At 46.8% G+C, this 60,948-nt stretch overlaps 8 protein-coding genes and 1 long non-coding RNA gene across 14 annotated transcripts; 2 read left to right on the top strand and 7 right to left on the bottom strand.

Moving 5' to 3' along the window:
- Positions 1-239: 239 nt before the first annotated feature.
- On the bottom strand, positions 240-871 carry LOC128270827 (chitinase-like protein Idgf4). The gene is made up of 2 exons (XM_053008249.1): positions 645-871; positions 240-406 (listed from the first exon to the last, which is right to left on the bottom strand). Exons 1-2 carry the CDS (start codon positions 775-777, stop codon positions 240-242), a joined length of 300 nt encoding a protein of 99 aa, XP_052864209.1. The 5' UTR covers positions 778-871.
- An 825-nt stretch (positions 872-1,696) lies between these two features.
- Positions 1,697-4,590, bottom strand: LOC128275145 (chitinase-like protein Idgf4). Its single transcript, XM_053013550.1, has 3 exons — positions 4,394-4,590; positions 2,377-3,100; positions 1,697-2,290 (listed from the first exon to the last, which is right to left on the bottom strand). Exons 1-3 carry the CDS (start codon positions 4,509-4,511, stop codon positions 1,816-1,818), a joined length of 1,317 nt encoding a protein of 438 aa, XP_052869510.1. The 5' UTR covers positions 4,512-4,590; the 3' UTR covers positions 1,697-1,815.
- Positions 4,591-5,168: 578 nt separating this feature from the next.
- LOC128275146 (ejaculatory bulb-specific protein 3-like) lies at positions 5,169-9,558 on the bottom strand. Its single transcript, XM_053013551.1, has 3 exons — positions 9,417-9,558; positions 6,415-6,628; positions 5,169-6,068 (listed from the first exon to the last, which is right to left on the bottom strand). The coding sequence occupies exons 2-3, from the start codon at positions 6,599-6,601 to the stop codon at positions 5,884-5,886; spliced, it is 372 nt and encodes a 123-aa protein (XP_052869511.1). The 5' UTR covers positions 6,602-6,628; positions 9,417-9,558; the 3' UTR covers positions 5,169-5,883.
- A 6,486-nt stretch (positions 9,559-16,044) lies between these two features.
- LOC128271871 (uncharacterized) lies at positions 16,045-29,859 on the bottom strand. Of its 5 annotated transcripts, none has more exons than XM_053009537.1 (5): positions 29,435-29,859; positions 26,500-26,612; positions 19,696-20,468; positions 17,094-17,282; positions 16,045-16,721 (listed from the first exon to the last, which is right to left on the bottom strand). In XM_053009537.1, the coding sequence occupies exons 1-5, from the start codon at positions 29,524-29,526 to the stop codon at positions 16,242-16,244; spliced, it is 1,647 nt and encodes a 548-aa protein (XP_052865497.1). In that variant the 5' UTR covers positions 29,527-29,859; the 3' UTR covers positions 16,045-16,241. The 5 variants fall into 5 exon arrangements, with proteins under 5 accessions (XP_052865497.1, XP_052865499.1, XP_052865498.1 ...); XM_053009539.1 differs by having other exon boundaries at positions 16,045-16,409; XM_053009538.1 differs by having other exon boundaries at positions 19,972-20,468.
- Positions 29,860-42,951: 13,092 nt separating this feature from the next.
- LOC128271878 (uncharacterized) lies at positions 42,952-44,260 on the bottom strand. Its single transcript, XR_008269236.1, has 3 exons — positions 44,002-44,260; positions 43,697-43,914; positions 42,952-43,016 (listed from the first exon to the last, which is right to left on the bottom strand). It is a non-coding gene; the product is annotated as an uncharacterized LOC128271878 (long non-coding RNA).
- A 1,578-nt stretch (positions 44,261-45,838) lies between these two features.
- LOC128270826 (ejaculatory bulb-specific protein 3-like) lies at positions 45,839-46,448 on the top strand. The gene is made up of 2 exons (XM_053008248.1): positions 45,839-46,037; positions 46,114-46,448. Exons 1-2 carry the CDS (start codon positions 45,839-45,841, stop codon positions 46,446-46,448), a joined length of 534 nt encoding a protein of 177 aa, XP_052864208.1.
- An 8,039-nt stretch (positions 46,449-54,487) lies between these two features.
- Positions 54,488-56,598, bottom strand: LOC128271873 (putative neutral sphingomyelinase). Of its 2 annotated transcripts, XM_053009545.1 has the most exons (4): positions 56,441-56,598; positions 56,201-56,374; positions 55,948-56,131; positions 54,488-55,598 (listed from the first exon to the last, which is right to left on the bottom strand). In XM_053009545.1, the coding sequence occupies exons 1-4, from the start codon at positions 56,476-56,478 to the stop codon at positions 54,702-54,704; spliced, it is 1,293 nt and encodes a 430-aa protein (XP_052865505.1). In that variant the 5' UTR covers positions 56,479-56,598; the 3' UTR covers positions 54,488-54,701. The 2 variants fall into 2 exon arrangements, with proteins under 2 accessions (XP_052865505.1, XP_052865506.1); XM_053009546.1 differs by lacking the exon at positions 56,441-56,598 and having other exon boundaries at positions 56,278-56,342.
- A 394-nt stretch (positions 56,599-56,992) lies between these two features.
- Positions 56,993-57,376, bottom strand: LOC128271877 (ejaculatory bulb-specific protein 3-like). The gene has a single exon (XM_053009549.1). The coding sequence runs from the start codon at positions 57,374-57,376 to the stop codon at positions 56,993-56,995; it is 384 nt and encodes a 127-aa protein (XP_052865509.1).
- A 1,115-nt stretch (positions 57,377-58,491) lies between these two features.
- On the top strand, positions 58,492-59,316 carry LOC128271875 (ejaculatory bulb-specific protein 3-like). The gene is made up of 2 exons (XM_053009548.1): positions 58,492-58,607; positions 58,903-59,316. The coding sequence occupies exon 2, from the start codon at positions 58,914-58,916 to the stop codon at positions 59,301-59,303; it is 390 nt and encodes a 129-aa protein (XP_052865508.1). The 5' UTR covers positions 58,492-58,607; positions 58,903-58,913; the 3' UTR covers positions 59,304-59,316.
- The last annotated feature ends 1,632 nt before the right edge of the window (positions 59,317-60,948 follow it).

The raw sequence follows: 60,948 nt of genomic DNA, 5'->3' as shown, positions 1-60,948 counted from the left end.
CTCCCGTTCAACAATGTGAGCATTTGTTGGCCATAGGATATTGGATACGGTTCCGGTGTTACGATTCCGGTGTTCAATGGATTCCAAACAGCGAAGTGACATGCGGGCGATGAAATAGTTCATTGGTTTCTATCAATGCACTGCTGGTGGTGGAATAAAGTTTTCTAAATCCATCCTTTCATTGAGAACAGAGAGTTTCACTGAGCACACTATCTATTACACGAAAGCACACTTCCTGTTCACAATATGTAGTAGCGGTACTGTCCTTGGCCTTCGTCCAAGTCAAGGCTACCAATATTAGGGCGCGTGCGATACGTTGCAGCGTCAACACCGGCGTAGCCATAAATCAAATGGGTACAGAAGGGCAGGGCCAGCTCAATGTCGGACACGGTCACTTTTGCTAGGCCTGCAATAGAGAGAACAGACGGACGCTATTAAGCAGATGCACATCTTTTCACTGCTTGCCCCTCATTATCATCTTAATTTACAAAACAGCTCTACATTCTAGATTGATAAGGTAAGCCGAGCGGGAGCGGCCTCTTTTCATGGCTGATTACAACCTACACCGTTGCCAGCTATGTGGTGGTCATCAATCAACGGCAGCTGGATGATTGCAACAAGGAAACTAACGAAGACCTTCTTACCTTCCTTGATGGTGTTGCCGCCTGCATAGTAGCACAGAACCTTCGGTCCAGTTGTCGCATTTTGGGCACTAACACACACGCCTAGTAATCCAAGCAGCAGCAGTGCTAGGACCCGAAGCCTCGTCGACCACATAGTAGCTAAGATTAAGTTTTGTAGCACGACGCTCCGCTATACTGCCAGAAACTGTATTGAATAAGGCTTGATCGAATGAGATTCTAGCTCCTTCCACGAGGCACAAAGAACTACTGCAAACGGTCAACACAAATCTGTTCTTATAACCGGCTCACACGCAGCATCCGATCTGATTACGACGAGAGTCACTCAAACGATCACCAAGTCAAGCGAGAGGCGCTCACTCACCGGTTACTCACTCCCAAGGATAGATGCAAATGATCGTTTGCCGGAGCCGAGAAGATGTGGCAATCAACAGTCAAAACCATCGCCAAAATAGTATGCCCGGCTTTACGAGGTCACTTTATCGCGGACCGGTTCTATACTTCATTCTGTCAATCTGTGTTTGTTTTCGATTCCGTTAAGATCTCGTCTTGTTTGGCCCCGAGATGAGTTATGGTGTTGCCCGAGCAAGACGCCGGACAAGTTTTCAGCAACCTACGGCTGGCCGAAGTGTGCCCGGAGCGATCGCTACCAAACAAGTTCACCGGTTGGCTCTCAACTCACCGAAAATCATCATGATAAACTTGATTGTTCATTTATTGGATCATCGGTCTTGGGTTTCTTCCATTTGTTTCACTTGATTGCACTGAGTGAATAATAGTAGAGGGACCGTAACTCTTTGGTTGTTTCAATTGTGACCGACTTCAAGCAGCTTTGATAATCCGACGAAATCGTTATTTAAACCGCTATGAAACAACCCGCGACAACAACAACATCAAAATTGACCCGATCTTACTGAATGTAAACACGGCCGAATGAAATCACGTTCCGTTCCGTTAAAATATCCCCGATTTTCTTGGGAATTCCCCGGCAACCAGAAAGACAGTCACGGTATTCTCGGAATGATTGATAACGGAAAGAAAAAGTCCACATCACGTAACAAAAAAGGCGATCAACGTTTTAAGTTTTATTCAAAATACATTAACAAATGCCATACACGTTCCAATCGTTTGCACAATCGTTCCCGGTGCCGTTTAGTTTTGCGCCATTAACTCTCTATAGCCGGTACTTGGCCGCACGTAGAATGGGGAACTTTTCGCCTGCGCAGCTGCCTCGGACGTCGTCGTATGCCAGATCGTTGATGGCGATACCGCCGAGAGCCTTGGTCTTTACGTAGCCCGCTTTGTTGGCGGCCGTATCCGGATCTTCGTACGAGACCCACATGCCGTGCTCCCCATCCTTATCCGGTAGCCGGAAGGCGTACGAACCGAAGCGTTTCGTCGGGTCGCCAACCTTGCGCAACGGAGCGTCAGCGCCTTTCAGGGCGGTATTACCAGGATTCGGCAGCATCGCGCAAACTTCCGACCAGCTGTAGAAACCCTCGCTTTGCAGCTGCTTGCCGGGACTGGATGGACCGTCGGCTACTAGCGGAGGTACTCCCGTGATTCCTGACTCTTCCGTCATCTTCCAGCCATGGCCGAACGTTGGGATTGTAACGATTAGCTTCGAGGCAGGTGCGTTGTTGTTGAGCCTAGTTGAACAAAAAAATACATCGATTAGACACATACGACACATACGTTCTACGAGCAGCATCCCAAAGCCCAACTAAATACTTACCAATGGCGCACCAATCCATCAACGTTGTTGCCAAAAACGCGATCTGTCAGCTCGTGCAGAGGGGCCGTAAAATCGGCCTCCTTCGGATTACGGGTAGGCGTTTGCTGATCGTACGCAGCAATGTTCACAAAGTCAAGATAATTGATCACCGCCGGTATATCGATGAAGATCGACGAGTTGACGTGCGGCAACACCGTGATGCCCAGCTGATACCCGTCGGCGCGGAAGGCGTTCTTCAGCTCGCGCAACAAGGCCGTAAACTCTTCGCGGTGTTCGTCCGCCTTCTCGTCCAGCACACTGTCGCCCGAGAAGACCTTCTTGAAGCCGTGCCACACACTGCTAACCTTACCACGGACCTTCTTCGGTTTGTTCTGCGGGAACTGCCAAGCGAGATCGACGCCATCGAAGCCGTAGGTCTTCAGCAGCGAGTACACCGAGTTGATGAAGGTGATCCGGGCCGCACCCGATTCCAGCAGGGTCAAGTACTTGATGGATGGCTCCGAAAACTTGTATCCACCGAGCCCGAACAACACCTTCAGCGATGGGTACTTATTCTTCAGCTGTGTCACCGCGCGATAATTGCCCTTGCCGGTGTCCAAATCCAGATTCGGCTGACGGCTGACCGCTTTGTTTGTTTCCACGTCGATCGCAGCGTAACCGTACACCAAATGGGTGCAGAACGGGAGAGCGGTGTCGATGTCGGCAAGCGGAACTTTACCCAAGCCTTGGGGAGTTAGAATAGAAATTATACAATATATTCATCGCTCTTTCTTTGCGCTTGCTACAATTCAACCACTTCTTCTGCTTTGCATTCTCCGACACAAAAGCGCACAATCGGCTTATCTCCGGGACCTTCTGAACCTTTGGGGGCAGCTGGTCCAAACTAGCCAAACTCGAACAAGGTTATCGGGCATCTGGTGGCTGAAGTGATAATTGTGAGGTGAAAGTGTACCTTCGGTTGAGCTACGGCCTTCTCGTCGCTTTGACACATCGGTTCGGTTGCACCAATATTACCAAACGTTTGTAAACGATAACGGGAGCCATAATACACAATATTAAGAAAATGTTTGCCATCCTCTTTTCCCTGTTCGCTGCTATCGCCGCAATCATTTGGGATTACTAATCCGCTTACGTAATCGTGTGCGACCACAAAATAAGTCAACCGTAAAATTTTTTGTTTGTATTGCTGATGGGAGTGTTTCAGTAGCGTTCGAAATCCAACGAGCGCCGCTGTCCCGCAGAATATCGAAACCTCTACAACACACTATGAAGTCGAAGGTGTTAATTAACATAGCACACAACATAGCATCTTTTGCGCTATGACGCCAGAATGTTCTTGAATGTTCCTTTCCGGTTCATGGCAATGCAAAATATTAAAGTGAGAATAATGAGTCTGTAATTATAACTCAAGGGTTTAAACGTAGAACAGTGTGCGTTACGAGCTCTTCACTATCCGTGCACCATTTGCTACGCAAAACGTTTCGTAATAAAATAAGTGTAGCTATTATGTCGTCAAACGGCCGATGCCGGCAGGCGAAACAATTTACATAAAAATAGATGCACTTTAATTGGTCCCTGTGTCTCTATAGAAAATGAACCACCTTCAATTTCTTCCGAGGAATGCAGCTTCCTCATTCTCATCCATTTTCTTATCAAGTGGTGCCTAAGTCTCATCAGCAGGTCTCAAACAAATCGCCTTTAATCGGCTACAACCTCCGAGTGTCGTTTAGGGAAAGATTAGTCAGCTAACCGGCAACACCGCCTCATTCACGACCTCACTCACCCAAAGCACCTTCGCTCATTCGGTTGAAACAAAAACGAAACAATTGAAAACCGCACGACAGCTCTGGTGGGAAACGAAATTACCAATTCGAGCCACAACCATTCGCATTCGCACCAACCAAGCGATAAATCGGTCTAGGTCGACGGCACAAATGACATCACCTTCAGGAGGTACGCCGCCATCAACCGGCAGATCAACGTCTCGAACGTTATCATGGCCCTGGCCGTGACTTACCTTCGATCAGGAAGTTGGCCGCATCGTAGTAGCAGAGAACCTTCGCTTGCTGCGACTGCACATACTGACTGCTGGCCACCACCAGCAGGACAGCAACACCTAACTTTTTCCACCACATTGTGACACCTTTTTGACCGATGTCCTTGCACTCGCACCTACCAAACACTGGCGCACTGGCGAAAGCTGATCACTACGAGCAGCTGCCAACCGAGGAAAGCAAACTGACCGCTCGGTTGAGCAGAACCTTTTTATAATATGCCCGCGGAATCCGGCGCCGCCGTGATTTGATGGCGGGCGACCGGACCGGGCACTCAGTAAATCACTCACTCACAGCCTGTAAGCTTTTACACGCGATCACCTGTGAGCTTTCACAAGTGAGGGAGCTTTTGAGCATTTCATAGCTCAGTTTTCTTTAAAGCTTTCGCCGCACCCAACACGATCAGTCTATCAGTCGATCACTCATGAAGCAACAAAAAGCATCTGCATTCTATGCTATATGATAAAAAACATTATACTCGTTTTATATATTTTTGTCATGTCGAATTCTGTTACTTACTTACTTATCCGGCTACAACTGCCAAACGCTCTTTGTCGAATTCTGTTAACTTGTCTTTATTGAACGCAAATGAATGGAGTTTTGACAAAGTTCCAACTTTCTTCAGATCTCATTATAAGAAACTGGATCAGAATCCTGCATCAGATGGAAAGTTTATTGCAAATAAGAAGAATGAACGATAGATAAAAATGGCCTGCAATGAGAACACTTTGAGAGCTTCAATTTCTATGCTCACAAACTTCTCCATCATTTAATGATGTTGTTGTCTCCAACACTCCAACGGAGAGGCAAACGCACTGTTTCAAACTTTCTTTTAATTTTGTTTCGATTTTATTCGCCACAAATTTTGCGGGGTTTGCTGAATTGAATTTCATTATCACGTTGTGTCTTACCTTGTGCGCGGATTTTGTGTTACATGCTTGAAAAATGCGTCTTATCAGTGGTTATAAAACAATTTTATTTTCAATTCTGATGTAGAAAATCAAATAAATTATGGCATATCATTATGGTTCATTTGCCTGCTTCGTGTTGCCTCGAAAATGTAGCACATTGATTGAAATTGAGTATAACATGGATCGGTTCGAGATGAAAAAATACGACCAATTTTGTATGATAAATGCGTCGGCCACTGAAGGACGTAGAAATTTGCCGGCCATACTCGGCTCTGGCTGTGAGCCTTTTTGCGATTTCTGTTTTTGGTTTTTTATCCTTTTCTGTGGCTTAAGTTTTATCTTATGTTCTGTTTGTCTATCTCCGATGCTCCTTTCCACCTTGGCAGACAAGTGACTACCCACGCGGATTTATCACATTCATCATAATACATACAATCCCGCTCTTCCTCACCGTTCACCACTAACCGTTTTTATAGCTATGAGAACGAAATTCATCAGGCCGGAAAAACATGACGAGGGCTCTATCTCGCCGCGAGCGCACCCTAGGATCGTTTGTTGAGCTTTTCGAACTTGCTTTTGTAGATGCCTTCCGGGTCGTACTTGTCGAGCAGTTTTTTCCACTCCTGGGGTTTGCGATCCTCGAGATGGGCGATAACCTTGCGGGAGCTGGTTCTCTGCTTTTCACTGCACTTCTCGCAGTTGGTCTTCAGTGCATCGGGAAGCGTCTCTGCAAAACAAGCAAACATGACGAATGGTAATTATTAACGCTGGGCAAAGTTTTTATGGAACCAGGAACCTGTTGAAGTCCTTTTCACAGTTCCCCATGATTTAATCTATTCATTTGCTATCGTTTCCTAGAGAAGCTGTTGTGTAATGAACTTTTTCCTCATCCAGGTGTGGATTGCAGCCAAGTATTTCAAGCAGCAAGCCAAGTTTGACAAAACAAGCATGATTCAGTAGATGAGAATTACAAACAAAAATCAGAAAATACAACGTAGTGGAATCCGTTTTCTTTTTTTTCTATCAAAATTAAGAGTGATCATCGTGCTATCCACTGTCGCTCTTATACTTACTCTTCAGTTCCCGACCTTCCTGCGTGCAAGGTCCTTTGTCGAGCAGACACTTGAGGTAGTTGCTGAGAATTCGGTCATTGGACAGCACCCGGTCGACGTCGATGTTGTCGAACTTGTCTGTATACTTCTGGGCAGTGGCCAACACCACCATCATTCCCAAAACGGCGACCAACGTAATGTTTTTCATTTTGAATGATTTCCGCTTGGTTTCACGCTGTTGAAATATAAAACAAGAGATGTTACGTTTTTTTAAACATTGTAAGTTAGTGACATGAATTAAACGAAAGTATTGGTATTTTCTTAACTTGTAAAAGTTAATCTTTATAAAATCTTATAAGATCTATTTGTAAAACTTTAGAAAAACGTATAACCTCTGTTACCCATTGTTTCAGCAACAGCCACTATATCAATCCATTTTCAATAAAAATCATCATCTGTATTTGTGCCACAAAGCAATAAAGAGTTAGCAACGCTAACAACGAGTCATAATAAAACTATGAAACAACGCTCATCATGATTCTGGCCACGTTATTATACAGCTGACCGGCTACGGATAGCATTAATGACTCGTTGTTCGGAGGCGTCGATGCGAAAAGTTCGAAGGATAGAAGTCCATCTTGAACCCCATTTACAGCGCAATCACCCTCGCTGTTTTCTTCTTTAAGCAAGCAAAGTTGCAAGAGCTATTGGAAGTGTAATTACGAAGTTATCACGACAGAACCGCTTTTCTAATGGACACCTGAGGGAGTGCTGTTTGATCGCGCTATTTTTCCTAGATTACATCAGTAAATGGATTAATACTGACCGAACTTGAATTGAATTAAGCTTGATTTGATATTTTCACGTCCTCCGCCGATCGTTGCTCTGCAGCTGTTCAATTTAATCGGTAACAGATGCTCTCATAATGATAATTCCATTACCGATATTAGACCGGGAATGATTCGAAAGAACGCAAACCGAATTGAACACTGCCATCTCATGAACGAAATATTCTGCATAAAATTACGTCAAATGACGTTGACATCTTCTTTGGGCAATCGAATTATTATTCATTCCTTACGGCCAACACTGGTGCGCTCTTCATCTCCAGAAGATGGTTTTAAGTCCTTGTGTATCTAACCAGTACCACAAAGGAAAATATCGTAAACAATGAAATTTGATCATGAAGTTTGATTTCGCTGTAGATACCCTACAAGTATGTGTGTAAAATTTCTACCAAACGTAACCATTGACGAGAAATTTTGAAGCATATGTAATCACCAAAACGATCTAAACATCTAAAATCATATCTATCGTATCGAACGCTGTACGAGTGGAAGACGATCGTTTGAGTCTGTCTCCCTCTTCTGGAGCACCTGTGAATTAGTAGTCTATCGACTAACTCGCCTAGGGGAACCTTGGATAGCCCTCTTGAAGTCGAAAGGGAATCTTTACAGAAATGGTCAATCGGTCAATGCGCATCACGCGCTGTATGCTAATAACAATCGACAACCTACAAACTGCGACTCGACCGCCAATTAATCGAAAAAAATAACACTTCATAATTCAGCCACAGGTCTATGTGAAAATTCGAGAAGCCCATCATTATCGTGCCGTTGTTCAAGGGCGGCTAATGGGTATCAACTTACTGCTTGGCATGTGTGTGCGCTTGCTGAAGGAGGTTAAGGCATGTGATTCGGTAAACAGCATTGTGGATTCAAGGCATCCACATCAGCAAATACTTCCTTGAGATGGCAAGATCAGCCAGTACGTAGATTCAGTTAGAACAGAGTTAATTTATTCAAGCCTTTTAGACCTTTTTGACCTTTGGCCCATACTTATATACCTCACGGGTGTATCGTTTTACTCGACTAGAAACGTATTATCTCTTTGCTATTGGTTATACAGCCTTGTTTTTTGTTTAAAAAAATATTATCTTTCCATTTCGATCTTCGTCTAACATCGCTTATTGATGAAGCTTTTCAATCACTTTCTGCCAACGTTTGCCTTCGCAAGCAAAGATTAAAAAAAAACTTTACAAAACACACAACACAACTTTACGTAAGGGGCATCTCGGCAATGATGGCCATGACATGAACTTGGCCAACATTTTCTTTCACTTTCGTTGACCTGATTCGCGGAAACTGTTAGCACATCGCACACCAATGGAGGCCATTCGATGGAGGTTTGTTTGTGCCGGCGTCACAACCGTCTTCGTGAGGTGTAGAAATTGTTTGTTAAATAACCTCAATTGTTACTGCTTCCCTCATTGCTGTCAAAAGTGATTTCTCCAGAAGTCGAGGAGCCTTTGGTAGTCCCAAATGGAAACGATCAAGGATCGCAACATCATATTCTTGGTGGACTCGATGCTGAGGCTCGGCTCAAGATTTTGCCAAGGCTCTCTATGGCTCTGGTTTCGGTCGTTACCTTCTATCAACCTTCCTCTCTTACCCTGTCCGTCTGGCTCTGTGGCCACATACAGGTTTGCTTCACCAATAGCAATAGCTCAAGCAATCACGAAACATGACACCACCGCTTGCCACCTGCTAGCCCAAACCACACACCACGCGTTTGATCGTTTTGGCCTGATTTAGTGTCGCGGTTTTGTGGCGACGTCCCTGGTCGGCGTCCGGCGCCATATGCAAGTGTTCTGCGAAAAACGGTGGCAATCGTGGCAATTACATAACCTTAAGTGGTCCACCTTTGGCGCGACCGCGACAACGCACTGACCCGGCGCACATAACGTTACCTTGATGATTGTACAAAGTTGCGTTTATGCCTGCCGGCGCTGCGGAATCGTATTAGTGCCGCAGCCTGTGCGGCCGCGCCTTACGGGCGCCTTAATTTCACAAATATGTCTACGAACGCGGCGTTTGCGCTGTCTTATGAAATGCCGTATTAATGCATTATTATATCACCGAGCAAACCGGCCAGCAGGACGCAGGCGGTTGACCAATAGAAAATGGTTTTCCAGCACCACGAAATGATGCGTCTTGCTGGGTGCGCCACGCTTTCGCTCTCACCTTGCGGCTCGCTACCTGACGATGCTACGCTTCTCCGGTTTCACTTTCGTCGAAAACACGCGACACAAGTTTCTTGCGCTTACGGTGGGGCCCAGCTCCGTACGGAACACTCTATCGGTCACTACTAAGCGCTACCGCCGGACAGTACCCTCGTTTTTATACTTTCCACCACCACCGAACGGGGTAGTAGCGCCGTAGCAGGGTACGAACTCGCACACGCCTGGCCCTAGTGCGGGCTCGACGCACTGGCCATCGGGGATGCATCGGGGAAATGGTTCACCCAAAGGTAACACATTTCAACATAAACGATGAGCCACGGCGCACAGGTAACGGAGGTGTGTGTGGCGGTTCAACCACGCGGTACAACCAACTTAAGGGCTCGGTAGACGCCTGGTTTTTTTTTTTGAAGAGGTAAACGACATTAGCGGCCGAACAGGGCACGGGAGTTTGATTCCGTTATCTCCCGAACTGGAATGGTAGCGGAATACCAAACCACCGTTTGGTAGGAAAAGCCAGTTTTTAACGAACAAACGCATTGTCCGTTACAATGGCTCCAACGTCTTTGTGAGTCGAGCGCGAGTCGAGAACCCCGACACGGGACGTCCTACCGAGATTTACGTGACGGGACACCGAAAGAGGTTAGATTTGGGCTCGATGCACAAAGAAGCGATGCGTCACCAACAGGTTTTCGAATGCGCCGAGTGCAACTGACGAAACATACCAAACGTAATAGCCCCGGTACTGCCAGGGTGTACGCAATCCTGAGCCACCCGGCACAGAGCGAGAATTTTGATCCATCGGAAACTGGTTTGGCACCGGTGGAGGTTGTCGTAGAATTTCCTATACCGTGTCGCTTTCATCTCCTATGGAGATTGGACTGCATTGGCTCGTGTCACTTCCTTCGCCGCTGCTTGGGATGGTCACTAGAAACGGCGGAGGCTGGTAGAATGAGCTGGTAGTCGTAAATCCTTTTTAAATGGTCCGTTAACATACGAGTCACCTTTCCGAAAGTCCGTCGCCGTGTTCTTAATTTGTAGAACTTGTTTCCCTAGTTTGCCACACACCGGCTTAACCTCATTTCTTACATGGCGTCACGGCGGCCCTTCCAACAGGTCCGCTCGAAGCTCGCGGCTCGCAGCGGGCCGGTGCAATAGAGATGATAAAATCATTACTGCCTCTCGGAGCCTGCCGCTCATTAGCAGCAATACGCCATCACGGTTCGATGACAGTTCGGGCGACGGGGCCACCTCCGAGCACTTCCGATCGCCCAGCTCGTTAAGGAGTAACGCCAGACAGCCCTTCGGGCAGCCGGGCACACGGATGGCGGTTTATGGTACGGATTCGCTCGAAGCACAATCAAAACCAAAGCTATACCTTACAAGGTCACCAGGATCGTAAACGTGCGTACGCACAGCCCAGACTTGCGTCGCAGTGCCGAAGAGTCACTCGAGTAAAACATCAAACAATGGCTCTTCAACCGTCCGTCCATTGCCCATAATTAATTGTCCAGAAAGCATAAGTTACAGCGTCAAAACGAGCCAACTGTGTGGCAAGGCACTTGCCAAAAAGCCCTCGCGGGCCTAACTAAGCGAACATTTTGACTGAGTTTCTAAGTTTCGAGCAGCATCGACTTAAATCTGTTTAACGAATTCGCCAAGTTCATGACCTACCCGACAGCGGCACGAAATGTGCCGTCCTCGCCCCATCACCGGTACCCTTGAGGAGCAGCGTTTGAGGTCCTTCAATGTCAGCAGCCTACCATCCGGCGCGCGATAGAAGATAAGGCACGATCAAAAGTTTTGCCATGTTTCACCCAAATCAAATTAGGCTTCAACAATCAAATTCGTCCTGGCGGTCGCCCCGGTGAGACAGTGTTTCTTTCCTACTTATCTCTGTTTTCCTCTTCCGGCACCGTTGCCATTGTCTGTCTGAAAATATTTCGCAAGGCCGCCCCGTGGAATCGCTGCGTGTGTGTGTGCGTTTGTGTAAAATAAATCACTTTTCAACGACTTTTGCCCGTAATCTGATCGTTTCAAGATGGGCGGAATCTTGTGTGCGATTGTCATTGTCTCTTTTCCGGCTGTGTACGGTGCGTGGGCCTTTTTTATTGTTTTTTTTGCCTACAACAACGACCACTTTGGCACACTTCTGGGTGACGAGGAGGTGCGAGCTAAATTCACTTCGCTTATCACCGTTTGAACTGACAGCTTTGACACTTGATTCTTTTTTGTCACCCCCGGAGGGCCGCTACTGGGTTCCGCCACTTCCGCTGACTGTGATGTCGGCGGGGGTGGGCCGCCATACTTATTATTAGTACCATCATGTGTCATCAGCACCGCTCGGGGCAGATTAGACTAACTTCTGGAGTTTCTCGCCACAAAAACGCCGGCGGCGCTTTTTACTGTGCCGTGGAAATTGTTCCGGTCTGGGTTCGGAAGAAGTTGTCGGCAAAATGTTGTTTCGTCACTGGTGTCATCGTGTGTACCTCGCGAGTGCACGTTTGGTTTGTGTTGATGCGTGTTGCACACGTTCACCTTCGTGGCCTTTTTTTTTGACGCCGATTTTGTTGTGGTTTCTGGGCGTGCAGTTTACCGACGTGCGCCCGGGTTGTATAACAACTCTTTCTCTGTGGGTCTTGCGATGACGAAGGTTGTCCCATCTAGGCCGGTTGATTTGGAAAGATCTGGAAAAACCGAAAACTGTCTACGGACCACACGCACTCCGTGTGGTCACAGAACGCATGAAGCGCGATACCCGTTCGATGGGCTTTGTCTGCAAAATGTGTCGTTCTCGGGGAAACTCCAAAATCTGGTTAGTGGCAATCAATACGCACTCATCAGTTGCTGATGGTTGAAAGCAACAACCGCACCGGAATGACTCGATATACTAGGGTGATCATTAAGTTTTGACGTTCGATACCAGAGGGCGTTGCTACGAGTCTGATTTTTTTTTGTTATTTTGGTACACTTTTCAAATGAACGTATGTGAAGTTTCATTTCAATCGGTCACTTAGTTTTTTTTACAAGTCATTTAGTATCGACATGTCAAAATAATTTTTTCCACTGTTATGACGTCATCATTTGGTGGAAAACGCTTTTCATGCATAATTTTTTTACGTCTATAAATTGATGGAAGTCACTAGGGGCCAAATCTAATGAATAGAGTGGGTACTCTAACAATTTGAACTTTAATTCATGGATTTTCGCCATTTTAAAAATGCTCTTGTGACCTGGTGCATTGTTCCATTTTTAGCTAATGCGGCACCCATTTTGCAAACAGCATTCTCGAACCCAAAACTTCAGTCAAAATATTGGTTTTACTGCTGAATGAGATGGCTAGGCCTTCTATTAAATCTCTTTCAGTGGTTCGATGATTTTCGAAAACGATATCCTGTATTTTTTCTACGATTTGAGGTGTTGTGCCTTTTTTCACGTTTTTGACATGGTTCGTCTTAAAGGCTACTACGACCATGTTTAAACTCAGAAAAACCCCTTTTAACCCCCCCAATTAAAGGTGAAAAGTCTTTATACACTTTCAGTATTGGTTCATTATTTTCCTTTGCTTTTAAACCTTTTAAAAGTAAAAATGAAAACACTGCACGATACTTGATTTTTTCCATTGTAAAAAATACTGTGACACGTCGATACTAAATGGCTTGTGAAAAAAAAAGTAAGTGACCGATTGAGATGAAACTTCACATACGTTCATATGAAGAGTGTACCAATATAGCAAAAAAAAAATTAGGCTCGTAGCAGCGCCCTCTGGTATCGAACGTCAAAACTTAATGATCACCCTAGTAAGTTCATACGAACAATTTTTATCATTGCTCCATGTGAATATCCTGAACGTGACTCTCCTGAGGCACCGACACTGAATACAAAAAGCGACATTTGGAAAACCCCGAAGTCACTAGAATGGCATTTGCATTGCGTACTGTTCAATCGGAAGAATGCAATCTCCATTTTCCCAGCACTTTCCACGTGTACCCGACAACGACGAAGACGACGAAGGGTGCTCATTAAATGCGGTGCACAACACACCCCGGCGAACTATTTTGCTAACGATGAGTATGCGAACTCATCGACGGTACGATAGCACGCGATTCGAACACTGATTCATGTGGTTTCAACCGCACTGAGATGATTCAAATCGAGAACTGGCGCGGGTGGGTAGAATCACTCACACACATATGTACTTGAAAATCGTTCGGAAACTTCTTCCACTCCGCACATTACTAGTGACAAAAAGTACAACTTCACTTCGGTTCGTTCGCAAAGGCACCCAATCAGCGTTATCTAATCACCAATCTGTTCATCCAGCAAAAAGTTACATCTTCCGAGAGCCGCGGCATTGCTGAAGGGCTAGATTTACCACAGACGTTCGACTGGAACATCCTTCTCGATCCCACACACACACCGTTTTTCCCTACAGCCGTCAAAATGTCACCGATGGCACGATTTGCAATCGAATAGATTTCTTTTCTTTCGTCCCGGTTCTCTACGATCCTGTTGGACCGGCCGGCTCTATCATGTCACAATAAATGCGATGGTTCTGGCAACTGCTAAATTCGGTTGCCTGGTAGGGGCTTTCACAGCTCTTCGCAGTCCATATTGCTAGCCCACACCGACGATCGTCAAATGTCGAATTTAGAGCGACGGCGTACGAGCGTTGAAAGCACGGAAAGGCGTGCTCACAGAAAGCAGATATTATGCAAATCCTTTGCCGGCTGATGGAATTCTTCGCACGGACAGCGTACCACGTGTCGTTTCTCACGTCTGTTCGAACGCGAAATTGTAGGATTTCAACTAGAATCGGTGGTCCAAAAGGAAATGTCCATCGTCGTCGCGGAACAAACGGTTTTCCATTCGTATTTTTAGAATACAATCTAACAACGAAAATCGGCCGCGCCTAACGCTAGGCAATGTGCGTACACGGTACGCGTTGAATCATTTTTGAAATCATTTTGCGAAACCGTTGATTCGTTGGGATGCTGCATAAAAGTCGAACAATAATGGACGTTCACCCCCATCGTCCTTGTCGAGAACTGGAGTGGAAAGTTACTGAGAAGTATTATTACGCTCGGCTCCCTCTACTCTGGAGGGATATTACCGGCCATGATGTATGGCGTTACCGGACGTGATGCCTAGCAACCTTGTTTGATAATCTGATTTTTTCCCCTTGGATCTTTACGGCACACTCCTCCAGGTACTCGCTACCGACATTGGGCAGAAGGTTATTAGGCTTCCGACGCTATTAAAGTGGCCACATGAGCGGCAAGACGCCAGTAAATCAGTCGACACACGTGTGCCAGCGCTGGCAAAAATGAACATATTTCCAACGACTGAGGCAGCTGCCCAGCTCAGCCCCCGGAGAGTGAAAGCCTCAACGAACGCGCTGAACGAACGCTTTAATGGTGGCAAGATTGCACTCTTCCGCTTCCGGGGCCCGATAGTGGCGACGGGCACTTACGGTTTTATTTGATTTCTCGCGTTGCTGGTAGATCCTTTGTAGGTTTGTCGTTGCTCTCCGGGACCAGGGATCGACTTTTACGCCCATGGGACACCAGTCCCAGAACGGACGAGCCGAAAACGGAAATATGAAATATTTTCACCATCACCTTTCAGGTCGCAAAGCAAAGCGCCGAGCATGCAGAAAAAGTTCCGACGAAAGCAATTTCGTACGAGCGAATAAAATGTAAGAAACTCTCTACAATTTGATTGCCTACGCTTCAATTTGTTGCCGCCATGTTCGCCGTTCGGTACATGATGGGTTTTTTTGTCGCTTTCGTCCATCGTTGTGGCAGGAATAAGCTCTTATGACGTTCAAATCCCATTTCAGTATTGCTGCCATTCGATCGTACGTATTCCGAAATTTGATTATCGGAAGTTTTTTTTATTGAATTATACATTAAGTTTTTCGATTCTTTCAGAAGTAACCGAGAACGCACATTACTTAAAGTAATTAAGACAAAAAATTGTATTATAATTTGGTAATATATTTATTGATTAATAATGATAAAATACATGCATATTCCATGGACCTAAAAGCTCCCCCTGAATGCGTAATTGTTGTAGCTCGTACTGTTTGCTGTCCCTTTCAAATTGTTCACTCGTCAGCCAGATGCAGGGATGCAGCAAATACCGAAAGAAGTCAGACTAAAGTATGTCAACCCCCGAAAACAGCGGCAAAAAGGACATTCCCGCGGACCCTCAGCTAGCCTAGGGCGTACTCGTACACCAAAAGGTACACACATACTTTATCACTGAATCACAATCACAGAATTTGTTTCTTTTTTGTTTGTAAATTTTGCCCTTTCTTCCTGATAAGGAATGTGTTACGTTTTTACATTCCAACTTAACGAAACAATTTGGCTCGTTTGTTTGTAGTATATGCGTCTAAAGTGTAAGAACAGAGGAGTAGCTACCATTGTGGCCGTGAACTTCCGTTTCGCTCGATCCGAAAGCAGTGAACCTTTTTGCTGCCTTTTAAGCCTTTTAAGTAAGAGTTTAAGGGTTTTTTTCCTATCCTTCGCTCGAACCGAAACACTATTTTATTGATAGAAAACTAATGCCTAAAACGGCAAACATTCTCTCATCCATTCACCACTAACAATCCCTCTCTCTCTCTCTCTCTCTCTCTCTCTTGCGATCTCTCGTTTTCGATTCAAAGTTTTCTTTCCATTCCTATCTCTCGTTTGATTACTAACTTCCAACCCCAAGATTCGACAGTCGATCGAGTAGAACCAATAAAAGCCCATCGCCTACCCGCTGGGGCAGAGGAGCACCTTCTTTTACTTCACTACGAGCTCGGGAGTGGCCAGTGGTTTCAAATTCTTCGCAGCGCCCTTTGGTGGGACTGGATGTGGCTCGTCACCAAGACATCTACGGTTTTCTTCAGCATGCCGGCGATGGCGTCCGCCGTGTCGGCTATCTTGTTGCCCAGCTGGTTCCAGAGGCCCACGATCGGGCTGGCCGGGAGCGGCTGGTTCGCGGCCTGCGATGGCGGAACAAAGAAGTGATCAATAATGCTGTCCGGTGTAGTGTCGTACTGCGTCCTAGGTGTCGGTTCCGTTGGCGCGTAGGGTACGTAGGGTGGTCGCGTTGGAACATAGAGTGGTCGTGTGGTTGTTGGAGTCGCCCGCGGTGGGGCCTGAGGTTGCTGTAGTATTATTGTTGGATAGATTTGTGGTGGTGATGGTGGTGCAAGTGGCTGTTGTGGTGCCGTTGGTATTGGTTGGTTGGTTGGAGGTCGTTGTGGTGTTTTGAACGTCGTGGTCCGTTGTGGCGTTTGTGGCACTCGTGTTATCTGCGAATGGTGAGAACGATGGTGGTCGAGTTTTTGATGCCAATTGGAAAAGTTTTTCACTTCAATTCTTTGCCCCTCCATCATCCCTTGTTCATCGAGATTACTACTTAAGAAAATTAATTTTTTATCACTTAGAGAGTTATGACGCTATCAGAAGGAGCTGTTTGATGTTCCACTTCCCGCCGCCGAGAGTGCCATAATGCGCCTTTTATAATAAAAATAACTAGAGCGCACACCGCATTCCAACCAACTTTGATCCTCCAGGACGGTCTATCTGCACGCAAAAGACGGCGGGAGTCATCGCAGAATCCGACGGGCATTTCTTGGCGAAACAATCTCTCAAAGCGATGAATTTCATTTGCCCATACTTACGAATCTTGTTGTGGTACGTTGAGTATTTCTGGTCGTCGTTTGACGCGTTACTGGACGCGTTTGCCTTTCCGTAGTCGTTGGCCTCTGGGTCGTTGTTGTGGTTGTCACTGGAACGGGCGCGGGCGCAAATGTCGGCCGAGCCTGGTCAGCGTCCTCACCGAACCGGTTCACCAATACCGGTGGTGGAGCCTAGGGAGAAGCAACATAGATGTAGTAGATCGCCACATCGCCTCCCGCAGCATCCTTCCACGATCGGGACCCTCTGCGCCATCACCTAGCCAATCGTACTCAACCCGCGGAAACAATGTACTACCAATCAAAAAACTAGTCCTACCGAAGCCAACGCAAAGAATAGTGACGACAACCCGTAAGCTTCAGATAATGTTGTTTGGTCTCACAACTCTCAGCACTCGATGGCAATCATGGCACCATAACCGATTATCGGTCGGGTTCGGGTGTCAGTGAAACTACCGAACGAACGATGTAGCCGTTTGGGACCAAATTTCGAATCGAAACATCATCACCTGGTGCACGTCGTCGCAGGACTCCCGTTCGACAGCATCCGACAGACCGTGTCCCGTGCTGAATGCGCCGGAATTTGTAGTGCCAATTGAGGGTCGCTTCTGTGACGATAGTTGTGGCTGTTCCCGGAACTGTGCTAAAGTGTGAGCTGGCGGTCGGAGGCAGCGACTGAACGACGATGGCAACACGCTGGTCGAGGCGATCGGTAAACCCATCCAATTCGGGGGCAGGAGCATCGGTGCGAAAGTCATGGTCATGGTGCAGAATAGGGAAGCGAATTTGGGTTGCATCAATTGGCGGTGCCATTGTGAACGTGCGTGGAGCATGCACTCCGATGCGTGGTGAGAGGAAGTGCAAAAGGCTTGTGGTGTGCCAGCAGTTCAAACGAAACTTTCGAAAACCGTAGTGCAGTGCAGTGCTGTAGGTGTGTTTGGCGGTGCTTAAACGTTTGCCAGGTATTCCGAGACGTGCACAGAGATACGCGGGCTGTGGTTTGGTAACTACTGCCTGGCTTCGTGTCGTGCGTAATTCGATTTCACGCTGGCCGATGCTTCATTCCATCGCAATGCCAGCCGACTACATTTCAACCGAAATACACCACTTCATCGCGATGTCTATATGGCAACAAAAAAACTACTGCAATACCCTTGTAAAAAGCAATGAAATGAACGTTGATGCGTTGATTATTTTTAACAAAAAATCACTTTTGAGTTCGGTTTTTTTTATTAATCTCCAGCAGCCCTTTTTATTATTCCAAACACAGAAATGTACCTCGTAACTGGCATATCTGATCGAGAGATTTCATTTTTAACCTTGAATTATAATATCCCTGCCAAGCATCTGAGCGTGACTTGGAGCTTCTTGAGTGAGGATCATTCAAGGCGCCCAGCTGCACGAATTGATTAATGATACGTCGTCGGATGCAAGCCGCCTGATGTTTCGCGGTGCACATTTTAATTATGTGCTCGAATTTTCGAAACGAGCCAAAACGTCCCAAATAATTGAGTGGCACTGCGCAGGAGCTACGCAGTAAACAAATATATGTACCGATTTATAATAAAGTGTATTAATTATCAAAGCGCAACTGGAAGATTTAATTTACGACCTATGAATAATAATGCGTTCATTGCTCAATAAACTGATCGCATTATCCGCATTTTTTGTACACAAATGAAAAACACAACAATTGACAATTGAGTGCAAAGAGTAAAATGGTAAATATTGAAAACAGTAGGGGAACCGAACTCGATGACAGCTTTTCCACAAAGCTCGGGAAAAATGTCAGAAAACTCGTGCCACCACTTCAATCGGGGCTACGAATCGGTCGGCTGATAATTTCCATGTTTCGCCTCTCGATCGCCCGAAATTAATCGAAAGGTGATAAATCAAACGAATAATTAACTGTACCATTGTAAATTTGCCATTCGGACATGTGTAAACCGCGCAGAAGCTGATGCTGATGATACTGTTTGCCTCGAAAAGCGACGTCTCCATATACTTTACAGACACGAACCGGACATGAAAAGTGCACGGTTCAATGCACGATTAAACGTCATAATTCACTGCCGCTGGGTTACCTCCAATCCCGCGCATGCCGGGTCGAGAGACATCCCGCCCGGCCGCCCCAAAACCCGGAACGTTCAATCTGAACCGTTCGCTGACCACGGCGAACAGTTTTCCGGACCACTCCGGGAACCCGGATGCCAACAAACCCGTTATCTGTTGATTAACTGCCTGCAGTGGGGACCCCGTTGGCTAACTTCACTTGGACTACCGAGTCCTCCGGAATTCATGTTTGGACTGACGCCACTCTTGGTGGGATGTCGCGCTGTAAGTTAAATAGTCACGGACTGTCATGGGGTGTAGAGTTTGTACTATATTATGTATACAATTTCCACTACAGCAAAATTTCCACTACTACTTCAGATACGCCGTCGGACCGATACACTTCCTAAAATAGCTGTCCCCAGCACCCTACGGCTGCTTACTGTCTACGCTCACTATTGCCCATCGTTAGCTGTATCATCCAAAGCGTTAGGGAACCGCCATTAGTAATGTTGAGATAGTAATTTACCGGTACCGTCACTACGGGTCTGGTTGGCGTGACCGAGCCGAGCTCGGCCGGGAAGCTGGCCACCGTTGACGGGATGACGCTAGCGCCTGTGGGATCGCCGGTGCTAGTAGAGCCCTCGGCTGGGCTAATAACAGTGGTTATTGTTAGGGAATTAGGTGGAATGGAGCCGCTAGCCGTGATGCTGGTGAGTTCTAGTGTTCCAGAAACGATGGTACTAGTAGAGGTGGTAGTACTATCACTATTGCTACTGTTGGTATAGGTCGGGAATAAAATTTGTGCTACCGGTGCCGGTGGCCTAGGTCGTTCGGTCGCTGGCGCCACAGCCGGCGGAGGCGGTGTTGGGGGGGTGGCCAGTAACGTATTCACATTGTCGCTCGGTTGTCCAAACCGCGTCGCAGTAATCACCACGGGCTGCACATTGCTGCTCTGGGTTGCGGGCTGACGGTCGAGGTCATTTCTTACCGGCCTGTCGTTACCACTGTCTACCGTGTTACTACCGCCGCCGCCGATGGAGCCACCGTTGCCGCCACCGTTGCCGCCGCCAGTGGTTGGGCCAGCAGGAGCCGTAGCGCCATTTCCGCCAATCTGGTTAAACTGCAAACCCCGCAGGTACTCCTCGAACCGTCGGTTGTACTCGCCCGACGGATCCCAACGCTCACGCAACGCCCGGTACTGGTCCGGGTAGTCGATGTACAGCCGAGTGATGATCTTCAGCGCGTTCTCCTTCTGGATCGGTGAACAGCGGGCACACTTGGTGCGCAGTGCCTCCGGAAGAATCCCTACGGTTAAGAAGAAACGGAAAACGAAACCAGCTATAGAAGTCCCGAACTCGCACAGGGTCACCTTCGAGTCACTTGTGAAGAGGCAAACCACCGTTCGAATCAATCATCACACGAACAAACACTATTGCTTACAAAAACATCCAATTTATCTTGAGAAAAAAGGAACGCCGAACTTGCCATTATGGTATCTGGCCTAAGCGTCCGCAATGTCTTCACTTTTGCCACGCCGCTTTTGGGACGCTTTAGAAAATGCCTAGAGAACAGTTTCTGGTCTAAAGGAATTTGCTTCGCCACCTCTATCCGGTTAAAGCGTTGTAAATCGGAAGACATTCAGGCGGCTTGATGAGTTTGCGCTATGAATAGGGGTTGTTCTTTTTTTATAAAGAGACTATCTCTCATCCCCTGACGGGGCTGCATGAGATGAATGTTCGCCTTTTCTTGCTAGTATTTTGAATAAATTGCCCATAAAGGAACACGACCTACTCATGAATGGCCGCGCTATACAGCTGCAATTGAAGCGTATGACACGGTCTTCAGGATCGTTAAAAAAGGGACCAAAACAAATGGCCCTATAAATAATACTCCGGTTTCAATTTCTGCGTGTCGCCGGGCATCCCTTGATGTTCCTTGTCCCGCACGTGAGATCACTGTTAATGATGGCCGCTTCCCCGTTGTGATTCATCTCGGGGAAAACACGTCAAAAATATGGTGATTATAAGACACAATGATATCAATTTGTTGTTCGCATAACCTCGTACGCGGAGTACCAATTTGTGCCATAATTACTTCGTGACGGCCCCAGGCGGTTACAACGTAGCTCGGAATCATCTCACGAATAGACAGTTACATTTTGTACTTCATGCATAAAGTGATAAAGGACATTTGCAGAACGCTAACGTAACGTGACATTATCCGTTCGTTTATCGTATTTCCACAATTTCTTAGCCAAACATTCACAGTATTCCTAATTGCTGTGTAAGTGACTGTTTAAAGTACAAATTGAAAGCAAACACGAACGAAAGCCCTAACAAAAACGCAGCGTTTTCTCTCCCAGAGAAGGTGAAGAAATACATTTGGACCAAGGATACGACGTCGGACAGCATAGGAAAAGCTGCTCGATGATGACATTCCCTGTGCAATCCGTGCACAGAATAAATTAAATTCGTCATCTGCCCGGCACGCCGGACGAGTAGCTGCACCCGGCTCAACAAGTTTGCCGACACTTCCAGGCCACACAATGAATGGCCACCGTGTTGCAAAAGGTGAAATGCAACGACGTAAAAAAATATGCAAATCGATGCGGCGCCAAACAACGACGAATGTGCGATGCGACACTTTAAAGATTCCAAATTTCTTTAAAAGGATTTCAAACCGAATTCATTGTCCCTATCGATGGGTGGAAACCTGTTACCCAAAAATTGTTTTTGTCATTAAAGCATTACACAACTTTGCAAAATGATTAAACAGACTCAAACTCCGGGAGCTGTGCTCGGAAACTACACGGCACGGCATGGCCACACAATAAAAAAATCTTCCTCTCTTCGAATGTGAAGCAAATAATGGGTCCACTTTAATGAATTACTTTTACAAATTAAACCGTTCATCTTGCTTGATTAACATCATTCATACATTCAACATTCAGCAGCATAAATAAATAAACATTCACAGTGTGCCAGGCGACTGTGGTTTTATGGAAACATTATCTCCAACCGAAACGATATGCGCTGCCTACAATCCAACGGAACCGGACCACTAAGCCCTGCAGTGATCCACCTCCAGCTTGCAGGTAAACCACAAAACCCAGAACTCTGCTCCGTTCAGAAAGCCATCAGTTCAATCTTCCAGCCAATGGATGGCAATTGAATTGCATGATATGGACACTTCTCCCCACTGGGCTGCTGGAAGTGTCCTCTTTGTCCCTGTAGTACTTTTAGTCCTAACTGCCTTCCGATCCGAAGTTGGATACCACACCCTTGCGGTATTCTACGAATTGGACATCCAACTAGCTTCCGTATTGCTGCACTAATGGAGGGCAGGTGGGATAAATAAGTAATAGCACCGGCATTGCGGTCAGCTCGGGGCTGTTCTTGCATTAGGGCACGAACATGTTACCGTATGTCGTCGTTTAGATATTCACAAAGCTAGAACCTGAGTACATGACTCTTTAGGACACTTTTACAAGTTGCAAGTTCCACATGAAAAATCAACCTTTCACCGATTAACCTAAATCCCTGATCTTTCGTATCCGATTACATAAATCACGACAGTTGGTAAAGGATTCAAACGTAAAATAATATCTCTATCGCAAAATAAAATAAAGTAGTGAAAAAGCACACAATACATCGTTGCATCCGCTCTTTGCATCTGACTGCCAGCCAGTTAACGGAACGCTTCGTACACCATACTCAATCGGAAAGAATCGCTGGAAACCGGGCCGCATGCCAAGGTGGTGACGGTGGTGTTACATAGCCGAGTCCGTCCCGTTCATCTCTCATCGACGTAGCTTCCATCGAATGCCATCAGAACCCGTTTCTGTTTCGTGCCAGTGTCAAGTTGGCTTCCAGCACCGGGTTGGTCGGTCGTGCCAGGCTTAACGTTCGTAAATTACCATTTAATGATGAAGCGATGAAGCTGCACCGTCTCAGAGCACTGCGGCAGCCCATCCGGAAAAGCTGACAGTTTCCCGACACCGACATCGACGTCATTCGTTGTGGCGCCCGGTTTAAGGGCTGGCTGGCTAGCTGAGGCCGGTACCCATCAGCGGCGCTGCATCAAAATGCATTCTGCGTTGCGCTAGCGCATTCATCATCTTGCAGACTCGGGCAACGAATAAACGCCATGCGGTAATGATACCGACTCTACAATGGCATCGGCGGTAGCCTTACGGTCTGTGCGGCGATTGTGGTGTTGGCTTAACACGCGAATAGGTCTAACCTTTGCGTGCCTAGACCTCAGCGACGCACTATGTGAATGGGTTAAACGGGGTTAACTATAATAAATCGGTGCGGCTGGTGCTTTTAAATATGCAGTGTTAATTTTGTCATCCAACTGCGACTTCAGTGGTTCGTTAAATCGCGTATTTACACAACTGTATCGCTAGCGGTTGCCATCGCGAGCCATTATTTCAATGGCTAGGTTTTCTAATTCCAAACTCTTTGCGTTATATCTGGGCATTTGGATTCGAAGCATCCTACGCCTAGCGCATTAAAGTATTTTAAATAAGGCTCCTATCAAGCTTTTATCGAATTCCATAAATTCTGCAACGCAACTCGGTTGAGTTTTCTCAGAAGTTTGCTTCTTTACCGCACCGCAGCCGATGCATCATCCTGCGGGACATATTTTGCTGCAGCGTACGAATGTGGTGCCCGGTTCTTTGGGAAAACTTTAAATCACTTTCTCGGTCGACGTAACACGTCGCACGAAACAATCCCGAGATTGTCGAACTATTCCGTGTCGGTGTGTACCAAAGCGTCCCACTTACGCCGTCGCTGGCCCGTGGGGCCGTTGCAGACTGTTTGTTATTCACTTTACCTCCAATTACATATGTAAAGAGGGTCCACCACCACCACGGTCCAGCAATCAGGCCACCCAGGACTCCGGACGGAGCCGTTCTTGCATCCGGTAGGTGGCCGGGCGTCTGGAACACACACCCAGCTTGAGGGTATGGCCGGCTCACTGCAAGACATTCCTAGGGCCCGGCCCGTCGTCTGCCGTCGGTGCCTCCGTAAGCTGGCAAACGCCGGAGACGATGACACGATCAAAGTAAACAGTCCCACCGTCCAGCGGCGAAGGGGTTGCTGTGCCAACGGGAGTACGCAAAACTTTCTCTTTAAGTTTCTGTTCACGTCCGCAGGTTGTCAACTCACCCGGGAAGCGACCCAGGGCACCCGCCGGGTTGTTATTGTGGACTACTTTTGCGATTACGGTAGTCCGAAGTGCGGTGCTGGGCCCAACCTTTTTTCGCGAACGGCATGCGGTAAATTCTTGAGCCCGAGCGCACCCGATTCCACACAATGCCATTGGCAACTATTCTGGTTGCCTACGGTAATCGTTGTTATGGTAACGTTTTACGAGGCATACTTTGAAGGACGAAGTCCCAACGCGAGCTACCACTTTGGAACATCCGGTGCGCCGTTGGTCGTCTCTTCCGTGGTGCCCCCCGTGGTTGAATGAGAAAGTTTAGTTTATCTTAAATACACGCAATCTTAGCACCGCTCCGTTAATATGCATAATGTCAAGCGAATTTAAAATATTGCTCCCAAGTAGCCAGGAAAGTCCCCTTTTGTGCTTCCAATTAAATTGCCTGCAACATTTTCCTTATCATCGCCGTGACCAGGGACTCTCGCTCTTACGACATCCCGGGCCAGTTGATTCTCCACGGCTCTCCATAAAGTAAACAAAGCAAAAATCCACGTTCCGCAAGCATAACACGCAGTTCCGCATGCAAATCACATCGCACGGTGTCGTACTTTGCGTTGACCGCCTTTACTTTTGCGACCTGTCCTGCCACGGGGCCTACTATTACTATGTTGTTTGTGGTTTTGTTTTGCTCCAACCTTCCCGGACCAGTTTTACTTTCTCCAAGATGTCGCGCGAATGGGGCAAACCTTTCCCCATTGGCATTCGGGTGCCTCTTGATGCGGGGCATAACAATCATAAACCACCGTGAGTCACGAAGATGCCATCCTATTCGCCTTCACCCCGAATGCCCTTGGCCAAGGCCAGATCCTACAATCTCCGATCCGTTTCCCTGCATTTACGCGCATCGGTGGCCGCACGGTCGATGCGCAGGAATTTATGTTAATTAGTGTTTAATGGATCACAATTTCCAGCAGCTCCATCTGGCTCGGTGACTAGGGCGTTGGTTGGCTACGGCGAAGAAAATTGACCTTCGACGCTTCGACCAGATGCCAGAGACTCTAATTTGTTTGCAGTAGAAAGGTTTATTGGGTGAAACGAGCCATATTTTGCACTTTCCCTTCAACGTTTTGGGACGCCACAGGGACACCCAGCAGGATAAGCGGCTTGTTCAATCGACAGATGGAACCAACCCTTCCTGAGGCCAGTTAACTAGGAGCCGAGATAAATAACGCCACCCGTCAACCCGAATAACAAACAGTCACGGCTGCCGAGAAGTTGGTGGTTGCAAAATATTAGCGTTGCGAAGAAAATCCTTGAATAAAGGATCAAAAGTATTCCGCAGTACAAAGGCGAAGGGAACTCCGGCGAAGCGGCCTATATAAAGACGCACGTCCATTTTTTGCTGTCCTTTCCGCTAACGGTTGATACTTAGCAACGCCTCCGCCGGGCAGTCGTCTAGCAAATGGGTACAAATTATCCGGTTGACCTGCTTCGTCCTTCCAGAAAGACGTCTAGGGGCCGCGTTGATATCGTTACAATAACGATGGCAATGTAGATTAAAGACCGTAATCGGTGCAGGTGGGCACCGGTTTTCTTCCGCACGGGTAAGCACGTCGGAGAAATGGCTTAGATGATTTCTACCCCACGCAAGGAGCGACAGCAACCAGCAACGGCCGGCGATGGTCATAGACCAAACACAGGCTTCGGTGTATTGCCTTTTTAATAGGCGCCCGAAACGCACGGTGGCGCGTTCCGCTCCTACCTTGGTTCCTTTCGCTCGCACCGGTGGTTGGTGGGAAACTCATTCGCCAACGCCACCGAAACGCAGTTCACAAACGGAAAAAGGCGGTTCACTTGCGTGCGATTTCATGATGCAAAACGCAATGGCCGGTGTGAATTTGAAATGCAAACTTGCGCCACATAATGACCGGCACACGCTGGCATTATGCTGATGTTTCGGAAAACCCAATTATTCTCACGCGCAACACTCAATCGGTCGCTTGCCTTTTTGCTGTTACGATTTGCCGATCTTGACCGATCGATTGAACCAAGAGGAACCGTTCAAACAAGACGACCGAACGACGACGGTCTTTTAAGCTGTAACCTTTTGCTGAGCAATTCCACTCCGGTGTATCCAAATCTGACTGTTACCGTTACAGTTACTTACGCTTCAGGTCCTTGCCCTCCGGCGGGCACGGTTTGCGGCTCAGCAAGCAGTCCACATAGTTCGAAACCAACCGATTGCTGCCCAAAATGGTGTCAATGTCCAGGTTATCGTATCTGAAACGGAAGAACAAACATTTGTAGAACCGACGAGACGAGGGGAATGAAAAATGAAGTCACAGAATCCTGCCGGACATAGGTGGGACGTTGCAAGGACGAGGGTTATTTCTCGCGTGACCTTCCCGAGTATTTTGGCGATAACCAAGTGTCACACACTGAGCGATGTCCGCCATTTGTTACCAAACGGTGTGCCACCACCGACCTGTGTGGCAATTAATCTTCCGGTGCCTCCAACATTGAAGGATGACCAACCGGAACATCCCCCCACCACAGGGGGGAGGTGCAAGCTAATGAGCCGGTCAATGTGCGGATATAAATCACGAGAACCACGAGCAGCATCCCCCGGGTCACAAGCCGAGCCACGTGAATGACGGGTTGACACCGGAATGCAAAGTGCATTAGTTAAGCATGGAAAGTTATGCGCATTAAACGGGTCGGGTCCTGGGTGGGTCGGAAACCACCGGACACTTCATTGATGCGATTGAAAGAAATCATTAGCCCGGGAAAACCCCACCGAACGCTAGCCACACAATACACTAATTTATCATTCACCCCCTATCACACACTTATCCATTAGCCGGATCAGCTTTCAGAAACAAACACACCCTTCCCGAATGTTAATGGTGCGGTCCTGGTGATACAGCACGGGATTTCCCCAAAACACATTGTTTGGGGTCCGAAAACCAACAACACTCCTCCCACCGTTCCAACGGCGATCGATCGACTAATGGTCACGGCTCTAGTAATTGATATCCAACATTCGAAAAGTTCCGGAACGTTAGTTTCACGTGGCAAGACCCAACACCAAGTTGATTCGCTTCACTTCTTCACGTCGTCCAAAAGTCAAAATGAGGAATCAACAAGAGTTCGCGAATAAATGTGCTTTCGGGGCTCCTCGTTTGGATGATTTTAATTGCTCGCGAAAGCAGCAGTCCGAAGTGATGGGTAAACAGGAACGAAAACGAATGTTTTTTGAAAATACCGCCTCAACGTAATGAGACTCAGCAGTAAACAAGGTTCTGTTTGGCACAAACAATGCTTAATTGAAAGTAATGTTAAGTTTTGGCCGTTCTGTGTGATACTACTGTCGCCTTAACGATATTTTAGAGTTGGAATATTATTCGGATGATGCCAACGCTTCACTCGGGCTCGGTGCGCTCCCGTTGAATCGCTTGTAAATTAATTACCGCCCGCGGTGTATTACAACCACAATTATCCTAGACAGTAAACATGAACCATCAATTTGAGATCGCATACGTACTCATGCGTTAACAAAAAATGGTTTCACGTACACTCGACCAATAACGTCTAGCAGCAAGTGAGTAATTAATTGTGGTATGTTCAGCCTGTTTTTGTACACTTTAAGTAGCAGCTCCAGCCCGTTTGCTGATTTTATCAACAAGTAATCAGCAAACGCCTGTAACGGCTGAGGTATGAATGGATTTTGATTCTTCAATTAAACTAGTTCGAGGTGAGCCAAGTTATGTGTTTCGGGCACGTGGTCAAGCGCGTAATAATACGATTTCTCCACCAGTAGAACCTAGATGCTACGGACGGTGCACCAGTGGCGCCTTATGGTGGCGTTCTAGCACTGATCGTTTATCGAATTCCAACGGTCCAATAGTCCAGTCACGCACGTGTTGAGTGAGATAACCTCGATAACCTTCAGCGGCATACGGTTTGGAGTCGTACATGCTCGATGCTTGCATCCAACAGAACATCCATCGGTAACAACCCACGTATGTCTCGAATAAAGAAGATGAATTATAGGAAACCCCCGCGGAGCTTTCCATCCATCAAACTATCCGTCGCTAATTATAAACTACCGTGAACCGCAGGGGGGAATTCGTCATTTTTTGCAACTCCTCACCACATTAGAACCAACTTGAGAGCCACGCAGAAAACGAGAGCATCGGCATCGTCCACAGGTCACATCTTACGCTTACGAAAAGGCCATCTATTAGCGTGCTGCATGGGGTTTTGTGTGGTTTTTTTGTGGGTTCGCAGTTCCGACGGCGCTTGACAAGGCGTGATCGAGCAATTATAACAAAACGTTTCGAAAACCGCGGGTCAGACAGCAAGCAAAAAAAAACCTCTCCAACACGTCGCTAAACGCTTCCTCATGAGGCCCCGCACTCGGTCGGAGGAGTTCAAGGAGTTCACGTCTAGTGACAGCCAAAGCTACCGTAAGCGATTGTTTGCCGAATGCCGAGAGGGGCCTATCGACGGCGGCGATCCTCCATTGACAACGCGCAGCTCTCCTCCGGTGGGTTTTGCCATTGCGCAAGAGTTTCGCTCATGAATTTGTCTGCCCAAGAGTACACACGCACGCGATGGTCAAACAAAAGCACCAATATACGCAATAGGGCGGAATACGGGGAGGCTTTGCCTGGGGTGTGCCTGGGGTGGGTAAAGGTCAGTAAAAGCCGACGTAAACGGTGCGAACACCCTGTGAGCCAACGCTCAATTGTTCAGCCGCGTCGAGTTGGGCGCCAATTTTTGGTTCCGAAAACCGAGAGTCAGACATTGGCCAGGGCCAAGGTTACAATCGGGCTGGTGACTGTTACACTTCTCGGCCCCTTCCGGAACGATCGTGCACCAAGGTCGTGAAGCTTCGGTGAGTGCTTCATGATCGCCACCGATCTGAAGTGCGCATGACGCCACTGCGGACAATTGCATCTACGCGAAAGTAAAAGTGCAGCAATCCGATCCGACGGTAACCTTCGGGAGAAACGCTTAGCGCAATCAGGAACACCGCAACCCAACGGTAACGAGGCACCCACGTTGACGCCAACACCGTTGCATATTCACTTACTTACCTTGGACTGTATAAAGTACGGGCCAGCTCCTGTGACTTGACGAAATTGAGAAACGCCAGCAAGGCGCTGGCGAACAGCCAAACTTTACGCATCGTTCCGCGCACGACCCTCCGTCGGGACTGAGGCTACAGAGGAGAGCACTGCACTTGCACCGGGCTACCGGGATCACTGAGGAGTGTCTCTGAATTCTTGCTCGATTTCCCCACTTCGGAGTGAGTCCTGCGCGTATCTCGCAATCTTATCTAGGCAGGCACTCCAGGCACGCACGGCACCCGATCCGCTTCACACATGCCGCGAATGGCTTCGAGCACAATATGCTGGGCCGCTTTTTTCCCAGAATACCCACTGTTGTCTCCGCGGAGTCCACTACGATCGAGTCAGGGCGCGCCCATCCATAAGCATCCTCCGCTGCCTTCTACACCGCCTCTACCAACCGTGAGCTCGTGCGCGACACGCACTGTCGTTGGGATTTTCCGGCGTCGCGTTCTGTTGGCACGCACGCACTTAGTCGGATTGGGTTTTTCGCGTCAGGTTCACTTACGCTGATCCGTCGGGAAATGAAGGCGGTTCCTGATCTTTCAAGCACAATCACTTTACTTTCTAGGTTACAGCGCACCGAGTCGATGTCGTGAGCTAAGGGGCTTTTAGGTAAGAAAGAATGATTATTTGTTAAGCAGCATACGGCAAGCGGGCGGTTTGTAGATTTCGCTTCGGCCAAGACACCATCGGATCGGTAATCGTGAGATAAGCATCGTCGAACAAGATTTTTTGTTTTATAGGCCAAAGCCATTACCACGATGGGAAGTGGGTTTCGCGCCGTCACGCGCGCACTTTCTATGGAGGGCCTTTTTTCCCCATGCTGCCTAGAACGGCGATGCTGCGCCAGGCCGGGCGGGTGGATCGTGGTGCTGCAGACCGTTCGATCTACGATTGCGTCATGTGCCAATGCTAACCGGGCGTTGCGCTTCGCAGCCAAGCATCGCACACTCGGCGCAAGGTTACGTGGATCGGCTCCGAACCGGGCGAGAAACGAACATTCCAGCAAAAGCCTAGAATCTGACCAGCTAACCGCGGGGTCGATCGGCTACGGGACCGCCCCGGCCATTAGCTGGAGTCCGAACGCCGCCGCGGTGATGGAAAAAGAAGGCCACCGTTTGTTGTATTAGCAAATTAGCTAGTTCGATAGTTGACGTGTGTATTTTTTGCTTCGGAAGCTTTTTTTATATCCGAAGTTCCACGAAATTGGCCACATCTCAAGCCTTGATGGGCCTCGCTTCAGCCTGTTGTCGGCTTGTCACCAACAATTTCGGGGTTTTTTTTTTCTTGGTTGCAAATTGTTTGTGTTTGCTCAAACGCCCCTTATTGATCCTGCAGCTCGTTTGCTGGTCACCTCCTAAGCCGGACTGCCTGGCGGAAAGCTGGCAAGGTGTATGCCAAAAAGCCTCCGAAATGGCACGCGTGTGAATAATTAATAACACTAGCCCGCCCAACCGTGAAGGTCACCCAAACGCGGACGTAGTTGCTATGTACAGCCCCTAGATCAAACAGTGACCAACTCGTCTCTTCGATCAACCTGGGCGGCAGGAAGATACGGGATACTCTGCCAAGTCTGTGACCCGGCGGAGCGAGAAGTCGAAAGAAGAAAACTCGTTAGGGGAGTAATATTCACGGTCGGTGATGCGAATTATTGGCACCATTGGCCGAGCCATCGGAGCTGGCCTTAGCTGATGGCCAGATACGGTCATCAGACGGGTATCGACAGGTATCACCATTAAGATTGGCCTAATGATCTCCACAATTAATCTTTCTGTCCGTCGGCGGAAAGGAAAGTTTGAAGTTATTATTAAACTTCAAACCGCTGGTTAGATTGGCCAATATCTGGCTGTGAATTCCGATATTATGCAAACGAATGACATTCGCGCGGTTTATTTCCCGTCTCATAATAACCCCGGTTTGGCAGAGGCAAAAACTGCGCATTAAAAATCTCAATATCGCATCCCGGTTTCGTAAGGCGCCCGCCACTTCGCTACTTTCTACGACATCATTATTCGCACTTTTCCCTTCTGGCGCCACACGATTTTTCTCCCTTAACCCTGCCGGCGACGGGCGACAAGCAAACTCCGGATATTAGCAAGGCAATTCCTGTTTCGCTCCGTTCGAGCCGAAGGCGAAGCGCGCGTCCGATGCCAATATTATTGATGGCCGACCATAAATACTGACACCTCGGATGTTTTGGTTGTTTTTTTCTTCGACAGCTCCAGAGGTTGGATACCCTCGCCAAACGGTGCTAAATATTAAGACAAGAAACATGGCCATGCAAAGGCGGAATGCGTGTTGGCGTCGCTGGCTAAACGATGAATCACGACGACCCAAAACGGCTACAGCGTTGCTAATCAGTCAGCAACATTCTCTACGGGCACCAGACCAGCTATTGCCACCGATCAGAAACTGTAATTTGGCACGCAAGGTCCAGTTGGGGCGGTCCGGCAGTACGTTTATCAGACCGGCCACACGCGGTCCCTAATAAGATCCCCAGGGAACGGCCCGCCATCACTTGGTGCTTGGCAACAGAACCGAGCTGAATCTCCGTCTAAGTCTTATGTTACGTTTGCTACATTGCTGTCAAGTCTTCAACGAGGGTATTAGATGGGGCGGCCCCCCTAGAAGGAGAGCAACAAATGGACGCCGGAGCCTCGGGTCAAACATGATTGATGCCTCCGGCCCAAAGCTCTGCCCTATTAGCTCACCGTTTACCTCAAAACCCAGACGCATGCGGTCAAGCACAGATTAAAAGCACACCATGGTCGACTTCTTCACTTCCGATCGTGACCATCTCGTAACCGTGTGGTCCCGGTCGGTTATGCAAATGTAGCAGTAGAAAGAAGTCACATAAGACGCCGGGATGGCCTTCGGAAGACGGCGCTCCATCATCTTTTCGGCATGCAGCATGACAATATTCGTGTCGTAAATTTTTATCGCTTTATTACACCGTCGTCGGGTTTTTTTTTTTTTGACTTTTCGATTGGATTTTTAAAGAATGGAACCTATCACGCCCCAATAACCAACGCCCGCAGCAGCCCCCCGGAATCGGTCAACCGTGGCACTGCAACGGGCCGGGTCGGTGTTTTGTTTTTCCGACCATTAACCGGATTGCGGAAGAAGGAAGCATCTACACGTCTCATTGGGGCTAATTGCATGCGCCACCAATACGCCAAGGACGTTCGTAAGCCATACGGCAGTGACACACAGCGCTCGAGCCGAGTTCGGGAAAATTCCTTACCGGCGTAGATGGCGATGTTACTCGCAATGGTTCGGCCCCGGCTCAACGTCCAACTATTTTTACATTTTTAATGAGCCTCAAGTTCGAAAAGCTGCCACTGCTCCCGCGGGTTATTAGCCTTCGGCCTCCGGTCCAAGCTTGAGCTCGCACCCAAAACATAGCCCCCACATGTTGGGTAATCATCTCCGGAAGCTTCTTTCGCAACCTCAGCCTCCGATGCTGGGCGAATACTCGGTACTGGCGATGGCAGGAAACGAAGGCGCTGGATTACGCGCACCACCGCCCGGGGGGCAAACGCAGGGTACGCAGCGCCAGAACCTCATTTGAATTTCAATTCCACGCCGTAGCATGGCTTAAGTGCTTATTATCATAATTTTCGTTTATCACTTGTCGGGATCTTTGTCTTTGCCAAACCGAACAGTGCTGGAGGCGAAACTGCTGTTTCGCCGAATTCTTGGGGCGTCATTCATCGGCTTCACGTTGGCGAATCGTTCTGTCCTACACATGTAGGTCCCTTGGCGGGTACCCAAACCCATCTTGCTCTTCTTAAACGAGGCGCGCAACAACTGTTCTGGGAGTAGCTGCACATCGATCGAAACTATTAACCTTCCTACCGATCGTAACCGAAGGCTGGAAACACAACCTAGAGGTAACTGTTTTGCTATAACAAGTATTTAATTATATCCTAATTGGCTGTTGCCTCATACAGGAAGCTCAACCAACTCCGAACCAACCGACTTCCAGGAAGTCGATAGTCACCCTGTGTCATGCTGGTCGTAAATCGATGATTCTCTTGCGAATGGCAGCCGGCGCCAACCGATATTCCGACATTTTAAGATGCCTCCAACCACGTGGATTGCTATTGGCTGTTTTACCCAACTGTTCTGTTTCCCATCTTCAACAGTTTCAAGCTTCGCCGAACATCGTACGCCATGCTGGAACAATGTTACAAAAATCGAACCGTACTCCACTAGCGTACTGCCGGAGCTGACCGAGGCCACGCACTTTGCATTTCGCGCGCTCCAAGGTACAAGCTGTAAGCCCGCCAACGCCGCACACCTTGCACTTCTCCGATATATCCGATCGGCCGGTCGAGATGCGCAGCCGTTCCGGCATCGAAGTGCAGTTTGCCTACTTGTGGCCTTCTCCGGCCGGAGAGGCATCACATCACATGGGTCGAAATCGTTCGCCTAACCTCGAACCGGGACCGCGTGGGTGCCAACCGCACTTGGGCTGGCGGCGACATTTCGGAGTCGACTCTCTGACTGGTCACGAAACTCGAGAGACGGCATTGAAGCTCTCTAGGGCGGCGCCGATACCGCCGCCATCACCGGACCGACCGCGCGGCACCGTGGAAAGCGGCGCGAGCGATATATCAAGATCAAGTTCAAAGCACCACCATATCTTGTAGATTTCATTTTTGGCTGTCGATTTCGAGGATGTTTGGGGTGGGTTTTCGTGTCATTTCCAAACCGCGGGACACCGGCGGGTCACGCCACGCCAACGTCTAGCAAATTACGTGTTTACGGTCAGTGATTAGAGCGGAGTTATCCGACCGGACGACCGCCACCGGTTTTTGATACGGTTTGATATTTTTGGGGCGGTCGTTTTCAGTGGTCATTTTGGTCCCGCTCGCTTTGGTACGGCTGTCATTAAGAAGTGATCAGCGTGGTCCGATTCGATCGCGTGTCCCCAAAGCGGGGTCGTCGCAGCGAAAAGCCCAGAAACTAACCCCGCCGTGCTAGTGCGTGCCGAAATGAACGGTTTTCGATCGGTTTTACTAGCGAAACGGTAGCGCATCGTAAACGTGTAGTAATTGGTTTCGGCCGGGTCGAAACTGCACGCGTTGAGTGCCTGGAAACCGAAGAAACCGTATTTTTGTAGCGAACTAGCGACAACAACGTCGACCTACGTTAACTTGTTGTCCTGTTATCGATAATATTGGCCTTGTTTATTTTTGCAAACCGGGATTTATCTGGCAGGCTCCGGGCTGAAGCGCCTTCGGCGAAAATAGCGAAGCGAAATTGAAATTTCCAAAACATCTCATTAGCATTTTGTCAACACCGAACGGCACAGGCCGCAGCCGACTGCGATGCGAAGCGGAAGAAGCTTGGATTGGGGACGATTGCGAAAGGATGTCAGCAGCAACCGACGTTTGCGTAAAAGTGTTCCGCGGCCTGTCTGCGGCATCCGACAAACAAAAAGCCGAAAACAACACCCATAACTTGTTTCAATTTGGTTCAAACACTGTCAAAAGGGTTTATATTCAAAAGGAGGCATTCCAATAGCGTAGCGGGGCATCCAAAAGTCGTAATTTTCCACCTCACCGAAACCATTTAGCAGTAAATTTGGCACAACCGCTACGGAAGCGGTGTGATTAGCGTGTGTCCAATCTGTTCCAAAAGAACCGAACGATGGTTTGGCGAAGCAAACATTAGCACCACGCTAACCAACTTGAGGGTGAAAAGACAAATACATGCCACATGCCGAAAGACTGAACCTTATCCGCGAATTTAAATAACACTCCCCGGGAATGCAGGCCAAAGTTTGCTACACTCTGCAAAAAGAATGTGCAAATGCCAATAACCCGTTTCTCCTTGGATTGGTTCGTCTTCCGCCATCGCTAATCTAATTGATATCACGCCGCTAATGTACGGATTGTTCACCTAGTGCCTCGTAACGGCAAGTTCGGTAAAACTTTAACTTCGGCACACCGTAACCGTGTGGGCGCCCTCCTTGGGAATGTAGGGCTATGCTGCAGTGCGCCGATGTGTCTGGTGAACTTATGCACCGAGGGCAGCGCTACACGGACAGCGCAAAACGCTTCCTGGCCTCGGCTGCAACAGACAGTCAGAGCCGAGTTCGAGACGCCCACAGCCGACACTATGCAACACCTTACGCGCCTGCCCTCCTATCATGTTTCTGGTGTAACGAACAGAAACCATGCGTAGAATGAAGTCAAGTGCGCTCAAGGGGGGCCACAAACGTTATCGAACCGTACCGTACCGTGTGCCAGGTTACGTTTTCTGACGTTGCATTCAAATCACACTGCTACCCAAATGGCACGCGCCACACGAACAGTTCCTTCCACGATCCCGCGACCCGTTTCTTGTTCTCACCAACCTAGGAGGGGTGTGTGTCAACCCTGTGCCGCAGCAGAAAAACAAACGTTCAACTTCACTTTCCCGACCCAAAACGGCGCAATGAACAGCGCAACACGCAGCGCACACACCAGCACTCGATCGAAGCGCGCAAACACTACTGACGAACCCTTTGGGGCCGCGAGATCGCGCGATCGTCAAAACAAATCCAACCGCGTGAGCAGCTTCTCACTGTTCGCTGCTCACTCAACGGCGCCAACGATCACGCTTACCCGCAAGAATGTACGCAGCCAGGTGAGCGAACTGGCGATCAGCGCGCGAGATGTGAGAACCGAGATCGCGAGCCCACGAAACGGAAATGCGTGATATGGGTTGGCGGCGGACGACCTTCTTGCACGAATTCGCACGCCGAACTGATGCGCGACGTCCGGTTGGGACAAAGTTTTATTTTACCACCGCGTGACCGGCTTTGGCGCTGCCCTACCGCGGCCGGTTTGGTCCGCGATCAGCGATGGGTTGTCGTGTGTTTCCTTTTTTTCGTGCTGTGCATCCACGAAACTTCTGCCATAAAGCGTTGCATGCTCGCGTGTGGCTGCATTTTTTTGTCCATCCGCCCGGTATGCCTCTTGAGGTGTGTCTCTTGATGATTTTTGTCATCCTTTGCTCTTTTTCTTCGAAGCGTTTTCGGTAGGATTACTGGTGTTTCTTATTACTATTATATTTTTGTTCGATGCCACCAAAGGTTTACTGAACATTTCACTTCTTTAGAGTGACCTACAGGATCGGTAACCTCTTGAACGATTATAATTTGGAGAACAAATCTCAATACAATACACAAAACTGTTAAGCGGTTGTTTACTTTCCCAACACCAAAGGGCATATTATAATTCAAATGTATGTGCGAACGGCGAGTGTAACCTTCAGTGAACGCTCTGTGCTGGTTCCTATGCCCTATGGGGCATTTTGGAATTATGTATTAAAAATGTAAGAATTTTAAGGTGCCAACATTGGCATCGCAATGGGCGTACTTGCCCTTTAAATATTAGCCGCACTGAACCATATTTTTATCCTCATACTCAAACAAAGCTATTTTTGAACGGCAGATACATTACGTACACAGAATGTAGGTCGATCAGATTTCTAACTAATTTGCTAAAATGAAGCGCAAAAAAAACGCCGCACATGAAAATACTGTATTACCGAAACCACGGCAACTGGTTTCACGTTTCTGGGGCTGCCATTCAAGCCGCAGCCAATTCTCGCATCATCGATTTTAATTGGACCAAAATTATAGAACGCTCATAATTCGTTCGGGTTGCCCGCCGAAGGACAATCATTTTTTCGACTGTTCCATTTAGCCAAAAGGTGGATGCAAAAACATACTCTCGACAGTACGGCCTCTCAACTGCGTTGCAACAAATCGATTGATCACTGCATCGGGACTGGGATGATGAGATTTGCAAGCAACAATACTGGCCAGCCATAGCTCACGCCTGGAAAAAAGGTAAACAAACAAACTTCGCAATGCAGGTTTCATATTTTATTATAAAAAAGCTTTCGGGAAATCTGCAAACACCCGCCGGGTGTAATGGTGTGTGAACTTTGCAACTTTGTTCGGAAAATTCAAGCGAACTATCAATTTTACAAAAACAATTTAAAAATTCCAATCCCACATCATTATAACATCATATTTCCCATACGTTCAGCCATGTTGGGCCCAGTGTTCCCGTGGATAAAATGCCCAAGACTGTGTGATGCAAAATGCATCCGTCACGAATGCATCAACAGTTTGTACAACTTGTAACATGTTATATAAAATGTTATTTACATTTTTTCTTGCTTTTGCCATTGGCATTGACTGCTCGTCACTCGGTTGGTGTGGATTATTCGCGTTGTTTTCTTTATTCTATGGTTTTTGCCACATACTCTACCTATATTCCCCAATCGTTTTTTTCAGAGCTAACTTCACAGTGTACTCACAAACTGATTTGACATCTGCGAACGATAATCAACTTTGGTGCAATTTCTCGGCGATTTAAAGGTTATATGAAACAGGCAGAGTTCAATCTACGGAATCAATATTTTCTGTGCTTTTTGGATCAAACACAAAATATGCTTATCACTCTGAAGGCCCACAATGTTTCTACGTTTTATAGCACATTCATCACGCATTCGTCCTTTTCAAGTTCATAATGTATTTACAGTTTAAAAAAACATGCTTATCGCGTAGGGTATGAGTTCGCGATGAAATGTTCTTCGATTGAAAATACCCTTTCTAATTATATTTTTGATGTTTTACATTGCATTTTTGTTCTCAAATTTAATGATTATGCTGCACAATTCAATATACACTTTACTCATAAAAAATCCTTTTTTTAAGTACATGGATTCACGAAACAAACATCCCATTTATTTGTGCACAGTCTATAGGGCCAAAAGCAGATAAAGAAGATTTAAATCATCAAACGACGGAACACCCTTGATGTTGACCGTCCCGGTTGATGGTTGATTTCCAAACGGATAAAAGGAAAATATTCCCGTTAGCAATGGGTGCCGTTTTACAAACCAGCTTGAGCCACACGATGCAAGCACTCTGCAATTCGATTTCCAACAACCCGAAAACCCATTGAATGTACTTTCGGAACTAATAGCTACACCATCAAGCTTATCAGTTGGCCATTAGTCACTTCCGGCCGTAGCTAAGCGATGAAACCGCCGCCACCACAAACCACGAATCACTCTTGGGAACGATTCCATTTCCGGGGATCGACTCGTAACAGTAATTGAATTTCGAAGCTCCACGCATCGGCGGATCTAGGTGAAACAAACAGCCCCAAGCTTTCATTTGGGCTCGACAACATCGCGACACTGCAAAAAGTAGCAACGGATTAGTGGGAACATTCACAACGCTGCGCATCCCGCGGATAGTGGTTGACTTCCTGTTCGCGATGGAAATGCGTCCACTTGATGGCCTTGGTGGCAGCATAACGACTCTGTTTTCTAACTTTATTTGACGCAATCAGAACCAGCGCTATTCAATAGCTATCAAGTTAACTTGATACGGGCGGTGATACTTTAATTTCGAATACAAATTGGTTCAGGGCAAACAAGATCGCATCAAACTGCGCCTGAAGAAGCCATAGATCACCTTTATGGATTTCTGGAAGAATCTTCTCGATCGGCTCGTAGTCCATTTGCGTCATTGAGCGAGTTATGATGACTGTTAAAAGTCTGTTGGGTGGAAGCCGTCGGCTAGAAAACAAATAACAAGTATATAAATTGACTGGAAGAAGTTTTTGCTATCGACTCTACTGCCCGATGTTCAGATTGAGTGTTTTGTTCCCTAGGAACGATCCGAGATTTGTTTAAATTTAGATTTGATTCTTTTTTTACGTTTTCTGTCTGAAATAATTACAAGCGCCCCATACAGAGTGAAGAGATGGCGAGGAACAAGCAAAACGTAAGCGCCAGAGACGCTCTCCTACTTAAGACCAAGGTCAGGGAGTACTTTCTTCCATTTATAGGTTGATTTCACACTTTCACTCGTTGCCATGGTGATTCGCCACATCCGTAAAGCTACTTTGATGTTTCCGCTTCACTCAGCCGTAGATCCTTGAGCTTATAAGCGTGGAACTTTGAGGCTTGTCCAAACGAAGAGAACATCGACCATCGACACTCAACTATCTTTAAATAGATTAGCTTCATTTTGAAGGCATAAAATCACGCGGTGTGACTGAAAATTCATTGCTCTCGTTTTGGGTAAACTGTTCCCTGCTGCAAACAGTGGACTCAGTAAATCCAGCAGACAAACGGGAGCGTCCCCGAGCGTAATCCATTCCTCAAACAGTGCGTTCCCTTCCGAGTGGCATACTCCACAAGCGATTATGAGGCATCCCGCTCGACAAGCGTCACGATTTCAGACGCAGCACTCCACAAACCGTGAAATAAACACTCCACATCACTAAATATCACTCCCTCCCGGACAGCGACCTTTGCCCGGAAACGATCTCAACTCGAGTTCAAGAAGTTCCCCACTGTTTACCTTTCGGTCGGTACGGCACGGGGACGAATAATTCGTTTCCTCGGCGCGCACTTTTGCGGCTCGCCGATTTCAGTGCCCCAACCGAAACGCGTGCCCGCCGTCGTGGGTGAGCGGTGTAAATGGTGGACCTCTGGCCCATGACTGGCCGATGCGCAGGAACAAGTTCCCGTGCGGAGGTGCTTTAACGAGTGGTTTTGTTTGCCATGGCGGATCAGCAAATTCTGGCCCATCTTTCATCAGCCACTCGGGCAAATAATGTGCCCCGGCGCATGCTGCCAACTTTGAAACACACTCTTAATCCCTCAAGTGCTCTTTATCTGCCACCGGCCGGAGGCATTCTAGTTCCAGCTGACAAATGGCACCCGAAGATCTGCTTGACGGCACGGACTCGGCCAACAATGTCTTGGCCCGCGGAAGCAGGACACGGTTTGATTCGTCTGAGTGGCCACCTCAATCGATGCCCAATCCGAGCGCGTGCAGCAATGTTACGGAAATAGTACAACGTACTGTCAACACGAGAGGATGGTTGACTGCTTCCGACATTCTTTGTCCGGCAACATATTTTCCTGAATCGCCATATCGGCGGCTCTTCGAGAATTGCTCTATGGGAGGACTATACTTCCCTCCTCAGTGCGTCACGATTTAAGTGTATAATTTTACATTATTTGAAGCTCCAACACTATGGCGCAAATGATAACGACATGAGGTATTTGTTTATATTTTTATAACTGCCAAGTAGCTTCTATATGTCCAATAGATTGCCTATTTCTCGCCATTCTCGTGGCTCATCAATTTATTAATCGACGTGGAATTCGATGTGTTTCAATGCGAGCGATTTACACCTCGTCAGCATCGATCAATATCCTGTTTTCGAAATAATTATCAAACCGTCGTTCAACACAAGTGTGTTGAAAATGTGACTTTAAAACCGGCTGAGCCTTGGCTCTCGACCGAACAGGGCGTATGGCAATATGCCGGTTGGTTCTCACACAGCGTCAAGTAACACGGCGAACGTATTGTAAGCCTCTTTTGACTGCTTTAACGAAATGCTTTTTATTTTGCCCAGCAATGTTGGCGCCTGTTTTGGAACGCCTGAAGATTGTGGTTTACGAAAAGTTGGCACAGCTGCGGTGCTGCCAACTCCCATTACTAACTGACCACCGTGGAACCGTGAACCGTACAGTTTTGGCATCGGTATCGGCAATTTTATGGGACCGGTTTTACGCCAAAAAAGCGCTTCAACGAGAAGAATTCTTCTGCCGGTTTGTGCCAGCAATTACTGAAAATGTCAGCGTTGATGCGGCCAGTGAATATGCTTTTTGTGGTGTCGAACCCTTATGCTTGAGATAACACCCTACGGATGCCATATTGACGAATGCAAATTACATCTTTTTGTCTTCATTTCACATAGGCCAATGCAGCGCAAAAGTGCCACCAAAGTCAATCGATAAATACTTCCTTCCGTTCTGTATAATGAATAAAACTAAATGGTAAACGGCAGTGGGTAGTTTAACATCCATTGCGGTCACATCGATCGAATTTTCATTTAACCTCAAACATAATTAGTTTCTGAAAATTCAACATTACGATGACCGAATTTCCCAGTACTGGCTGAGAGCGTTTTATTCATACAATACTTACTAAGCATTGTTCTCGTGTACGTTTATTATCGTTCTGGGAGCAATTAAGTGGTTGAAAAGAGAACATCCTGTTTGCATTTGGATTACATTAAAATTGCCTTGTAGTGTATTTTAATGTTTCGCAAGATTATAAGAAACTTTGCTCGAATATCTTAAGATAAGAATTGCACTTATCTGCTGACCTTCTTTGAGGCCAGACGTTAGCAAGAATCCTTGTTGTGGTGGAGATCTGTGCCCTGGCATAGTTTCATTGCAGCAAAGTGTAAATAACAACCAATTATTATGCAATAACTTGCCGACGACCCAGTGCGACTCCAATGCGATGCAGGTAGTAATTTTGTCGATCAAAGATCAAACAACAAACGGTGTGTGGATCGAAAATTGGATTGACTTTGACGAACCGGAACGGTAAACTGGAAGTGGACATTAACTGCTCACCTCGTCCTGCGGACCGGAAGTGAGGAAGAGGTTGCACCGAATTCGGTAGCGGCGATTTTCATCACGGGGCTTACGTAAATAGCTGCGGATTGATGGTAAAAGCCTTCCGAAGCTGCCATCAGATGTCCACCGAAATTTTGGAAGCTGCCTCCGAGCATCTTGATAATTATAATCCTCACCATCGCTTTCGGTAATTAGGAGTGTAACCTTCTGCGCTGGCAAACGTCTTCATTGATGTTACTGAGTGTAGTCCGCTTCTTTTCTGTTTCTCTTTTCGCTGGTTCACAATAGTTCCTGACACGCTACACATGTCTTAAACAAAATTGTATGTTGTTTTAAACATCTGTTTTTGCTTAAGTCAATCAAATGTGTTTAACCAGTTAGAAAACTTCCAGTATACTGAAAAATACCACAGTCTTACGTGCTCTAGTTTCTTCATTTTTACAAATTGCTTTCCAAACTGTTTTCACAACAATTTAGTAATTAAGTTTTCAACATCAACAATTGAATTTCATCAGTTCGAAGAGTATCCAAGACACACTACTTGGATCTGGAAAAATGCACGTAAACATGAAATATTTCGAGAAGTTTCGTATTGAAACATTTCACACTCGTAATACAAAAAGCCTAATTTCGGGCGTTTATTACTATTACTATTTTTAGATAAATTATTTAGGGGAGGGGTAATAGATTTTAATATGATTTAATAGATTTTAATATGATTTAATAGATGTTGGCCAGATATATATATATTACATATATATATATATATATATATATATATGTATAAGTAGCATTGTGAGGGCTGACGAGAAATAAAAAAGTAAAATATTCTAAATAATAGTAATCTATTAATAATTACATCTATTTTTTAACAGTCTTCATTTTAAACCATAAACAGATGGTTACATAAAGCATATATTAGCATAGTAATTTCGTAAGTATTTGCTTAAAAACGTTATGTCGAACAACAAAAAACAGTAAAGTAGCATTTTTATGGTTTATAAGGTATTTTACACCAATAGCTTAGTAATTTATTTACCTAACTAGTATTGAAACAAACCCAAGGAGAAAACAATTCCTGTAAATAGTAAAAACAAAAGAATATTAATGTTCAGTTGTTACCAGTGTCTTGCTCCATTTTTTTAATCCTGCTACAGTTTGAAATATAGAACATAATTGATACTCTAGCCACTGTCAAGCGCACATAGCTCACTTCATGCGAGAATATCTGTTAGAAAAATTGCGCATCATAAACACTACACTCCTTAAAATTTCTCATCCGCAGAAACATAACCCCATGGGGGCTACAAAAAACGATCGGCACTCAACAGCGATCGCGAAAAACATGCTCGAACGTAGGTATGAACGGGCTCTAACAATGTACAATTGTACTTGCTGCAAAAGATCGAGGAAAAAATTATCTGAGAACCGGCTTTCGGCCACGAACCGACTCAAAAGGTGTGGATATGAAGAGAAAAAATTTAACCAGCACTCCACTTAACCTTCTTGGCCCTTCTTGCCTTTAAGATAACCTCGCTAACACTCTTTGCCGTTCGCAGTTGCTACACAAACGTGAATACGCAGATTTTACGATCTTCAAGATTTCCGGCACATCATGAACCAAATAACAAAAAAACTAAAAATAATACTTCTATTTCAAATTATATCAAAAATACGTTCAGCCAAGATAATATCAAAACAACGTCACATCTTAAACTGTAACATCAGGAACAAGCATGTTGAATGTTTATAACTTACCTTTAAACATTTTGGCTTAAATAATTCAGTCGTCTGTAGTCAATCCAACAAGTAGGGCTCCACATCTTCATCGCTATCCTCATTTGTTGTTTCAGTATCTTCAGATGGTGGGTGTTACATAATCAATCTCATAATTCCTTCATAATTCCATACGCTCAGTACATAGTAGAGGAAGCCATCTCAAGTGTTGTCGCTTCCTTTATTCTTGCTCGGAAACTCTTGTAAACAAAAATAATGTTTTTGCTGTTAATTATTTGTAATATTAGTTGCTGTTACTAGTAATATTAGGCAATCAACTCGCTTACCTTCCTCAACAAATCGGTCATTTACCCCTTGTTCATGGTGTTCCATATAATCAGTGACACAATCCACCTCTTTCGCTAAAACTATTCGCTCCCGATCGTGGAATATGACAAAATTTCCCAACAAGAGACAGATTAAAATCACTAAATATCGTTGTTTGGCCATTCCGACCAATCTACTACGCTAATCGATTAGCTTTACTACTAAACACGGACTATGAAACATATGCAATCCGACTCACGCTAAACGACGCGCGCTGTCCGGTTATCAAACGTGTACTGATCGTTAGAACGAGTCGCACAATTGTTCTTTGCATCTTCTGTGTATGATCGTCGTTTCAGCTTCCTAAACGAATGAACGAACGATACTCGACCCAGCGACGCGTCATACACAATTATGATGTTTCCGTTTGTACCTTTGTAGCTTCGTAAGCAGAAGCGCGATGTACGAGCGTGTTCGAGATACTCACACACCCAACAACAGCTGAGGTTCTTAAGTCGCCGACACGATCAGGGACTGCCTTTTACAAGCTGTTTAGTTCACAATTGCTAAGACGGAGACGTCAAACTCAATTACGTTGATTTGTTACGACTTTCTCTATCAACTGTGTCGAATTGAAAAGGATTCAGTTCACATATCAGGCTCCCTTCTTACACTTGCAACGATGGTATCCTTCCGTGCTTTACTTGCTATTGTCACGTGCTGTTCTTTTATTTTGTTTGTTAGTAATCTTCGCGCTTCCTGTACTGCAGCGTAAATATGCTAATTAATTTCTAAGCTTAATCAATGAACGATTCTACAGAACCAGATATATTTACTAAGTAATATGCTACTTCTCACACCGATAAGTTAAACATGAATGTGTAAATAAACCTAACAAGATGATGTGCTAATGCGTCGTGCTAACGCTCCAACACATTTCAACGCAGATTGTCACAAGCATGATTACCGTGACTGTGAACTTCACTCAATAGATGTCGGTCTAACATCTAATGACGCCTGGACTGATGATGTAGTGATGCACTACTACTAAGTGGCATAATAAACCCCACGTTCCACGACCATACCGACTGTTGACGGTTGATGCGGTGATTCACAGCATAACAAACCGCTTAATTCTCAGTATTCGTTTCGTTACTCGGTTGGCCGAAGGTGCGAGAGCGGTGAGACCGCTTCTAAGGCTTGGAAAATTTTATATTGAATTGAATATTTGTAACCTAATCTCTATTGCTTACTGTAACCTCTTACCACAACCGTCGATTGGCGTGCATTATAGACTCCCTCTAGGATCTGGCCAGGTAAAGAAAAAAAAATACCATGCAAAATATGTATTTATTTCTAACAAATGTTACTTTTATGGAACCTGCTATTAGTATATTTTCATGGAATGTTTAAACCAACAAAACAAACATCATTCATTAGAATTACCAATGTTTGCTGCTGCTGCTGTTGTTGCGCCGGCCACTGTAGCAGGGACACGGCGAATAGCATACGTTCAGGCGCAATCAACCAACGGACCAATCAATTGTAGGAAGCAGTTTTTTACCCCTTTCAGTATATTAGATTTTTAACTAATATTTGCGCCGATGTTGTTCATGTTATGTCAATTACTACGAAGCTCGTTGCATGTGCACGAACGAGCAATTTGTCGTTTATGCTTCAAATCACTCAACCCATTCCTGGTGGTGCGTGGATTGATAATCTTCTTCAATTACGCTTCGGTATCAGTATAAAACCATACGTCTATTCGGAGGCTAAGCTTCAGTTTTAAAGAAACTCCACTCGAAATCCTACCGGAAGTTGAAGTTGCTGGTCGGTTGATCTCTTTGTCAGTTTAAAATGTTGTCACACTCAATCGTGTTTCAGTTCGCACTCATATGTGGTGTGTTGGTGTGGGCAGTATCAACCGAAAACTACGTCACCAAGTACGATAACATAAATTTGGATGAAATTTTCAACAGCGATCGGTTGATGAACAATTACATGAATTGCTTGAAGAACGTGGGTCCGTGTACGCCGGATGGAAAAGTGTTAAAAGGTATGCATGTTATGCGATTTACCCTGCAATCAACCACTTTTGGTTGCTTTACTAAAATTTCGTCCACTCCACACAGATAACCTCCCCGATGCACTGATGAGTGATTGCGAAAAATGCTCCGAAAAGCAGCGCATTGGGGCGGACGAGGTGATTGGGTTCATCATAGCCAACCGACCGGACGATTTCGCGATTCTCGAGAAACTATACGATCCAACCGGCGTGTACCGGCGGAAGTACTTGCGACCAGACGGAAAACGCATCACCGAAAATGACCTACGTGATGGCGAAAACACGTTCGCTGCTAGTGGCGACGGAGCGAGTGCGACCGAAGCGCACGCAACCGAACATAATCTAAGCTTGTCTCAAGATCACGGCCACGGCGATGGCCAGCAGTTCGAGAGTGAAAACTGAGACCACAACGGAACTAACGCCGTCTGATGCGCCACTGTCCACCAGGGAACCCCAACATCCATCAGATTCACCCACTCGACCGCCCAGTACCGTTCGTGTCATTGCGCAAGCCTTCGCCTTTACCTCCGATTATTGCTATTACAGCCCACGGCCCATGTGCACGTTTCCTGTAGCATTGCAATTTGCTACACGACGCACAACCACCATCGAGTGCGTTGTTCATCGGCGACAACTCGCAGCTGATGGAATTCAATTTCTCTCTAATGACGGACACGCTCACTCGAAAGGTCGCGTAAGGTTTTACGGTGAAACTGGTGGTCTACTGACATTCGTCCTTTTCCAAGCCCTCAACCGTTGATCGCACATTCTTTCTTTCGCTTGCTGCTCTTAAAAATGCTGCTCGATTTCGCACACCAACCAAAGCCTTATGCGTTGCTTCAATGTTCAATGTTACACAGCTACCAGCAAACGGAAGCGGAGAACCGGTAAGCGGTAAGCTGTAAGAAGCAGTAAATATGCACCGAAATTGCATCGAATTGTGCAAAACTGAAGAGCGTGGACTGAAATCTGAAGGACAATCAAACGTTGTGCGAAGAGTGATTTTTTCAACATCATGTTAGATGAAAACATGACGGTGGTGAGCGCTGGCAGCCGCAAAAAAGTTTTTATCATCATTTCATCGCCTAATAACTTGTACAAATTTGCACACGTTGCGTTCCCTCGGGCTTTTGACGTGGGTAAATATAATTGTGTCAGAAAAAAGTGCAAGGGTCTGTTTTATCGAATTCATTTAGATGACTAAACGACACCACTGTCTCTACTTCCTCATCGCAAACAAGCAAAGCGTAAAATAAATAATTTTGAAACCGACAAGAACAAATACTGTTTTTTTGTTTTATACAGTTTACAATTCAACAACTGCGATAGAAGTATTTTTACTATATTTTAACCATTTTTTAGTAAATAATTACAAAGCGGAGATGAAAAGTAGCCTTCATAATTCATGCCTGTAACTTGCTCTCCTTTTTTGGCAAGAGTTCGGATGCATCGTCTTCACTTCTTCGGCGTCGATTTTTTCTTTCCTTCCCACGTTCCTTCCCATTGGTGTCCCGTCCCACATACCGCCCCAAAAAGGGCAAAAGTGAACAAATTATGCAATTATGTAATATCTCCTGAAAGGAAATCAAAACACGCGGCTCGCGCATCGTACCACGCGGTCCGATATTTAATTTGTGCCGGGAGATGCAGTTGCATAAATTAACCACCGGAATAGGTTAGCGGGTCAACGAGGTTTCTCTCACGTGCAGTGGCTTGGACTAAAGAACCGCGAGCTTGTGGTTGGCAAACAGAACTGGACCCTCTACGACTTACATGCTCAGACTTGGTGTTTTGTGGTTTTCGTAAAATCGTTTATTGTTCTGTTTAAGTACTGATGAAGTAATAAGGATGAACTTTACTCAGAAGCCACAGCTAGGCTTCTGGTAAATAAAAAGAAAACAATGATTAATGAACCCATGGGATTCGACAAGTTGGCTGCTGCTCCGTGCGCATATCACACATCATTAATCCACCCGAAACCGTTCACCGCCTGCCTGCGAGAGAGACCACAATCCGGACTAGCCGACAGGATCTCAACCGACGGCATCTGGCAGGTGAGGTTTTCTGCTTGATGTCGTTGCTGCTGCCGCTATTCTGAGCTATTTGTAGAGATTTGTGTCCGATGATTAAACAGCACTGAACGGCATGCGCCTATGATTGCAGTTAACAAAACTCCTAAGTCCGTTTGTACGCGTAAGGCCGGTAACTCGTTGCAAGGGTCGCGGGTAAATGGAAACCACTGTCAAAACTCAGTGTCCACCTTACAGGTTGATACCCTTCTTCTTGGCGTCATCGCGGTACTGGTTGACGTAGATGTTCTCCGGGTCGTACTTCTTCTGCAGGTTCTCCCACTGGTCAGTAACAGATTTCGCCATTTATGTTCCAGATTCCGTCAAGTTGTCCATTTCTGCCCAGTAATGGGGGACTTTAAGAAGAAGCGATTAGACGGATATTGGCATCCTAAGGCCGATAATAAACCGTCGGAGAACAAAGTCCACAAAATGTCTCCCGGTTTCTAGTCCGGTCGCCCGTCAAATCAACTTATCTACGGATGTCAATCAAAAAGAAAAAGAAACACAGCAAACGAACAAAACGATGTCTCGTTGGTGTTCCTAGACTTGACTTTTTAGTTTTAATGGTGTCGATCATCTGACCAGAGGCTTGAATTTTTTTTTCTTTTCAAACAGACCCAAATGCCAGCATAAGCTCAGCGAGGGGAATTGCAAAAAGAAAGCACGACGCTAGACGGCGACTTTTGCTGAAAGATATCAATCATGCTTATGCTAAATGATTCAGAAAGAAATGTAAGCCAGACACAGTCGTGGCCAAATCCTGGGGGAGACAACAAGCTAAATATAAATGAAACATGATGCAAGGTTTTGGAGTCTGGCTCGGAGGTCAGCGTAGTTTTATCGCCTTTTCGCTACATTGATTTATGGATCTGACCCACCAAGGAGAACGACTGCCTATGCCAGACTAACCCGGTACCGATGAAGGCCAATGTCTCTGTCAGTGCGGTGCGTTGAAGCTCTTTCGTCGATGAGTCTTTACCCTTGGGGCTCCCGAAGGTGGAATGTTCTAGACGTGTACCTCTCGAAGGCGAGATTAAGTGTATTTCAGTGCAAAAACCACTTTCCCTCCTTCGCCCAAGTAGCCTGGTGGTCTAATTTCTTCACTTATATTCTACTTCACACCGATGCCCTAATTGTTGTGCCTGGTCTGTTCTCGCGGTGATTTGTGGCGTAGGTGGTATATGAGTCACACATTGACAGCCACGTGCTTGGGCCGCCCTCAGTTGAAATCCAAACATTTAGAGAAGTTATTACACTAGCCCACCATTTTGCTACTACCACAACAAACCTCAGGATTTGGTGCAATTTAGTGCACCGTATGATCAGCTCGGTACAATTATCCATAAGCCACCGCAAAATAAAACAAAGCAATGGCGTGTCCATAAACTGGGAGCCAACAAATTATCCCACAATAATTAGCACAATTTAAATGATTAGTTTCTTCGCTCGTTTTTCGACCAATATCGTTCAGTGTATCTGCGCAGTTCGTGACTCAAACTCTATGTGGCGTAACCAGTGCTTTGTTGGAACTTTCTAGCAAAAAACCCTATAATTTCGTTTTAGTTCGATCAAATAAAAACTGTGAGTAACACAAACATAACGATACATTTGTCGTTATAATCAGCATATCATAAAAAATTGACCGAAGTTGGAATCTTTTTCAATAGAAAAGATCTAGCCAAATTCGCCATACAAGTACCACGCATCCGGAATACGGCCATTACCATTTCTAAATTATTGCACTTCGCTTACCCACGGTGTTCATCGTTTGCATGGTTTGCTTTTGAGCGAATCTGGCCACCGATTTCGGGAATTCCGGCCCCGATGTAGTACGTAAATCGCACCTCGCACAAGTGTTGTTTGTTTTGGTTCAGCCGTATTTTCGAAATCCAATCAAAACAAGAACGCAAAAGCTCCGCCAAATAAGATATAACAACAACCGCGTTGGCCCGTTCGTTGGCCAGGAACTGCACAAAGCCAGGAACATTAATGAACTTTCGTAATTACATTTTCATGGCCATTGGCTTCCTCTTTTGAACTTGTGCTCAAAGTCATTGCGGGTAAGATCAACGGGAAAGAAATAGCTGAATCGCGATCGCTATTGACCGGAAGAAACTGTTTAGATAAAAATGGCGCAGTAAAAATAAAATGAAACTAAAGTTATTATATATTCTGTACTTTGTTCGTCTGAGTAAAGAAGCTAATTATAAAACCCAAACAAAACATGTTTTCATCATGATCCTAGCCGTTCCGATCGAGAAGTAGTCAAACAAACACGCTTAAAATAACATCCGGCCGGCCGGCGTTTCGCAAACTAACGCCCATTTGCGTCATTTTACTCAAAGCAATATGCCGTCTTCACGAGAGTCTTTAGGGATCGCAAAAAGTCGAGCTTTAAATAAAAATCACAATATGCTTTCTCACCGGGAGACGATATTTCTTACTAACAACCGAAACTGTCTCTGCGAGCGGACCTTCAATCGTACGCTTCGTAAATATTGGGCATCTTAAATATTTATCCCACAACGGATTGGACCAGGGGCCGGTTCGTTGTAGACAGCCTATACTGCGACGGCCAAACAGCTGATGGTGGTGGTGGTGGGGATCGACCGATTGTCAATCGATAAAAACCACTCCACAGAAACTGTCTTCAGCGGCTCGGTAAGGGGCCGGATTGGCGGACTCTTGAAGTCACGTGACAGTTAACTGGGTTGTCCGGTAGGAAAGCTGTGTTTGCCTTTCGTTTTCATAATTTCCTTTACTTCTCTCGTTTATGTTTATTTTTTGCCTTTTGCAACCACAACCGGCACATAATTCAAAGACCGATTCTGCGGGGGGTAAACTTTTTGCGGATTGCAAACCAAACACTCCGTGCGTTCTCCGTCAACAGTCGATGTGACTATGGGTGACAAAGAAGAAGGTTCACATCATTTGTCCATTTACTCCAACCCAAACGTGTATCGATTGTTTACGATTGTTTCGCCAGAAAGTCGTGTGTTGAAAAGCAAACCTTAGGCCCGACGCAACGGCCATCGGAGCGCGAGCAGTTCTTATGTTCACTTCACACCGCAACCATTTATGTGCAAAGTTAGGCGTAGACATAGCAAGAGCTTTTTATGCCATATGCGTTGAATAGATTGACAATTTATTTACTGAGTTGCTTCACAAATTGTTTTACAGTTCTCTAAAGAAATAATTAACGGTTCGTTTATCGGCTGTTAGCCAACACCCCATTCGAGAGCAATGTGAGTACGCAAAGCGCGCGCGGATCGTGGTCAACGTCAGCTCAGCTAAGTGATCTTCAAATCGTCTAGATTTAGATTTTCCGCTACGCTCAATGACATTTGTACGACTGGTAGAAGTCAACGGCCTCGATGTGCGTCATTTGCGCCTCGCGTGGTTCGTGTGGCTCATGCAGTTTATTTTGCGTCCAAGACAAGCATCAAGCCTTTGAATGGTAACAAATAAAAAATCTTGCTCACCGCGGATAACGTACACAATAACGCCAGTTGTTGTTTCCTCGTTCCTCGTTTGAAGTGCCATTACGCTAAGAACATCCAAGTTCAAGGAAAACGTATATCTCTACATGCAACCAATTAATGGCCGTGCCGTCAGTTCGTTTGCATATATGATCGGTAACTATATCAATTATCCTATCAAATAAAAAAAACTGATCAAAACACGTGCACCATCCACCGAGCGATTCCGGCCAACACTTCGCCCGAACGTCATGGACACTTAATTCGTCTGCCCTTGAGACACGTCTGCAACGGTCAACGGCGACGGCCGATCGATAGGAGCGTTCAAGCCTCAAATTTGTCAAATCATTCAACGATGCATTGAACTGCACGGTGCAGTCCGAAAGTCCAGCAGTTGAACGATCATTCCTCAACAGCATTTGCTTCGAACGCTCGAGACCGTAGGACTAAAGGTCCTCCTAGCCTCACAATGCTTTTCGGGAGATGATGGGTGCGCCATGCGCAGCATTACAATTGTCACCCTACCGCGCGACCGGATGCAGCATGGTGGCTGGATGTAACTGGTTTTAACCTACACCACTTTACATCACGCGCCCAATGGCGTTTTCTTCTCTTTCGTACCAAAACCATTACCGCCCGACCGATAACAGCGTTGCACCAAACAAAAACCCGTTTTGTCCCACGGTCGATGATGTAACAGACTCTGGTCGGACACTCCAGTGTACGATTCCGGAGGGCGACCGAAATGTAGAAATTGCTGAAAACATAGCACCATATTGGGTTTCCCAGAGGCCCGAAAATGCAAAATTGTGACGATGTCTCTTGAGACATCGTCCTGGCGCGTGCAAGGAAACGACCAAACAGTGGCCAACCTTGCGATAGTGAGTTTTTTGGCAGTACCTTGCAATTGATTCACTGATCTTGCGTTTGGTTATTTTTGCTCTGACAAAAGAACGACAATAAAGTGGATTCAATTTCATTACACACCTCCAGCGGCGATGTTCTACAAGCAAACATTGCCCAAGAAATCGCGGAGACGGTTCGTCCAATTCTTCTGAATATCTTCGACAGCTTGACAGAGTAATCAATCATCGATCAATCTTCTCTCAGCCTGGGCGAAATCACTGTCAACGAGTTCTCCTTCTGCTTCAAGCTCTTCAGTCGATCGGAAGAAGTAAAACGCACACGCCACAAAAAATGCCGAAGAGCTGTCCAGTTTTAAGAAGCTTTCGTGCAGAGAAATTTAGTTTTTGTCATTTTATTTTTAATATCCGGCGATTCGCGTGGTGCAAACATATTCGCCTGTAGCACTTTAAATTATTTTATTAGGAACTTTATTAGGATTGATTGTGGAATTGAAAGGTTCCACTTTACACACTATCCGTAACTTGCTTCGCGTTGGCTCAACAAAACGGCTTTCAGCGACGGTAAACAAGATCAAGTTCAAGTTCGTAGCGCGACGTTAATCACGTCTGTGCACGCCCCATTGCCACGGAACCTTTCGTTAACCTGTGCCTTGTAACTGACCCAGCTCCATTAGCTTAACCTTACAGCTTCGGTGTATGCTTCGACGATACTGAGAGAAACGCGCCGGATAGTACTTTTCCACCCTGTGCGCACCTGGTGTCGGCATAGGCCAAAGACGTCATGGCTCTGATTCAGCGGAAACTGAAGGCGTAACATTTCCACAACTTGTCCAACAGGCTTTGTTGAAAGATTTGCAGCGCAAGCGAGACGAACGACCAGCGACGAACCGTAATAGCCAGTAACTGTAGCCCGTAGAGTTTGGACGGGAATACCCGCGAAGCGAGAAGTACCAGGAAATTAGATCGAGTACCATCCATCCATATTCAGTGTGCCTTCGAGGAAGTTTCTTCTTTGCGTCAATTACTTGTAGAACCTGTCGACAGGTTCGATCTTCATCTACCGAATGACGCCACACACGTCACGACTGGTGTATCAGCCCACGATTCTCATAACTACGAACTGAACGCCAAACTGGACTGATGTGTTAGTCAAATACAAGATTTTTCAAATCCAGGAAGATCAGGTACCCACTTGAAATTCGAAACAGCATCAATTACCGCCTCGAATGAATTGGCAGGCCGGTTCGAAATCTACAGTTTGTTCTTCTTTTAGTTCTTCTCCATGTCTAACCAGCACACGGCACACGTGCCGCACTGCACTTCAATTACAATTCACATCGCACAAATTGACAGCGATCGCTAATTGACGTCATTCAAGGGCATTTCGGTCCGAAATATTGCAGGCCGAAACCAAGAGCCGAAAAGAGGATCTCGAAACGGGGCCACGATGAGGATCTGATGTTACTACGAAAACTGCGACCCCATGTTGAGCTTGCCATAACCATAACACATTTCGAAGATTCGAGATTCGATTCTCGTAAATTATGACTCAGCTTCGGAGTTATAGTATTATCGAAACCGTTCCGCTAATTGAAAAATTGTTAAAATGTAAAATTACTCACGCATCCGTTATACTAATGTTTTATCACGCAAGATAGTTTCAGACGGTGTTTTTCGAGCACTGAGGCCACTAAAATGATGTCGAATAAGCAAGGTTTCTTAAGGTTTACGGCTGCCACGGTACACTGATCGCCGCAACAACACCGTGATTCATCGATCAGCTGTGGTTCGTGTGCCTTTTCACAGCGTGGCGCTTACTCGTAGGAAATAGGTTATTCGGACCCTTCATTCATCGGCCGTTCAGGCTGTTGCTATCGATCTGTGCCGCCACTAGACACCACGCTGACGGTTGGCTAATCGCAAGAGAAAATCCGTACTCCTCCCCGGCAGCACCAGATCGCGTGCGGATGTAATGAAGGGCGCACGGCTACAAAAAGAAAATGACACCCCAAACAAAGCATCGCAACGTTTTCCCATACCAGGTTTGGGGAATGTTTTTATTTCATCCGCTTTAATGAGTAACAGATAGTTGGTTCAACGTGCAACAGTTCCTGTGCGTCTACCCTACAGCGTGCCAATCTCGAAGGTCAGTACGAAGTGCGCAAAGTGAAGTCGAGTAAGGTACAATCGGAAAAATGGCTGAACAGTTCCGCTCAGTCGTCTCATTCTTTTATGTTTTCACTCCGCACTCGAGCCACCACGAGCTCCGCCCGCGGTGCTACAACCTGGTACCTCGAGACTGTACCCTCTGAGGGCAATTTCCATCGACAGCTTACCGGCCAGTATGCCGTGCTTTTCCACCACGTTCCAGATCGTGGCCATCACGACGAAAAAGATGATGACGGCGCATAGCAGAAACTTTAGCACCAGAAATGCAATCTTAAACCCGTATGGTGCCTGGAGCTCGAGCAGGTTGATCAGCACAATTATTACACCGATCGCCATGAGAGTGTAGCTGCGGCGGTGCGATTCCAGTTGCTTCAAGCTCTCACTGCAGATCGTGACACTTTCTCGCAATGCCAGCACAGCCTCGTGTTGGTTTTCTGCTCGCGATTCTGGTTTGCAGCCGGAGTTTTCGTCCTTCGTCTTGCTGCCGTTACACGCGATTAGGTTCTGGATGGTGGACGGAGAGCTGTTGCGCTTCAGTATTAGCTTTGCGTACACGGCTTCGTGGTCGGAGTAGCTGCAGCTTTGTCCCGGAACACGCTTGGGTAGTGGTAGCCGGTGCTCCAGCAACCGACCCTCGTAGTGTTCCCCGATGCGGTACATCACATAGTCAATGCGCTTACCGTTCGGGTTCTTTTTGGTTGCCGAACCATCGGAGTAACTGTTCGACTCGCACTCATTCGTTCCAGCCGTGCTTCCGGCCAGTTTGGGATCGTACGAATCCTTCAGATTGGAACTGGTCAACAGCACCCGGTAGGCAAGATCACCTGGTTCCGTGTTTAGATCGCCGGCTAGGACCTGCAGTACCGAGTGCCCACGTGTGCTTTCGATGAACTGAGCCGTATCGTAAGCCTGTATCACCCGGTGGGCCATGTAATCGTCACACTGTCGGTTGTACTCTGCGTGGAGCTGCACAAAGAAATGAACAAAACAATGATCGTTGTGAACAAAGTCCGAGCGATTAACATATTACGATAGTCTGAGACTAATCGTTCAGGCTGCGTCCGGAAGTAGGAACTTGCTATCATCCACCATTTACATCATTCGATTAACGATATCTCGAAGCACAAAGTGCCCTCGTTGCCGGCCCGTAAGTGAGAAGTGCATCTCAATGAATGCGTAACGATCAGATAAACTGTGTGCCTCGGAAGTCAGCGCTTGAAAGATGCTAATCGAGAGGCCTACACCGGTTCATGATTTATGCAGCCACCAACAACCTGGCTCCCTTCTCCGAAGGTAGCCGAGAGGCATTACTTACGTGCGCGACGTAGACATGCACGAGCTGATCATTGACGGAGATCTTGGCCAGGCCGACACCCTTCCCACCGAACCAATCGCCGTGCTGTATGCGATGGAAATAGCCGTTGACGGACCAACTGTGGAAGAAAGCCGACACAATCGGATAGCGCGAGAGAATCGCTAACCCTGAACCGACGACTCCGCTGTGGAGAGAGACAAAAAGCATCACACCGCTGCCGCTATAAAACTGGCCACTTGTCTTTTATCGTTACCTGTAGAAGTAGTGACAAAACGGAAGCACATTTTCCACACGCTGACGAAGATATTGATAGTCGCTGTCGGACCATACTTCCTGCAGCGAAACGAGGTCATAGTTGCCACTGGCCAACACATCGCCTATGGCCTTCACACGCACCTCACGATCCTTCGAGACGTAGGGAATGCCCCTGCAGAAAGCGTAAGAGTGCCATATTTTAAATCGGCCACAAACAAACACAAAATGCGACGCTTACCAGATATTGAGTGTTAAAATGCTCAGCTCCATTGCCATTCTCTCCTTATAATTTTGACCTAATTGCACAGAAACTTACAGCAACGAGTATTAACAAATACCGTATTCAAATTCAGAATGTTACGTCGACATGAAATGAAATTGGGAAAAAACCATTCAACAATTGATTTTCTCTCGCTTCCCGTGCGAATCACAAAACATCATCATCCGGATAACTTTGTTTTGAAGATGAGCCAAACAGCTCACAGCTTGCTCACCGCACTCTGGCTCATTTCTCACTCCTCACAGCTGTCATTCTCCCACTGGACCATCATATCGGCCAAGCGGGTCTTAGCTCACTAGGGACGTGGCTCCTGTTTGAATTTCGAGCCGACCGAAACGCTTGTTCATCGAACAGAATGAAAATTATAGCGATAAACAACGAAATACAATGCCAATGCCGCCGTAAAAAAATTAATGATGCATATGTTTAGGAGCCCAAACAGTATCACATTTATTTAACATCAACAAAGAATATCACACTCGGGGAAGGGCCCATTCCGCGCTTACTATACTATTCCAGGTTGATGCCCTCCTTCTTGGCTTCCTCCCGGTATTTTTCAACGTACAGATTCTCCGGATCGTACTTCTTCTGTAGCGCTTCCCACTGCTCCTTGCGATTGTCGATCATGTAGTTGATCACCCGGACCGCCCCTGCCCTCTGCTTCTCGCTGCACTTGGCACAATTGGTCTGTAGGGCTTCCGGCAGAATACGCTTCAACTCGTTGCCGTCCGGGGTGCACCGTCCCTCGTCCATCAGGCACTTGTAGTAGTTATTGAACAGCCGGTCCGACTTCAGGATTTCCTCCAGATCGATACCGTCGTACTTGGTCGTGTACTGATCCTGAGCGGCCACCATGGCCAGCACGGCGAAAACGATGGCTACGAACAGTTTCATGCTGCTGCTTGTAATTTACGAGGAAAGAACGCTATCGTTAATAATCCGAAAATTGGTACAAAAAAAGAATAAAACATCAATTTTCCCGATCGTTCAAACTTTTGAACGCACTAACCTAACGGTGATATGGAAGCTAGAAGCTCTTGGGTGGCTAGAGAAGCTCTGACTGTGCTGATTTGCTGCCGGGCGGCCGCTTTTTATACCAACTTAATGATTCACCAGCAAACCGCCAAACATTCCTATCCATCAAGGATACCCCCGAACTGCAACGAAGAAGCTCTCATAGCTTTGCCTTTCAGTCATGTTTTTCTTCGCCACGCTGTTTGTGGCGGCCACAGTCGTTTCCGTCCCGTGCGCGCTCTTCCACCGCCACCGGCCATCAGGCATGTGCCCTCGCGCTCGATCGATCCGCGTGCCGGTCAAACGGAACGGAAAACCGTTTCACCACTGTTCTGCTCCCCCCCAACAAAGGTTGTGGCTACCGGCGATGCACTACAACCTACAACCTTCCGCGCGGCACGAACGGGCACGAGACTCTCGCCGCTGCGTGCATCGCTTCAACGGGCGCCGGCACTTCCGCCACCCGCAGTACGCGAATCTCTCCACGCCAAAAAACCCAAGCGGCCAAGTAATTCCAAAGCATAGGAGTAGACTCTCCCACCTCATATTCGGTACCGCGCGTTGGTATTGATAAATGCTAATAACCGAGCGTGGGGTCGCACGAGCGCACCACAGTTTGCAAGGGAAGGGATAGCCCCAAGTGCTCGGACGAGATGACGAAGGAGATCCACTGCGCCTGGGCTCATTGAGAAGGTGCGAAAAGTGCACCCCCGTCAGCAGCTCGATCATAGACATTTCACACCCTTGCACACCCGCTGGACGCACCTTCCCGCGACCGTTCCGCTAATCTGGCCGTCAATGTGCACGGACGCACTCGAACGTCATATCGGCCGAGTGCATTTACTAGCGACTCAAAACGCACACTGCCACAGTCCTAGACCACAGAGATAGGAACAATCCTCTCTCGCGGCCTCTTGCCGGGGGTCGGTTCGGTTGTTGTCACGGTGATCCACCCCGATCCTTAGTGCTCGTTTCCCACCGCCAGTGCATGTGGTAGTGCATCGAACTATAAATATAAAGCCCGCCAGTCTGTGGGCCAGAGCACAGTTTTGTAGTACACCCTCGGATACACCCATCTACAGACCACTCGTTCGAAGCGTTACAACCGACGGTTAGTATCTCCTAGAACATGGGGAGTTGTAAAAAAAACTAACATCAACTGCAGCAAAGTGTATAACGTGCAAGTTCCAAGACGAAATTAGCATGTCGACAGTGAGGTGGCCCAGCGCGGTACACGCCACGATCGTGTTCTATCTGGGAAGATCAGATATGCTGGCTCCCGAGAACTCTCTCAGTGCCGTGCGAATAGATCTGTGATAGGAATCGATCGCCTAACTGTACTTTTACAAACTATCGGCAACTATCTCTACTTCATGGTATCTCATCTTGTGTTTCTTTTCCAAAAGCTACTTCAACCATGAAACTGTTCATCGTTGTGGCCCTTGCGCTGGTGGGTGCCGTTGTGGCACAGGATAGGTACACCTCCAAGTACGACGGCATCGATGTGGATGAAATCCTGAAATCAGATCGCCTGTTCAACAACTACTACAAGTGCCTGCTGGACCAGGGTCGTTGCACCCCGGACGGTAACGAGCTGAAGCGTATCCTGCCGGAAGCCCTACAGACCAATTGTGCCAAGTGCAGCGAGAAGCAGAGGTCAGGCGCGATCCGGGTGTTGAACTACATCATCGAAAACCGCGCCGACCAGTGGAAAACACTCCAGCAAAAGTTTGACCCGGAGAACAAGTACATCGAGAAATATCGGGAGGATGCTAAGAAGGAAGGCATCAACTTGCCGTCCAAGTAAAGCTACCGGCCCTAACGTGGTTTGTATGCCGTGACCTCGCTGGACACGGTACACCGGACACCGGTTTTCTGCTCCACAAAACAATCTCCGTTAGAAATCTCTCCGGTGATCAACACGTGACGCGCTTCCGATCGCTACTCGTCAATCGGTGATATAGTTTCCCATGTCCGGATCCGCATCACGACCATGTGCACCTGATAACCTTTCGACCTTACGTCTCATTGCTGACGGTTAGCTCCGGTGATCGTGTGTGCAACACCGGCCGGAAAAACGGTGCGGTAGCTAGTAATTGCCCCAACCGAACAGTGAACAGTTCCGCTCGTCCTTTACCTTATCATTGTGATACCAACTTCCGTTAACTTTAAAGTTTCTCCCATTGGAAAGCGAAGTTTGTTATGCTTTTAGACGGTTATAAGCATGTGTTTGGGTTTGTGAAGTAGAAAAGTTCAAAATTACCAAAAATGATGTCCCCAAAAGGATAAGTGCTGAGGTTATACCAAATCAATAGCTGATAATAAAAACGCGACCATTTCTAACCTAAGCTCCGTTGTTCCGTTTTCTGGAATGAGTTGGCTGCGCACACGGTGGGCGCACTGAAGCTTGAAAATATCACAAAAAATCGGTTCTCCAACCAACCATGCGAGAAACTGTAAATGGTGGGCTGCCGGTAGAGTATTGGGCCTGTTTTGACGGCATCTAATTTATGCATCCACATGCAAGGTTACGACGCGTGTTCTGTTCTAGTTGGAAGCGCGTGTGATGCCTGCGGAAAAGATTGAAAGTGATTCCGTTTGTCGAGTCACGACCGTTTCTCATTCTTTGCCGTTTGCATTCTGCGCAGGGGCTGCACTTGACCCAACCGCCCCGATGGCAAGCAATCGCCGCGAGACGGTGATGAGCGGGTCACCTTCCTTACACTAACCGGAAGCGCAGCGAGCTACCCATTAACCCAGGTTCTGCCTCGTATGTATCAACCGACCGTTCTAACTGTCGCAAAAAGCTAATCTAAAACCGTGCTCATTATTTACGGCACGTAAACAAGCATGTTACTCCCAGCTTGCGTTGCGTTGTCTTAATCGACTTCTTGGAAACGTGAGCAACATCGGCAAAGGCGGTAATTACATTTACTACTGATTGATACTACGCTTCCGCGCACCGTGATTCGTTTGTAGAATTCAAGTATCGGTTCACGCGCGCTGCGCGCTTGATCTCTTAATAAGTGCCAACAGCGGGAACTCCCTGAAAGATACTAAGTGGTCAGTAGCCATGTGTGGCCGACCGCTGAATGATCTTCTCTCGATCAGTTCGCAGGTGGCAAATATTTGCAGTAATTTAATCTTCGAAACGACGCACCTGCCGCATCGTTCACGCACCGCACCGCAACACTACCACGTTTCGTTGGATGGTTTTGTTTGCTCGCCGGTTTAGCAACGATATCGTGGTGTCACTTTTGTAATGGCCGTTTCCCACCGATGCCGATGCGATGCGTCAAGGTTTCAAATTGTAGACATTATCCTGAGCGGCATTCGCGATTAGGCAATACGCGTGCCAATATGCACCATTTGCAGCATGAACGACGCTTTATTCTCAAAACATTTCCTACAAATGTGCGCCTTACACAGTTTTTAGTTGAGCTAACTGTTCA

The sequence above is a fragment of the Anopheles cruzii genome, chromosome 3 (assembly GCF_943734635.1).
Source record: "Anopheles cruzii chromosome 3, idAnoCruzAS_RS32_06, whole genome shotgun sequence".
Classification (NCBI taxonomy): Eukaryota; Metazoa; Arthropoda; class Insecta; order Diptera; family Culicidae; genus Anopheles; species Anopheles cruzii.
Note: the sequence above shows the minus strand (reverse complement) of the source record. Positions and strands in the feature narration are given on the sequence as shown.

Bases quoted from the DNA above. Each gene is read 5' to 3' on its own strand.
- LOC128270827 (XM_053008249.1), bottom strand. From the start codon at position 777: ATGTGGTCGACGAGGCTTCGGGTCCTAGCACTGCTGCTGCTTGGATTA. The intron at 407-644 runs GTAAGAAGGTCT...TCTCTATTGCAG, and splicing joins CGGCAACACCATCAAGGAAG to GCCTAGCAAAAGTGACCGTG.
- LOC128275145 (XM_053013550.1), bottom strand. From the start codon at position 4,511: ATGTGGTGGAAAAAGTTAGGTGTTGCTGTCCTGCTGGTGGTGGCCAGC. The intron at 3,101-4,393 runs GTAAGTCACGGC...TAACTCCCCAAG, and splicing joins GGCCAACTTCCTGATCGAAG to GCTTGGGTAAAGTTCCGCTT. The intron at 2,291-2,376 runs GTAAGTATTTAG...TTGTTCAACTAG, and splicing joins GATGGATTGGTGCGCCATTG to GCTCAACAACAACGCACCTG.
- LOC128275146 (XM_053013551.1), bottom strand. From the start codon at position 6,601: ATGAAAAACATTACGTTGGTCGCCGTTTTGGGAATGATGGTGGTGTTG. The intron at 6,069-6,414 runs GTAAGTATAAGA...CTTGTTTTGCAG, and splicing joins GGAAGGTCGGGAACTGAAGA to AGACGCTTCCCGATGCACTG.
- LOC128271871 (XM_053009537.1), bottom strand. From the start codon at position 29,526: ATGCGTAAAGTTTGGCTGTTCGCCAGCGCCTTGCTGGCGTTTCTCAAT. The intron at 26,613-29,434 runs GTAAGTAAGTGA...CTTCCGTTTCAG, and splicing joins CGTACTTTATACAGTCCAAG to ATACGATAACCTGGACATTG. The intron at 16,722-17,093 runs GTAAGTATGGGC...CACCATTCGCAG, and splicing joins AACGTACCACAACAAGATTC to ATAACACGAGTGCCACAAAC.
- LOC128270826 (XM_053008248.1), top strand. From the start codon at position 45,839: ATGTTGTCACACTCAATCGTGTTTCAGTTCGCACTCATATGTGGTGTG. The intron at 46,038-46,113 runs GTATGCATGTTA...CACTCCACACAG, and splicing joins GGATGGAAAAGTGTTAAAAG to ATAACCTCCCCGATGCACTG.
- LOC128271873 (XM_053009545.1), bottom strand. From the start codon at position 56,478: ATGGCAATGGAGCTGAGCATTTTAACACTCAATATCTG. The intron at 56,375-56,440 runs GTAAGCGTCGCA...CGCTTTCTGCAG, and splicing joins ATTTTAACACTCAATATCTG to GGGCATTCCCTACGTCTCGA. The intron at 56,132-56,200 runs GTAACGATAAAA...CTCTCTCCACAG, and splicing joins TTTTGTCACTACTTCTACAG to CGGAGTCGTCGGTTCAGGGT.
- LOC128271877 (XM_053009549.1), bottom strand. From the start codon at position 57,376: ATGAAACTGTTCGTAGCCATCGTTTTCGCCGTGCTGGCCATGGTGGCC.
- LOC128271875 (XM_053009548.1), top strand. From the start codon at position 58,914: ATGAAACTGTTCATCGTTGTGGCCCTTGCGCTGGTGGGTGCCGTTGTG.